The following is a 51,884-nucleotide window of genomic DNA, read 5'->3' on the forward strand; positions in this document are numbered from 1 at the left end:
CGGTTAAAACTTTTTAAAGAGTTATTTATTTTCTATTTTATGTGAATGGGTGTTTTGCCTGCAAGTATGTCCGTACACCACATGAATGCCTGTCTGGTGCCTGTGGAGGCCAGAAGAGGGCATCTGATCCCCCAGAATTGGTTTCAGGTGGTTGTGAGTCACTATGTGGGAATTGAACCCAGATCCTTGGAAGAGCAAACCATGTTCTTAACCACTGAACCATCTTTCCAGCCCCTGGGGTCAAACTTTAATAATATGGATTCCAGAACAAGTTACAAGGAAAATTGTGGAACTTCTAATTAAACAGTTTCTGTTCTGTTTTTTTAAAGACTCAGTAAGCCATTAGCCCAAGGTGTTACTTGAATTCACTGCCTGGTACTGGAGGCTAACTGTACCTTAATTAAAAAAAAAAAAAAAAAGACAAAAGCTTTTAAATTGGAGACTTGTGCAGCATTCAGTGGAAAATGCTAATGAAAAATGTCTTCACCACACATGTTGGAAGGTTCCAAGCCTCTAGGGCAGTGTGGAGAATGGTAAGGAAGACTTATCAGTGCAGGTCCCACAACTAAAGGTTCTGTAGGATATTGTGTAAACTACAGTACGGCGCTCTGTCAGCCCTCCAGTGTTCTAGATCAGTTCTGTTGATCCACGGACAGTGTCAGTGTTATGGAAGCACCTTTCATTTAAAATGTCACACAGTTTAGTCTGCCTTAAACTGTAGTTTTTAAACCAGGCAGTCTCTACCCGAATTCTTCCCAAAGCATTTAAAAATAATTTGTTTATTCAAATCTGGGTCAAACTCAGCTTTACAATCCTAATTAGAAAATGCAGGTTTCCTTTTTATCTGTTAGGTTCCCCTCCTTGGTTCCCCTCCTCTTCTTTTCTATTGCATTTTTATGTGGTTCCCTGGGCTGGATTTTAGTCAACACAACATACTCCTCTGTTCCCGAATGTCCTGTGATCTGGAAGTTGGAATTCTAATCTTGATTGGACTCAGGTCCAATTGCTTGGCCCCCAGCCTACTGTGTAGATGGCATTTTGTAAATCATCAAGGAGCACAAGTTGTCTGATTGTTGTTCTTTGTACAATGTTAATGCAATAGACAATGGCAGCACACGCTGACTTATTAGTACATGTGAAATACTGACCTCTTTATCTATCTATCTATTTATCTATCTATCTATCTATCTATCCATCCATCCATCTATCATCTGTCATCTATCTATCTGAGACAGACTCTCATACTGTACCCTAGCCTAGCATCATACTTAACTATGACTATAGTCCAAGCTGGCCATGGCCTCATCCTCCTGTCTCCTTCTAAGTATGTGATTACAGGTGTGATTCACCATTCCACCTCTCTTCATTCATTATATAGAATATGCTCTACACAAAGACTCCCCCAAGCCAAGTGCAATAGGGCACTCCTGTATGTAGGTGGACTTTTCTTTCCTGCCCACTAGTTTCCAAATAACCAGTATGGATATACTCAATATTAACTATAAATGCTCAGTCAATAGCTCAGGCTTATTGCTAACTAAGTCTTACAACTTAAATTAACCTATTTCTACTCATCTATGTGCTGCCACGTGGCTCATGGCTTTACCTGCCCTTCAGCATGTCTTTCTCCCTCTGTATCTCCTGGTGACTCTTCTGACTCCACCCTTCTTCTTCCTAGATTTCTCCTAGTCTGGCTCTCCCAGCCAATCTCCTCCTGCTCAGCTATAAGCTAGTTAGCTCTTTATTAACCAATGAGAGTAATACATATGTACAGTGTACAAAGATTGTTCCACAGCACCTGTCTTCTCAGAATTTTGGAGATAAGACAGTGGAGAACACAAATCTCTCTCCTTTATGACATACTTAGTTACTCTGGAGTGTGGTTTCTATAAGCAATGAAGAGAAATGCTTTCTTTTTATTTAGTACTTAAAAATAATTACTTAGCATCCTCAAAGAGGAGCAATTAGTGTGTTGTTAGTATTATTTTGGTTTTATCCTATAAGTAGCATCATGATACTATTTTCTATCCAAGATTTCAACAAGTTTGTCTTAGTCAATGTTCTATTGCTCTGAAGAGACACCATGACCATGGCAACTCTTATAAGGGAAAACATTTAACTGGGGCTAGCTTACAGTTTCAGAGGTCTAGTCCCATCATGGTGGGGAGCATGGTGGAATGCAAGCAGACATGGTGCTGGAGAAGTAGATGAAGAGTTCTACATCTAGATCCACAGACAGCAGGAAGAGAGAGACTCTGGGCTTAGAATGAGCTTTTGAGACCTCAAAACCCACCCCCAGTGACACATTTCCTCCAACAAGGCTACCCCTCTTAATCCTTTCAAATAGCGCCACTCCCTGATGACCAAGTATTCAAATCTATTAGCCTATGGGGGTCGTTCTCATTCAAACCACCACAACGTTTATTGTGCTTAATTTGTTTAAAGATCTTATTCAGAAATATAGACTATAAACAGAAACTATGAGTATTCCTCATCACCAAAAGGTAAGTGTAAGAATTGGTTTCATATATTTCCACCCAGTTTTTTAAAATATAAATAGAAGTGTTTTCTTTTCATTTATAGATAATTGTGGTTATATTGAAGTTACTTAGGGTACTGTTTTATCACTTAGAAGATTTTCCAAAGCAGACTTTCTTGGTAACTACTACTTGGCATTAACAAATGTCAATACTGCTACTTTCTTGCTTAAGACCTTTTTTTTTTATTAAAATTTTTTTAGATTTTAATATATGTATGAGTATTCTGCCTGCCTGCATGTCTGTGTATCATGCGTGCATCCAGTGTCCATGAAGGCCAGAAGAGAGTGTCAGATCCTCTGGAACTGGAGTTACAGAACGTGCATGTGCTGTTACTCACTGAGTCACTTACCAGACCCTTTCTCAAGTTCTTTTTTTTTTTTTTAAGATTTATGTATTTATTATATATACAGTGTTCTGTCTGTATGTATCTCTGCAGGCCAGAAGAGGGCACCAGATCTCATTACAGATGGTTGTGAGCCATCATGTGGTTGCTGGGAATTGAACTCAGGACCTTTGGAAGAGCAAGCAGTGCTCTTAACCTCTGAGCCATCTCTCCAGCCCCCTCCCAAGTTCTTATATGTATTATTCCCTCTTTGTGGAGTTAACCATATTTTATGTATTTGCTACTCAAAGCTAACTCTGGTGTCTTTTTATATTTGCTTTCCCCTGGGTACTAAAAAATTAACTTTTTGCAGGTTTGGCCTTCTAATTCCATCGGTGACTGACTTTGATTTGTGTTACAGCAGCTGGGCTCTCAATAATTCTAGCTCCCATGTGTCCCTGTACTGGTGGGTACAGTTTTCCTTTACTTCCTCCACGCTTTTCAGAAAGTGTCAGGACTTCACCACATAAGGGCCTTCATAATCCCTGACTCATTCCCAAAGAGATCACCTCAGTTCATGGTACGTGCAAGAGGGCTGGCTTCATCCGTTCTTGCTAGCTCTGGAGATCACCCCCCAAAAAGAAGACTCCTCAGTGGGCCTCACAGTACAAGCATTCAAACAGGCAAATCATCACTACTTCCATTCAGTATGTTTTTCTTTTCTGTAGATTTTAAAAGACCACGGGGAAGCTTTCCTTGTTGGCAACCAGCTCAGCTGGGCAGACATTCAGCTGTTAGAAGCCATTTTGATGGTGGAAGAACTCAGCCCTCCCGTGCTGTCTGACTTCCCTCTGCTGCAGGTAGGATGCTCGTCAGCGCAGACATGAAGCCCAGAGCGATGCAGCTAGAACAATGCCCGCAATAATACGTGCCTCCAAGCCAGGCTTAAAACTTAAGAGAAACTGTCTCAATAAGCATTGTTTTACTCACTCTGGCTACTTAGTCACACTTACATTATAGGGTTTGTTAGGGAATGAAACTTTATATGATGGGAAAATAGGTATTTGAGGTTCTAATATGAACATTTAAACTTCTAGGGCATGTAGCTCAGAGGTTGAGTACATGACCCACATGTATGAGGTCCCAGATTCAGTCCCTGGTTGTTGTAAAAACAAATAATGATCATCCAGGACTTTCTTTTATTTTTTTTTTCAGTACTCTTAAAGTTTTTACTTGCAACAGCTGTCTTGGTTTTTTCATCCTGGTTCCTATCAGATGACGGTGTCCACTTTTAATGGTCCTGATGCTGGGTCTTCTCTCGGCTACATTGCCTCAGCTTGCGCGAAGCATCCTACCATTGCCACACTTACTTGGCCCCTGCTCTAGCCCCCCATATTTCTCTCAGAACCACTAGGTTTTGTCTGTTAAGAACAATGTTTTCCTTAGTTTCTCCACAGGTGTCTTACTGGGTAGACAAATCACATTGAAGGGCAGGTCCCATGCCCAGCAGTAGATGGCCAACACAAAACAAACTCAATGGTAGTTTTTGGAGTTGTTTTTTTTTTTTTTTTTTTTTCTTTTTACCTAACTAGTCTTTTGCCTATATATTATGGTTTCCAGTTTTGAGTTTATGGGTTTTGTTCGTGTGTGTGTGTGTGTGTGTGTGTGTGTGTGTGTGTGTGTGTGTGTTCATGTATATGTGTTTCTCCTGCTCTTTCTTAGTTTTTTCCTTTGTTTGTTAGTTTGTTTTTTGTTTTATTGCTGTTTGTTTGTTTTTTATTTGCCTTTTGTTTTCTTGAGAGAGAGAGAGAGAGAGAGAGAGAGAGAGAGAGAGAGAGAGAGAGGAGTTGAATGGGTGAGGAGGATCTGGAAGGAAGGAGGGAAACCATAATCTGAATATATTGTCTGAAAATAACTATTTCCAATTTAAATTTTTTTAAGAGGGATTAGTTATCATTTTAAGTGTGAAGTGTTTCAGGTACTCTAGGTTATAAATAAAAATGTGTATTGTAAAAAGAAAGAAAGGAAGGAAGGAAGGAAGAAGGAAAGAAAGAAAGAAAAACATTTCTTCCTTCTTGTTACAAAGAATAGGTGTGTTCTGGCACCTACACTAGCTAAACCAAAAGATAAAAAAGACCTTATAATCCTACAAGCCAAATGTTATATACTTATCACTTTGTATTTTTTCTGAAAGAGGATTATACTAAATATTGACTTTGTGGTCTGTTCTTAATGTTCTTTTCAACAATCATGAATATATCTGTATGTCAGCAAATATTCTTCTGTGGTATAATATTATTTATTGTCATTGAGCAATAGAACCATGCCATTAAAAAACAAAAAACAAACAAACAGAGCAGAGCCATATAAAAAAGCACAAGTTGAGAAACCCCGTCTCTATAATGGCCCCATCTTCCTGTCCCCATTGTCGTTTTTCTAGTTTCTTGTGTGTTCTCTCGGTGCTCCTACTTATGAAGACATGAGCAAATTTGCGAATGTATTCTTATCCTGGCTACAGTTTTCTTATACAAAACATGGAGCGGAAGATACTCTCTTCTGTGCATGTGTGTCTGTGTGCCGCATGTGTGCAGAAGCCCTCAGAGGCTACAAGAGGGAGCTGGATCACCTAGACCTGGAATTACAGATGGTTGTGAGCCCACACACGGGTGCTGAGAATCAAACCCAGGTCCTCTGGAAGAGCAGTCAGTGCTCTTAACCACTGAACCAACTCTCCAGCCCCTTTGATTTGTTATTACAAAAAAAAAAATGCTTTCTGGATATATTTCTCCATCTATCAATATAGGTAACTCCTCTTTCCTTTCATATGTTATATTTAGAGTTCCTGGCTTAAATGTCCTGTAAGAATTTTATACACACTTGCATACACACACATACAGACACATGAATTCCCCTGCACACACATGTGACTGTCATGAAACCTATCATTTTGTATTTTCCAAAAAATAGATTTAGACTAAATACTGTTCTATGGCCTGCTTATGAAACTTTCTACAGTAATCATGAAATATTTTCATGTATGCATTTTTATATATGTAGCCATTTCCCTTTTTTATTTACTTCATTGCTTTAAATGCACTTTTATGACATTTATTTTTGACAGTTCCTTTCATGTGTATAATACTTTCTGATTACTCTCATCCCTGCCCTCTCCCATCCCTCCTCTGTCCTCATCAACCCTCTCCACAAGTCCCTTTGTTTTGCTTTGTGACCACTGAGTTTAACCAGGGTCATCCCCATGAGCATGGGTGTGGAGCAGTCCACTGGAGCATGGTGGGCTCACCAGCGACCACAGAACTGAAGACAACAATCCCCCTCCCCAAGCATCTATCAGTCCTCTACCATTCATTTATTTATTTTAGGTAGGGTCTCACTGTGTAGCCCTGGTTGGCCTTGAACTCACAGACTTCCACTTGACTGTGCCTCCTGAGTGCTTGGATTAAGGGCATGTGCTATCACACCTGGATCACTTTCCTTTTCCTTTTTAAAAATATCTTTTTTTAAAAAATGTATGTTTGCCTGTATGTAAATCTATGTACCGTGTACATGCAGTGCCCAAAAGAAGACAGAAGAGCATATTGGATTCCCTAGGACTGGAGTTACAGATGGTGGTTAGCTGCCGTGTGGGTGCTGGGAATTGAAGCCTGGTCTTCTGGAGGAACAGCCAGTGCTCTTAACCTCCGAGATGTCTCTCCAAGCTTCAGTCATTTTCCCTGTTTTGAAAACACATGCTATTTACAAATTGCCACTTTGTTAGAATTCTTCTAGCAATATCTGTTTTTTGTTGTTGTTTTTTGTTTGTTTTGTTTTTTTAAATTCTATGTGTCTTCTGCATCATGTATCTTGATCCCATTCATTTCCCTGACCCTTCCCATCCAGCCTCCGCCCTGGCACACCCCTCAAATAAAACAAAATTTAAGATAAAAAAGAAAAGAAAATTTAAAAAGGAAAAAACTTAAAAATCTTGTCATGGAAACTGCAGTGTGACACAGTGAGTCACGTCACGAACCCCTTTGTCCATATATCTTTACTTGCAAGTGTTCATTGCAAAGAGTCATTGGTCTGGTTCGAGGCCTCTGGTTTCTACTACCCTGTTGATGGATACTGGGCCCACGCTAGGGTTCCTCCTGGATATTCTGTTGTTGCCCTGTGTTGTTGAGATCCTGCAGCTTTGGGTCTGCAGGTCAGGTCCCTTCACGTGCTCCAGCAGATCATAAATGAGGTGGGCCAAGTCATATCCTTGGGTCTGGGTCTGGGCAGCTGTAGGGTTGGTCCGCTGGATGGGAAATGGGGACAGCTCTCCTATGCTTACAACTTCAGGGTTGGCTCACCCACACCTGCACTAACAGGGTTGGCTCTATTGTGCTGCCCTGGTGTGGTTTGGATTATTGTTGTTTTTCAGACAGGGTTTCTCTGTGTAACAGGCCTGACTGTCCTGGAACTCGCTCTGTAGACCAGGGTAGCCTCAAACACAGATCCACCTGCCTCTGCCTCCCAAGTGCTGGGATTAAAGGTGTGTACCACCATTGCCCAGCAGCTATTTCTCTCTCTCTCTCTCTCTCTCTCTCTCTCTCTCTATATATATATATATATATATATATATATATATATATATATATATATATATATATATATATTCCAGAGTTGTGTTAATTATTGACAATCATTTTGGAGGTAACCACTGAAGCATGTTTAAAATGTCTAGGTAAAATCTTGGCCTTCTCATAGAATTTTGAAAAGAAGCCTTTTTGTAGCTCTGCAAGTGACAAAAAAGCAGAACCTGAGCTGAGGAGAGGGCGGAAGAGAGTCCAGGGAAAAAGAACAGGAAAGCTGGCTTTGCTAAGCGCTAGCATGAGAATAGACAGACAATCCTTTCAAAGGTGAAAAGTTAATTACTGCTGTCTCAGCCTGAGGTTTAAGGAGGATTACCATTTTGTGTAGCTAGGGGCCAGGCTGGCTTCTGGGTGATTGCCTGAGCAGGGTGCCTGAGTGGAGACCAGGACAGGACACCGGAAGCTACAGGTCAGAGTGCACCCAGCCTGTGCCTCCCTCCCAGATCCCACAGCTGGACTACCTCGTAAATACCTGGTAGAAAAGTACCAGCCTACCCTTCTACCATTGTTCCTTCCCCTGTATTACTTCATGCCAGTTCTCAGAGTTAACTGTACATAAAGAACATTCTCATGAGCACTAGTTGCTCTTCCAGAGGATGCAGGTTCGATTCCCAGCCCTCATAGTGGCCCACAAACATCTGTTAACTCTAGTCCCAAGGGGATTCAGTGTCCTCTTCTGGTCTCTGCAGGAATTGCATGCATATGGGGCTCAGACCTGCATGCCAGTAAAACTCTCAAACATACAAAATAATAAAAGCATTTTTTTAAAATTATAGATGAAGAGCCCTTTCTAAATCTAACAGATACAGTCAGAGACTAAAACAACAAATCCCTAAATTTAGAACATCAGCACAGGGAGTACCATGCTTCTAGCACCGGAGGACCATGGTCCTCCTGGGAGGGTCTGGTGGTTCTTGAAGGGTCAGGTGCTCCTTGGAGGTGAGGGTGCTGCCCAGAGGGTGTGGTGTTCCTTTGAAGCCAAAGTGTCTGTCAGAGAGCATGATGTTTCTTGGAGGAGAGGCTGTTGCTGGGAAGCCAGCTCCTGAAGGCTCCAATGTGAAGGCTCTGGATGGCACACTCAGCTGAGGCCACCGGCTGGCCCTTGCTAACGTGTTCCAGCACGCTCTTGGTTACAGTTTCTTTGCTCACACCCTTATGTATTCCCATTTAATAAATTCCTAGAGCAAAACTCAATAGGCCAAAGAATATAAATATGTAAGGGCTTTTAATATGCTCTGACCATGTCTATGCCTTTTTAATAAGACATTTCAACCCACGCCAGGAAAAGACAGCAAACACCCCAAGAAGTTAGTTCAGCACCAACACCCTGGGCTTCAAAGTTAAAGGCCTGAGCACCCTACCCCCCCCCCCCCGCCCCCCGTGGTGAAATTCTGATTTCTTGACGATTGTGACAGTTATTGAGCTCCTGACATCCCTGTTTCTTGTTTCAGGCATTTAAGACAAGAATCAGCAACATTCCTGCAATTAAGAAGTTTCTGCAACCTGGGAGTCAGAGGAAGCCACCTCCAGATGACCACTATGTTAAGGTGGTCAGGAACGTCCTGGAGTTTTAGTGGCAGCAGGTGTTAAGAAGGCTACAGCGCCGGGCGGTGGTGGCGCACGCCTTTAATCCCAGCACTCGGGAGGCAGAGCCAGGCGGATCTCTGTGAGTTCGAGGCCAGCCTGGTCTCCAAAGCGAGTTCCAGGAAAGGCGCAAAGCTACACAGAGAAACCCTGTCTCGAAAAACCAAAAAAAAAAAAAAAAAAAAAAAAAAAAAAAAAAAAAAAAAAAAAAAAAAAAAAGAAGGCTACAGCAAGGATCCAACCGCAGCGTCGCCATAGGCCAGCTACAGAGCAATCCAGAAGCAAAGGATAGACCCCAGGAGTCTTCAGCTGCAGTAGAATATTTTTTTTAAGGGGTGTTACTTTTGTTTATGTTGCATTTGTTTAACTCTATGAAGCTGTGTTACTGTGCCTGTCTAAAACACCTGATGGTCTAATAAAACTGGCCAATAGCAAGGCAGGAGAAAGGACAGGTGGAGCTGGTAGGCAGAATGTATAGAGGGAAAATCTGGGAGGAGAGCTAGATCTAGCAGCCAGAGAAGGAGGAGGACTCCAGGGGCCAGCCACCCAGCTACACAGCAAGTCATAGAGAAAGAGAAAGATTTACAGAAGTAAGAGAATGGGAAAAAGCTCAGAGGCAAAAAAATAAACGGGTTAATTTAAGGAAAGCTGGCTAGAAACTAAAACAAGCTAAGGCCGGGCATTCATAAGTAAGAATAAGCCTCTGTGTGTGTGATTTATTTGGGAGCTTGGTGGTGGACCCCCCCCCAAAAAAAAAGAGCCCAAACAGCCCCCAACAACATTCAGCAACACATGCCATCAATAGCACATGCCAATTAAACGCAGTGAAAAGCTCTTCTGTTTGGTAAGGTGTTTGTTTTAAGCTTGTTAGCTGGGGATGACAGTCTTCGAGTGTCATGAAACCGGAGTTCCTTATGAAGATGTGGTAGGCAGACAGACATATTCAGGGCACTGAGCTACATGGGGCATTGTCTGTGTCTGTATAAAGATCAGGATGGTAGCTGGGGAAAAGGGAGACTGAAGACTTGGGGCAGAGGATCATATCATTACCTGCATTAGTTTCTGAGAACTTAGGATTGGAGAAAAGGACAGACAATACTGGGAATAGCTGTGCTGTCTAGTAAGCCCTCTGCTGAAGTGGGAGTATAAATCATGTCTGCCACACTGTTTTGAAACCCTATTAAAGAAAAGAACCTTGGACATCAGGCGACCCCCTTCCAGCTGCCAGAGCCACTGAAGCTTGGGTTTTGCTTTGCCAAGACAATCCCAGAGACCAGCGGATCAACCGAAAACCAATGAAATACTTCCTTGCTCAAGTTGAACAAAAGCTCCCTTGGGTTTGAAGTTCCTTCTTTAATTGTAACTATTACGTTTCCGAGTCATACGTTAAAGCTGGACCCTACGCAGGTTCATTTAATGGGAATAGAGAGCTGGTGATGTTACCAGAGCAGCTGTGTAACTTTTGGTGGCCTCTCTGATCTGGAGAAATTTCTTTCCAGTGAGTGTGTGTGTGTGTACACACTTATGACACAGAGTGCATATGGAGGTCGAGGACAGCTTTTGGGAGTCACCCTGAGGGACTGAACGCTGGTTGTCAGGCTTGTCCATGGACAACCTGCTGAGTAATCTTACCAGCCCCTTCTGTCAATTTCTGATGTATGTCATGCCTTTTCTTGTGAAATGATTTAATGATTTGGATTTCATTCCATTTCCTTAGGGCCACCACAGAGGACACCCACACTAACATCACACCCTGCTCCACTCCTTCCTCATCCTGTCTTCAGGTGATGGGCTGGTCAACAATTATGACAGCCAGGCCCCTCGGCATACCCCAACCCAGAACATGTGAACATGAGCTAACCCCAGAGTGGTTTTGGGTAGTTGTCAGCTTTGTGTAACTGTAGTGAGTACATAAAGCAATTAATTTACTGAATTCATATCCCTTTCATCATCTTGTCAAATAGTATACTTCCAACCATCATAAGCCAGGGACCACCTGTACCTCTTAATTCTTCCTCCGTGGTTATTTTTGGCTCTGCTGCCTGTGTGTTGAGAGCCTCATCCAAACAAGCAGACGTTGTTATAGATTTCGAAGGAAAAGCGAACCTCAGAAACACCGACAGCATGAGGGAGCTTCTGAGGCCCCACTTCCACTTCTCCACTGTTAGAGTCTGAGCTTTGGACAGAGAAAGAATAGGGTAGCGAGTCGACATGACCATAGGAATGGAGACTGGAGTTCAGGAGACCCTCAGTCCTTTTGAAAAGATTCCGGGATAGCAATTCTGTCACTACCATTGGTCCCTATCTTAGTTAGGGTTTCTACTGCTGAGACGAAACACCATGACTGAAAGATAAGTGGGGGAGGAAAGGGTTTCTTTGGCTTATGATTCCCCATTGCTGTCCATCACTGAAGGAAGTCAGGACAGGAACTCCAACAGGGCGACACCTGGAGGCAGGAGCTGATTCAGAGGCCATGGAGGGGTGCTGCTTACTGACTTGCTCTTCATGGCTTGCTCAGCCTGTTTCTTACAGAACCCAGGGTCACCAGCCCAGGGATGGAAACAATGGCCAGCAATGGACTGGGCCTTTCCCCATCAATCACTAATTAAGAAAATGTCCTACCGCTGGATCACATAAACAATGTTCTGCCTGCATGTATGCCTGCACAGCAGAGGAGGACATCAGATCTCAACCTCAGTCACCATGTGGTTGCTGGAAGTTGAACTCAAGACCTGTGGAAGAGCAGCCAGTGCTCTTAACCCCTGAGCCATCTCTCCAGTCTTGGAGGCATTTTCTTAATTGAGACCCCCTCCTCTCCAAAGACTCTAGCTTGTGTCAAGTTTACATAAACCAGTCAGCACAGGCCCTCAAATGAATAGGTAATCTGGGTCAAGTGTAAAATTCTGGTTTCTTCCTCCTATGATATGTTGATTGTCTCTGGTAGGCAAGAATTACACACAGTTGTCATCCTAACTTGTATCCAGAGGAGCTGCCTAGAATCAGGCAAAGAAAATTGAGAGAATGCTCACCTCAAGCACCGCCTTTTCCTCTGTTTTCAGGAATTCACATGCTATCTAATATATCTGGGGATAGTATTTCCTGGACTCTTTCTTATGGTATGAGGCTCCCCAGTCAGGTCTGGCAACTTCCACAGGGACAAATGGGGTAGAGAAATCTGAGTATTTACTAAGGGACCACACCCTGTGCATGGCCTCTCGGGTTTTCTCCTGGACAGCTTATCTCATGCTGAATTCACTCAGGATCCCACAGCGCTCTCCAAGCCATGGCCAGGCAGGGGCATGCATCAGGTGGAAGGAGTGGCAGAGTTCATTGTTGTGGGCTTTTTCATTCATACTTGTGACAAGTGACTATCCCAGTGACGTGGGAGGTTTGGAAGGCACACAATGGACTCCCACACGGCAACCACTCTCAGATGCCGTGAGCACCATGAGACTTACTTTAGGAACCTCCCATTTGAAATGATATCCTCTCAGTGTCTTTCCCCAAATACTCATGGAAGTCACCAGTGTAAACATACAAAGGGCCACCATGAATCTCAATGGGAAATGAAAATATCAATGAAAGTTCACAGTTAAAGGAACAGTTACATGAAGCCAAAACAAAACTAATTCAGTTGAGAGTTTACCAGGTAATTATGCAAGTCTCTTTTTCCGGTGCTGGTGACTGAGCAAGGAAGGACCCTATGTGTACTTGGTCAGTGCCCTACCACTGATGTAAGTCCACGGCACCATAAGCATCATTTTTCATCTTTAGTTACTTCAACAAATATTTTGCTCATTTTGAAAGACTGAGACCCATAGACATTTCATTCTCTCCAACTTCCAAAAGATGGGACATTTTTGTTTTGTCCAAGGGTCCAAAGTAGAGGCTGGTAGCAAGAGGTTGGTACAGGTCAGAGCCCTTCTCAACCACATTCATACACAATAAAAACTCCATGGGAACAATATGAAGGAGAGTCATACACAATATGTTTCCTGTTCTCACTCCAACAAGCCATGTGGGAATGGTGTGCTTCCTACCTTGAATGAATAGGGCCATGGCAGGGAGACCATGGCCATTAGCAGGCTGGGCCTTGCTCTTAACTTCTGCTATCTCTCTAGCCTCTTGCCCATGTGTTGTCGGAGGCATGGCCTTCCACTGGAGAGTGGTTATCTTAGTTAATTTCCTATTGCTGTAATAAAACACCATGAGCAAGGCGACTTATAAAAAGAGGTGTTTAATCTGGGGCTCACAGTTTCAGAAGGGTAGAGTCCATGGCGGGGAGTGTGGTAGTAGGCAAGCAGGCATGGCATTGGAGCAGTGGCTGACAGCTTACATCTTGAGACACAACCACAAGGCAGAGAACGAAATACTAAAAATGGCATGAGTCTTTTGAAACCTCGACCCCCACTCTGGTGACACCCCCTACAATAGGGTGACACTTCCTAATCCTTCACAAACAGTTCCACTAACTAGAAACTAAGTATTCAAACATAGGAGACTATGCGGACCATTCTCACTCAGACCACCACAGTGGTCAACCTGCCCGGGGTTTCGCTCTTGGAGAAAATTAGTTCTCCCTCACCCAGTCTGTAGCTAGCAGCTACTCAGCTAGGTGTGTGACTCTGTGCCCACCTCACCTCTCTATGCTGGGATTTTGCCTGGCTTGAGTCTGCACAGGTTTCGTGCATGCTGCTACAGCGATGTGAGTTCATATGTACAACTACCTCGCTGTGTCCAGGAAACACTATTTCCTATAATCATCCACTGCCTCTCACTATTACAGTCCTTCTGCCTCACTTCTGCAATGATCCCTGAGCTTTGTGTGTGCGCGGGGGTAGAGGGGAGGGGGTAAGGGGGATGGTATAGGATGGATGTTCCATTTAGGCCTGAGCATTCTGTGGTCTCTTATTCTTTGCACCTCTATAGCACAAATCTTAAACGGTCTTATTAATAAAATAAAACCTGAGGCCAGTTATTGGGGTGAATGCTGGAAGGTCAGAGAAGCAGAGCAAGCCACAGCTAACCTCACCTGGCCAACTTCTCAGCTGGTCTTGTTTCCTCAGACTGGAGGCCTCTGAGTCCTCATCCAGAATGGGTCTCAGCTGAAATGCTGCTCAAAAGCCTGAATGCTTAACCAGGCCAAATGCTTAACCAGCCAAATGCTTCTAGTTCCTGGTCCTCACACCTCATATATCTTTCTGCCTTCTACCATCACTTCCTGGGATTAAAGGCCCGCTTTCTGGGATTAAAGGCGTGAGTCACCATGCTTGGCTGTATCCTTGAACACATGGATTTCTCCCTAGCTCTGCCTCCCAAGTGCTGGGATTAAAGGCGTGTGCTACCACTGCCTATCCTCTATGTTTAATATTGTGGCTGTTCTGTCTCTGACTCCAGATAAGTTTATTAGGGTGCACAATATTTCGGGGAACACAATACCACCACACACCTCAACAAGTTGTAGGTCTCTGTGTTAATCACCAACTACTGCAAGTGCCGAATCTCCTCCCATGAGGGTTGAGAGATGCATTAATAGATGGGTATAAGTCATTAGGAATCAGTTTAATACTATGTCCCTTTAGCAGAATCAGAATAGTAGGTTCCCCCTTAGGGCCTATGACCTGTCTAGCCACCAGTTCTTGGCCCAGCAATGGTGCCAGGTATGGGTTTCATCTTGTGGAATGGGACTTACAGCCAATCAGAAAGTGGTTGGTTACCCCCAGGTTGCTCTTGACACTACTGCATCAGTGGCTTGACTTGCTAGACTGGCCATAGTTGAGGTTTTGGGACTGGATGGAGGTCTAAAGCACATGTGGAACACCTTTTCTGTAATACCAACGAGAAGAGCACAGTGGTATACAGCAAGCTTATGGGCTTCCAAAAATGTTTTCACAGCAGATTGCCAAATACATTTGAGAACAACCTGTTCAAAGGGAGTTTCAGGCAAATAGCTAACAGAAACAATAGAAAATTGATTATTAAACATAAAGTTTCCAAGATGAAAATGTGACTTGGTTTACTAATGCAGAATCATAGGCACATTCTGTTGTGTGGTAATTCAGATTGTCAACTTGACAGGATCAGGTGACAAGCCTCTGGCCATGCTATGTGGAATTATGCTTTAATTAGTTCCAGGGGATAAATATGGAGCGGTATTTAGAAATCAGCACACAGAGTGGGTAGGGCTTCAGAGCAGGGTAGAGGAGCCCTGACTTTAAGCCAGGAGCAGGACCCAACACTCAAGAGTTTGAACCTGGTCAAGTTTCCTTTCCCCTCTGAACTTCAGTGCCCTCATCTACCAACGAGACTATTAGCTCTTTCGTGGGTTGTCTGTAGAAGGGAGGGTCACTCTTAGATATCACAGTGAATTAGGAAAGTGGGTGTGAGCCGCTGCACGTCATCTAATCTCTTGGCCTCATTTGTGCTGTCTTTGCAAAACCTATGGCCACCTTTGTCCCCGCTTTGGCCTGGCCTCTGGAAGCTCCCTATTTGCAACTGGGAAAAGTTACTTATTAGAAAGACAATTGTGATAAAGTGTGAGTACAGTAAAAGTTCATATCCTATTATAACGTGACCTTCAGTCGGTGACTAAGGGATTTCAGTGTTGTGTAATCACTAGGCTCCGGTGTCCCTAACAATTACTCACATAACACCCAGTAGTGTAAACTTGACTCTCCCTTTCTTTCCTTCTGCTGAATCATAATGGCTCACATTAATTCCCTGGGAAGAGACATGGGCTTGTATGTTTCTAAGATTTTTTTTTTTTTTACTGTCTAACTTTGAGAATGCTGAATTCAACCTTTTGGGGTGTGTGTGTGTGTGTGTGTGTGTGTGTGTGTGTGTGTATTTAGAGCCAGTGAGATGGGCAATAGGTACAGTTCTTGCCACGCGAGTCTGATGGCCTGGGTGTGAGCCCCAGAATCCAGCTAAAGGTGCAAAGAGAGAACTGAGGCCATAAAATTGTCCCCTGACCTCCACATGCACATCATGACACATACACAGCATACACGCACAAGCACCCACACACAAATACATAAAATAAATAAATAATTCCAAATGTGGGTATTTAAAATATTTTGAGAGTGCTCAAGCAGGACACCTAACATCCTGTGGCCTCTGCAGGAATGCACATAGGTGTGCACACAGGCACTTGCACATTTATATTATAAACACATATTCATACACATGTGTGTACACACACAAAGGCTATATAAAAGAAAGACATAAATTTATCTACAAAAGCAAACATATCAGAGCTCTCAAAAGGGACTCCAAAATTTAGGAAAGCAGGGAATGCTATATTTCAAGCCCTGAAAGTAAATAGATGCCCGTCGAAATTTCTATATCCAGGAAAGCCATCCTTTAAATTTGATAGGAGAAAAAGATCCTTTAAGAAAAGAAAAAAATCAACTGAATGTACCAGGCTCTGCTGACTCCCCATGGGAGGCCTACCTTGTCAGAGGAGGAAATGGGAGGTGGGATGGGGGGGGGGGCGGGAAGAGAGGAGGATCTGTGGTTGGTATGTAAAAATGAATAAAAACTTCTTAAGAAAGAAAAGAAAAAATAAAATGAAATAAGCAAAACAAGGAAGAAAAGAACGAACTAAGGCAGTTCATGACTACCACAGAAACCCTGTAGACAGTAGTGCATGCTGCTCTTTTCCCCAGCCGCAATCCACACTTCCTCCACGTGCCAGACCTCTTCTCCTTTTCCTCTCTCCTCCAATCCTCCCATAACTATAACATCCACAGCCTAATAATCCCTAAAGTGTGTGGACCGCAACACTATCCCAACTTTCCCTGCCCAGTTACATTCCCCACTTTCCCCCTAGTTGGTCAGACACTAATCCCTGTCTTTACACAGTCTACTGCCCTTCCACACCTAATCTTGGAAACTAATACTTAGTAACTATCACCACACTATCCTGGTTAGTTTATCTTCCAACAGTCCTTAAAGTTAAAGGGACTATGCTTTTAACTGGGTACTACAACGGTTTCATAGAGGCCTACACAGGAGTTGCAGTTACTCGGACAATTGCTGCTTTACTCTGGGAGTAATACAGGTCTCATACCAGCTGCCAGGGACACATAAACTAAAGATCTAAATTCTGAACTCTGCCTCTCATTTCTACTACCATCTAGCCCCACTTAGACATTGAAAATCTTCAACTGAAAGAATGCATATGATAAAAAAGGCAAAACCGTGAGAAATTTAAGCAACAACATAACCCTAGATGAGTAAATCCCAATATAGTAATATAAGAAATATAAACAATCAAAGTAGTATAATACCCCCCAAAACACTGATTCCACATTAATTCCCCCAAAGAGCAAATTAGACAAAATGCAGGACAAAGGATTTAAAGAATGATCGATCATAAGACTCTCGATTGAGCTGCCATGCTCAGAGTGTACTAAGTTTCGTTTGATTGTTTGTTTTTGTTTTTGAAGTGGGAGTAGAGGAGTCTTTCCTTGTTTTATGCTTTTAATGATTATCTATAATGTTTCTATATGCAGGTAAAAGCCCTGGTCACCAAGCAGATGGCCTGAATTCCATCCCTGCAACCCACACGACAAGGAGAGAACAAACTCCTGCAAGTGTTCTTTGACCTCCACGTAAATTAATTAAAAGATAAAATCAAACTGTAGTTTCAAGGATGTTTACTGAAACCAGAGAATATCCAGTAAGATCCAAAATGAACTCAAAGACAATGTAAATAAATAGCTGAATAAAAGGATAAAGTCAGTACAGGATATGAAATAATATCTCTTCAATAAAGAAATTGAAATACTAAAAAATCAAATTGAAAATTGATGTATGTAAAGTTTAATAAGTTAAAAAAAAAGCTTATTAAGGCCTTATCAATAGAATAGATAAGATAGGGCGGGTGGAGGATTCATCTGCACAGGGCACTTGGATGTCAACAGTAGAGGAGTTAATGTGGCATGCATGCACACGTGCAACACACACACACACAGTGATTCTTTTCTCTGTTAGCATTTACAATTGCTTTCACACTAGTTGTTTTATCAGCTACACACAGGATTTTGGCCTTCCCAATGGAATGCTAGCTCCTCCAGCTGTGAGTTATTGTGACTTCCAGTCTCCTGTTTGCTGTCTTTACCAGAGGAGCCCTGCCCACACCTGTTTGCTCTGGTTTGAAGCCTTCATTTGCTTTGGAAGGGTGGTAGAGTTTGTCATGTTTCTAATTCCAGGACCATGCTTTGCCTCCTCCTTCCACTGTGGATGAGAGATATGCGACAAAATGAGGCAAGCGTAGACTTCGGCCTCAGGAGCCTGGAGATCCAGCTTTGCCTACCAGCAGGTTATTAAGCAAGACATTATCTTTCTGGACTTCTGACACTTTCCCTGTAAAATGAAGATAGTAACTCTCTTAACATCTTTGAGGTAGCACCTGGCCCTGAGTTCAAGTTTCCTGGCAGTATTCTAGTATCTCTTGATAAGGAGATCCCTGGGAGCCCAAGTAGGCAGGGCTCCCAGTCCTGTGCCCGTATCTTTTTCCGATATTGAGTCCAGAAAATGGACTGTGAGCAGCTTTTATGTTGTTAAAAACAATGCCTTTTGTAGACAGCATTTTGAACTGGCAGAAGTGTGAGTCAGGTAGTTTCTGAGTGAAAAACTAGTGATATAAATGCTTCACACATTGTGCTTCTCAGCAAACTGTCCTAATTATGCTTAATTTTTGCATGTATGGCTGTTTGATGGATTTGGGCATAAAATCTTCCCTATCCTACTCAAAACAAACCAAAAGCTCATACATTGAATGCTTAGTCCCCAATTTTGGCATTATTTTAGGTAGTTCTGGGAACTTGTGGGGCATATCTGAAGGAAGAAGGTAACTGATTGGATCCTTTTGGGTATCTTATGACAGGCTGCTCTGGCCATAGGACCCAGTTATATCACTTCTGAGTATATACACATCCACTAGACTTTGTCAGCACAGCATCAAGACAGTTGTACATACACATTTACAGCTACATATTTATAATATTGAAAAATGGAAACAATCTAATATCTATCAACAGACGAGTTGATAAAGAAAATATGCTACATATACACAATACAATTTTATTTAGCCATAAAAAAATGAAACATGACATTTGCAGGAAAACATGGAACTGGAGACCATTATATGAAGTAAAATAAGTCAGACTGAGAAAAACAAATACCACATGTTTTCTTTAGGGTTTGGAATTTAGGATTAAAATTACATATGCATATTTATGTGTATTTTTATATAATGAAATGTTAAGGGAGAAATAAGGTAGGGAAAAGAAGGGGTAATGGGAAATGTAAGCATATGATTTCTGTAATATCCATCTATATGATATATTACATTTATTGATTTGTGTATATTAAACCATCGTTGCATCTCTGGGCTGAAGTTGCCAACCTCTGAAAGCCTGTCTCCAGTGACATACTTTATCCAACAAGGCAATACCTCCTAAACCTCTCCCATAGTACTATGAATTGGGGACCAAATGTCTGAGACTATGAGGGACATTTAATTCAAGCCATCATATATAGGATGATAATTTTCATAATATTAATCCTTCCAATCCATGAGCATGGGATGTCTTTTGGGATGTCTCTCCTTTGTTGAGTAGTTGTTTGGTTGCTTCTTTGCTATTACCCCAATTTGTCGGGTTGTGGACCAGTTGACTAGTAGTTGGTACTCAGTCTTGGGGCCACCTTGTATTGGTGTGTGAATGTGTTATCAAAAGTAGTCTCAACTTGATTAGGTGCAGCTTCTAAGCTAGAAGTAAACCTTATGTAGGCTTGCAAGATTCTCCCTGTCCATCTTCAGGAGTTTGTACAGGACACACTGGGAATTTCATGTGGTCCTGGAGTTTCAGGTGAAACCCCCTGTGGTGCCAGTGCCGGGTGGGTGGTGGATGGATGACTGATAGGCGGGCAGAAGAAATAGGTCTGAGTGACCTACTGCTATTTCTGAGTCAGACGCCATGATGTTCCAATGCTGACAAAGTTAGTTGATGAGATGACTGAAGGATGGGAACATGGAAGGGGGAATTGCTGGCATAATTCTTCATCTTATAAGCAGAACTGGTCCTTTCTAAGTTCCACCTGTGTGGGAGACACACTCCCACTTTTTCCCCAGGATACTCTTAAAGAGGGAGGAGTGAGAAATATTTAGATAGAAATATAGAGGGGAGAGAGATAGAAACACAGGATAGCCTTGGGAGGGCCTGGATCATTACCCATCGGTCCCTTCTGTCTCTTCTAAAGGGCTTTTTATAGGAATGCCAAGGGGTGGAGCAAAAGACCTCCCCCTAGCACAGCCAAGTGCAGACCCTTCCAATCACCTAGTAATCATGCACATGGTCAGTCCATCCCCTTATGCAGCCCTGCTGGGAAAGCAAGCTCAGATCTTACTAGGAAACCTCTGTGGGCCTCCACACACCTGTGAACTTTGGTTGGTTTAAAAGAATCGTGATACACCTTGCATAGTGGCACACTCCTTTAATCCTAGCCCTTAGGAGGCAGAGGCAGGAAGATTTCTGTGAGATCAAGGCCAGCCTGGTTTACATAGTGAGTTCCAAGACAGCCAGAGCTACATGATGAGACCGTGTCTCAAAAAACAAACAACGAACAAGAGAGTCATGATACACTGGTCTTCAATGTCAACTAAATACCACAAGGTGGTGTCAGCTAAGGAACGTCTAGAAGAGGGAGGTGCTCAGGAGAATTTTCCCTTCCTGCCATTGGATGAGACACATGATAGCCGAGAAGTCATTGTATGACAGAGGGTATGTCCCTGATGGAGAAAGCCATGGAACTTGCAGGGCCCTTGTACAAACATCACTGTGTGACAAGCAAGTCAGCTCTAGAGCGACTACCAGGGCCCTTGCTGGGTGTGAACCACTGTCTAAGACATTTTGTTTTCCATTACCTGCAACTGAACGCATCTTAAATCCCACAGACAGATGAACACAGTCAGAAAATGTCATTCCACAAGGGTGACAGGACCAAGGTGGAACTCTGAAGGAAACAGACCAAAGGACAGGGAAGAGGAAGTGAGTTATAAACTCTGAAGTGGGAGTAAAGACGTTGCCAGGAAGCCTCCAACTTCCACTCAGCCAGCGACTCGTAGGTCCTTCCAGACAAACATCTCCGGTGCTCAACTATGTCCTGGGGTGGAGTCAGGGATGATGGCAGGTCCACAATTTAGACTGTGGGAAGTTCTATAGGCTGCTTGGAAGGTCATAGCTGCTGCATCTGTCTTTTGGTGACATTTGGTGACACTCGGGCTTTGATTAAAAAAAGGAAAGTCACAACTGTGCAAAGATTCTCTAATTTGTGAAATGTGCCATAGAACAGCAAAGTTTCCCTTCCAGACCACATGCCAGTGACGTTTGGGGTACCATGATTTCTGAGAGAGTGTGTTCCAAGCCTGACTCAGCCTGGCCCTTTAAGGCCCTTCACTTAGCTTTGGTACTTTGACCTCTCGCTTAGTGGCATTGGCCATCCTCTACCTGGGCTTACTGAACTCAAATGACCTCGAATCCAAATGACATGAGATTTTGAGTTTATGTCCCTTTTATCTTGAACCCAGTATTTGATTTGGATTGCATTTCTGGTTAATGTTTATCATGACTCAGTTACTTCTTTGATGAAAATCTGCCTGGCCAGTCTCCTCCAGAACATTAAGCACTCCCTTGATCCCATGACCTGCTCACTCCTACCTTATGGGCCCAGGGGCTGAGATTCTCCAGTCTGCGGACATGTGCAACTCCTCTCTGTCCATACAAATTCTACACACAATGTATCCTAACCCTAGCTTGCTTCATGGCTCTTTCCCTAATACTAATTTGTTACAGCAAGATAATGATATTAAAACTCCAGTACATTTTAAAAGAAAATTAATTTTTCCACACTTTCCCAGCTCTAACACATATCACTTCGTGTTCCTTTCAATATTTGTGAGTATATATATGTCCTTATATTCATGATCGTATATACAAATTGAATATATTGGTTCTTTTAATTAAAAGTTTATTAAAAAATAACATTGCCATTTCCTTAAATTTCAGTGACAGCATAGAATTAATGCACAAAATGGATAAAAAAGACAAAATATACAAAGGCATACACAAGCACACAATATCTAATATCTATACTCACACCTAATATCTAATTCTACAACCCTAAGAATTCATTGTTACTCATCAAAATATATGTTAGTGTATTTGTCTACAAGCTTATTAAAGGTTGGTGTATAGGAAAGATGGCTGCAGGGACAGGGATGTCATGATTAGTACTCCATCCTTGACCACTTTACTTTCAGTTCTCACAACAGCCTTATGAAGTGTTAGCATCTTCGCATTCCACGGATGGGGACCTGACACCAGCAAGACAGCGGAGTCTCAAACGCAAGCAGTATAAATGCAAAGGCTTAGCTAACAAACACTACACCCACACAAAGCTGTTCCCTGTGCCGGGTCTGTGTATGTCAGGAGAAATTTCCAACAGGCAGTGACATGTTCATTGAGTAAGAGGTAGCCAGAAGGGGGAAGGGTTGCAGGAGAGACACCCAACACTCTACATTGTTCTCACACCTCAAAGGGGAGGGCCAGTGGGCAGAGGTTCTGATGGAGCTCTGTCTGGGAGGAAGTGTGGCTAAAGTGAAGAGGGCTAATACAGAGGGCTGGACCATGTGGGCTGGACCACAAGCTGCTCAAGAGCTGGGATTCGCCCTGGAGGCAGTAATGGCTCACTGGAAGGTTTTATGGCATAAAGTTACAGAGCCGCTAAGACAGGCTTCTGTATGCAGGATGCTGGCAAAACCTGTAGAGGTGGACGGGTTCTGAGTAAAGCAACTGACCAGAGAGCGTGAGGAGGAAGTAGGGAGATCTGTTAGGAGACTGGGGTACTTGGGTCATAGCAAGTTTCCAGCCTGGGCATCAGCAGGCATCAAAAACATGGATCATGTGTCTCTGAGACTGGGAACTTGATCTTGGACTGCAGTGCGGCTCACTGAGGAGGTACCAGGTAGACACACCCAGAAAGCAGATGAACAGGGCCCAAGTATTGTTCTGGTGTTTCTCAGAACTTGTGCAGCTGCTGAAGTCAACAAATCTCGTGATCTCAGGGAGTTAGTATGTTCAACTGTAGGCACTCCCCGCCCCCCATCCCCCAGACAGGGTCTCTCTGTGTAGCCCTGGCTGTCCTGGAACTTGCTCTGCAGACCAGGCTGGCCTTGAACTCACAGTTCTGAAATGAAAGGTGTTTCCCCACCACTACCTGGCTAATTGTAGGTGCTCTTGCTCTCTCTCCTCAGAGAGAAGTGGGTGGGGTTGTGATCACAGAACAATGTGGTTTGTTGCCCCTGAGTTTGGCTCCAGCGAACGAACGAACAGAATTTGGTACCCACCTGCCTCTGCTCGGGCACCACAGGAAGCCAAACAGGGCCTACTTCTTTTCCTTTCTCTCCCTCTGAGGGAAACACAGCTGATCCATCTCTACCTCCCAACAACTGTCCAGACCTTCCTGCCCCTCCTCCATTGCTCCTCGTGGTCTCTCACGCTACAGTCACCTCAGTGTGACTCCCTGACTGATGCTTCACTTTCTCCAGGACCTTCCCCACTTGAAACCAGAGTGGTGCAAGGTTTGGGAGTCAGGGGGACACTGTGACAGCCTGCATTTACACACAATTTATCAGCCTTGTCTAAAATACGGTTCCTCTGGTGGTGGAACTCTAAACGAGGTTACTTTTCTTGAAATTCCTCCTGCATGTGCTTTCTGAAGATTGTTTTCTAATACCCCCATTCCCGCTTGATCTCCAGGACAAGCCATCCTCTGCACCCTGTGGGTCCTCTTCCCTCTTAGCCTTGCCTTTCTGTCCTTGCCTGGCAAGTTCTCCCCAACCCTCAACATTTAACTCCACATCTTGTCGCTGACCAGAGAGTGTGGGTCTGGTCTGTCTTACAACCCCCACAAAGAGCTCAAGTGTAGCTGGAAAGTTTCTCTCTGGGTCCCGCCAAGCTCCCGCAGTCCCGCAGCTCACTTATAAAATAATCACTCAGTAAACTGTATGGCCGTGGCAGGCTTCTTGCTATGTAGTTCTTATATCTTAAATTAACCCATTTCTCAGCCTGGTCTCCAAAAAGCGAGTTCCAGGAAAGGCGCAAAGCTACACAGAGAAACCCTGTCTCAAAAAACCAAAAAAAAAAAAAAAAAAAAATTAACCCATTTCTATAAATCTATACCTTGCTACGTGAATTGTGACTTACCAGTATCTTTACATGTTGTTTTTCATGGTGGCGGCTGGCAGCATCTCCTCATGAAGCTTCTTTTAGCACCTGAAGGCTGCCTGTCTCCTGTACCTGCCCTGTGGGCTCACTGTTGGCCATGACCTCCTGTAGCCCACTGCACATCACAAAGGAGAACACGTAGAGGTGTGCACATCTTGAAGACACAAGGGGACATGGGGGAGAGCTGGGAACTCCTCACTTGTCCCCATGCCCTTCTGACTCTGTGTTCCTTCACTCATTTTTACAGAAGGTATTCAATCCTGTCACTAAGACACTGGAAGAAGCTTGCTTGGATGCTGAGAAAAAAATATCAAGTAAAAGAAAATAAATGCTCTGATACAACCAAGGTAATTTGAGTGCTGCTAGCTCTTCATTGAAATTAAGAAATCATGAACTTTCACATATGGACATGGTGGACCATGTCTGTAATGCCAGTACTAGGAAGGGACAGGCAGTGACTGGCCAGCTCATGGAAGCCTTAGCCACGTGGTGAGAGCCATTAGAAAGAAAGGCATAGAGATGGAGAGAGACAGGGAGAGAGAGACAGAGAGAGAGGAGAAAGAAGAACGAGAGGAACAGAGAAAGAAAGAAATTCAGTATTACAATGGATGTATAGTTCTATCTAGGGAAATAGAGTTTCTTCCTAAAGCAGTGTCTACAGTTACCTCCTACAATTTGAAAATGAATATCCACGCTGAGTGTCACACTTTAATCCCAGCTCTCAGGAGACAGAGAGACTAATCGCTGAGTTCAAGGCCAGCAGGAGCTACATGGTGAGTTTAAGGATAGCCAGGGCTACACAGGAAACCTTGTCTCTAACAAACAAACAAATGAAAAACAAAAGAAAAAGAAAAAGGAAAAATATGCATACCCACACTGATGCTCTTCACACCATTGTTTGTAACTCCAAAATACTAGGAAAAAAGAACATCCAAAATGTGCATCTGAACAATGGCAGACATTGCAAATGTCAAAACAAACCACAACAAAATAGAAGTGAAGTTCTTTGTGAACTTAGGATGAGAATTCTGTGATCTCAGTGAAAACAGGCGAAGTGCAGAGGCATGAGCAGCGTGTCGTCCGTGTGAGAGAAGGGACAGCTGCGAGGGAGCACGCGTGTGAACACTGGGAAGAGGGGAAGGCCGGAGAGGAATGGCGTTGGGTGTCGTGAAGTACAGGTCAGGCCAGACAAAAGGGAGTGGGAACAGGGTACTGGCTAAGAGCAGCTCACAGGGTGCTCTGAAGACACGCTCTGTATGTCCAACGCACAGCAGGCAATTATGACTAACAAAAAGCGAACAGGACGCCAAGGTGGAAAACAGATCTAACGACCAGAAGCATTCCAAATGAATACTAACCCCCCATGAGGAGTTAGCGGAGATGGGCAGCAACTTCAGAAACCTTAGGAAGAAGCGTTTGGAACAGAGAGTGCACAGCTCAAGGCAAAACAAAACAAAATCAACTTTACAGATAATCACCAGTCCATAATATTTTCTCCAGTTGTTTGCATTAACAGTAATGGTATGTTTTTATACACAGTGGGAGTGAAAACATGCACGCCGTATATTTTATATATTGAGCTAGGTTTATTACCCATCAGACAGGATTTCTTTCTTTCTTTCTTTCTTTTTTTTTTGGCAAGGATGCGTCCTGCCTGCGAAGTATCAACCAAAGTTGGTTTTTTTTTCTGTCCTTTTTTTTTAATTAAGGGATTTTCTATTCATTTTATGTATCAACCACAGATTCCCCCGTCCTCCCTCCTCCCAACCCCGAGCCTTCCTCCCCAACCCACCCCCCATTCCCACCTCCTCCAAGGCAAGATCTCCCATGGGGAGTCAGCAGAGCCTGGTACATTCAGTTGAGGCAGGTCCAAGCCCCTCCTCCCTGCACCAAATTGTCTGACCACGGGCACTAGGTTCCAAAAAACCAGCTCATGCACTAGGGTCAGGTCCTGGTCCCACTACCTGGGGGCCTTTTAAACAGTTCAAGCTAAACAACTGTCTTACTTATACATAGGGCCTAGTCCAGTACCATGGGGGCTCCTCAGCTATTGGTCCACAGTTCATGTGTCTCCACCAGTTTGGCTAGTTGTCTCTGCACTTTTTCCAATCATGATCTCGCTATCTCTTGCTCATAGAATCCCTCCTCTCTCTCATCGATTGGACTCCTGGAGCTCTGCCTGGGACTCGGCCATGGATCTCTGCATCTGCTTCCATCATTCACTGGATGAGGGTTCTATCATGACAGTATGGTATTCAGCCATCCTATCACCAGAGTAGGCCAATTCAGGCACCCTCTCGACCATTGCCAGTAATCTATGGTCGAGTCTTCTTTGTGGATTCCTGGGGACCTCTCTAGCATTCTGCTTCTGCCTATTCTCATGGTGTCTTCATTTGTCACGGTATCTCCTTCCTTGTCCTCCCACTCTGTTCCTGATCCAGCTTGAACCTCTTGCTCCCCTAAGCTCTCTTTCCCCCGACCCTTGCCCTCCATTAGCGGGCTCCCCCCCATCACCACCAGTTTGCTCCTGTAGATCTCATCCATTTCTCCATTGCTGGGCGATCCCTGTGTCTTTCCTAGGGTCCTCCTTACTTGCTAGCCTCCCTGGAGCTGTGTGTTGCAGTCTGGTTACAGGATTTCATTAATAACTAATGAAATCTATTGGATTGACAGGCAAATATTGATATGAACTTACCATTTTAAATCATATGTGTACACATAGATTAAGAAAATCATGTAGAACCATACATATGCATCTTAGGTACTCTCCTATTGCTGTGATAAGACACTGTGACCAAGGTAACTTAAAAATAACTGTGGTGGTATTGTGTTCTCCAAAATTTTGTGAACCCTAATAAACTTATCTGGGGTCAGAAAACAGAACAGCCGCTAGATATAGAGGCCAGAAAAGAGTGACACACATGCCTTTAATCCTAACATTCCAGAGGCAGAGATCCGCCTTGATCTCTGTGAGTTCAAGGCCACACTGGAAACAGCCAGGCATGGTAACATGAGCTTTTAATCCTAGGAAGTGATGGCAGGAAGCAGAAAGGTATTTAAGGCATGAGGATGAGGAACTAGAGCCTGGTTAAGCTTTTAGGCTTTTGAGCAGCACAGTTCAGCTGAGATTCATTCTGGATGAGGACTCAGAGACTTCCAGTCTGAGGGAACAGGATCAGCTGAGGAATTGGCGAGGTGAGGTGGCTGTGGCTTGTTCTGCTTCTCTGATCTTGCAGCATTCACCCCAATACCTGGCTCTGGGTTTGTTTTTATTAATAAGACCCTTTAAGATTCATGCTACAAATAACAAGTTTATTGAGAGCTTACAGGTTCAGTGGGTGAGGCCATGACTATCATGATGGGAGCAAGGCACTAGGCAGGTAGGCATGGTGCTGGAGCAGTAGCTGAAAGCTTACATCTTGATTCATCAAGCACCAGGCAGAGAGAGCTAACTGAGAATGGTGTGGGCTTTTGAAACATCAAAGCCTGCTCCCGGTGACACACCTCCTCCAACAAGGCCACACCTCCTAATCCTTCCCAGACAGTTCTACAAATTGAGGACCAAATATTCAAACATATGAGCCTACAGGGTCCATTCTCATTCAAACCATCACAGAACATTGGGCTAAATACACACCCTGGTATCATTGCACATAGACCTATATGTATAGGTGGGTTAATCATATACACTAGGATCACTGTATATAGAACTGTATGTATATATGGGTAAAACACATACTAGGATCATTGTGAGTTAAATACACATTTAGAATCTCTGTACATAGAACTGTATATACATACTAGGATCATTGCATGTAGAACTGTGTGCATGTGAGTTAGATATATGTCCTGGTATCACTGCACATAGACTTGTATGTGTGGATGGGTTAAACACACATGCTAGGATCATTGCACATAGAATAGTGTGCATGGGATAGTAAAACACACACAATAGGGTCATTACACATAGAATTGTGTTGTGGAATATTAGTTGAAGATGTGTTACATTTGGTTATGCTGTGGAATATTGGTTTAATGATGCAAAGATGTGTTGCATTCTTTTATATTGCATTTGTTTTAACTCTGTGAAGCTGTGTTACTGTGCCTGCCTAAAACACCTGATTGGTCTAATAAAGAGCTGAATAGCCAATAGCTAGGGAGGAGAAGGATAAGCAGGGCTGGCAGGCAGAGAGAATAAGTAGGAGAAGAAATCTGGGCTCAAGAGAGAAAGGGAGGAATGAGAAAAGGAGGAGAGGAGGACACCAGGGGCCAGCCACCCAGCCACACAGCCAGACATCAAGTAAGAAGGAAAGAAAGCTATATGGAATAGAGAAAGGTAAAAGCCCAGAGCAAAAGGTAGATGGGATAATTTAAGAAAAGCCAAGCTGACTGAAATTCGGGAGAAGCTAGCCAAAATGTACAAAACCACACCAGATGTCATCTTTGTGTTCGGATTCAGGACCCACTTTGGTGGCGGCAAAACGACTGGCTTCGGCATGATCTATGATTCTCTAGATTATGCTAAGAAAAATGAGCCCAAACACAGACTGGCAAGGCATGGCCTCTATGAGAAGAAGAAGACCTCCCGGAAACAGCGGAAGGAGCGCAAGAACAGAATGAAGAAGGTCAGGGGCACGGCAAAGGCCAACGTTGGTGCTGGCAAAAAGCCAAAGGAGTAGATCTGCGGTGATTTGATCTGCGGTGTTGTACAGACAGTTTCGGGGAGAACAAATAAACTAAAAGCTTATGTGTCTGGAAAAAAAAAAAAAAAAAAAAAAAAAAGAAAAGCCAAGCTAAGGCCAGGCATTCATAAATAAGTGTCCATGTATTTATTTGGGAGCTGGGTGGTGGGCCCCCCAAAAGTAAAAACAAACAAACAAACAAACGAAAAACTCCAACTACAGAATTGTTTATCTAGTTGGCTTAAAAACACACACTAGGATCATTAAGGCCACAGAAACAGTGTGTACAGAGGCCAGTTCCTCACTTTGAATACTACCTCCAACAAACAAAAATCTATTGAGAAATGGCTGAGTTCAGTGTAGCAGGTGATTAACAAAAAGCAAAGAGGGGTGCCAAAGGAGAACAGAGAGAAGATACAGATATTCCTAGAAGAGCATCCCTATTTTCTAGGACAACTCACATGCTATGTATTGAATATGACATTGTGTGTGGAAATCACATACTGAGAAAGGAAACGTGTAGGCAGACTTTTCTTTCTCAACCACCAGTTCCCAAATAACCAACACAGAGACTCAATATTAATTATAAATGCTTGGCTGATAGATCAGGATGATTACTAACTAGCTCTTACAACTTAAATTAATCCATATTTTATCGCTGCCTGGAGTACCAGGCTCTAGGCAGTGCAGGGCTCAAAGGGAAAATCCACAGCGTAGGTGAATACTGGACTTTTCTATTGGAGGGGGTTAGGTATCTCACACATTCTCTTGATCTTTTCCTTCTTTATTCATCTGCCTCTTCTGATGGACTCGCTGGGCTGGATTCAACTAGGGCATCCCTCCCAGCTATACAGAAGCATATTTATAAATTGTTACATAAATTATTTCCTCATACCAAGGTCCCCATCCTTAATTTACATGTCTTACTGAAGGGGAGCACCACATGCCTGCACAGCCCTAGCCCTTCACTATGTACAAGAGTCCCAGATGTGCCTGAGGTGTCGTGGGATGGCCACAAGGCCCCCTCAGCAAAATAATTATTGTTTTCCATAAGGACTCTCCAAGGTCAAGGTACTTCTAAAAAAAATCTGTTCGTTCAAATCTCTGTCCCATACAGTCACTTTGCTAAATTCCTACAGAGTACAGGTAACATGTTTTTCTCCTCCCTTACATGATTAAAAACAAAGTCATCTCAATATCCCATATACATTTACGTCTAAGTAACTATTGCAAGTTAACAGAACATGAGCAGGTAGAAAGCATCTTTTCACAGCCAACATCCTTGCTGGCTTGGCATACACCACAGCTACAAAGAAAGAATCAATCATTCTACTGTCTATCTAGAAAGTTAATCTTACAAGGAATCCTAAAGGAATCACAAACCTAAACTTTTGTACATAAAAGACAGTCAGTCGACTGTACTTCAGATCTTCAAGGTGTATACCCGTCTATCACTAGTTTCTTATGTCAGGACATTGAGGGCAGGAATGGGTATAAGGAGTTAATCATCACATTTGATCAACAAGCAACCTTAACAGTTGGGCTGCTTTATATTTCTTAACCTCAGCTATGTGTGTTGTTGTAACGTTAGGTTGTTGTTGTTGGTGTGTGTGTGTGTGTGTGTGTGTGTGTGTGTGTGTGTTTCATCTTAAAGTAATGTTCAAAACATTTGATCTAACCTGAAGTTCTTATAAGGCTTTGTTGCAGTCAAATGATGCACACTGAGACCTGTAACTGTTATCTTTTTAGCATTAAGAGAATTAGGGCCAGCCTGGCTTCCAGATAATTCAAATGTTCTCCTAGTCAACTACCCACGCTGTGATCTAAAGCAGCTCCTAAGGTGGAACTCAGAGGCCTTAGCTGTGAAACATATCCTTGTATATACTTTTATTCATCAAGGCTCTGTATAGACTAATGTTATTATTATTATTATTATTATTATTATTATTTTTTTTTTTTTTTTTTTTTTTTGGTTTTTCGAGACAGGGTTTCTCTGTGTAGCTGTGCGCCTTTCCTGGAACTCACTTGGTAGTCCAGGCTGGCCTCGAACTCACAGAGATCCGCCTGGCTCTGCCTCCCGAGTGCTGGGATTAAAGGTGTGCGCCACCACCGCCCGGCTAATGTTATTATTATTAATTAGACAGTACAGCTTAGGGAGGAAGTCACCTTCATAATAATTTGCAGGTAAAAATGCCCAGTAGAACAGGATGTTCCAATGAGATAAACATATTACCTTACAGGCAGTGGGGAATTTCCCCACACCCAGTTCAACCATGTCAGATACCAGAGAAAGATGGCAACAGCAATCAAGTAAAGGCACAGCAGAAGCAAAAGACACTCCAGGGTCTGTGGTCTTGTGGGGGGAGCTTACCTAACTGAGAATTATCCATCAAGGGGTTTCCTACTAGTGGACTGACACCCTGAACTTCAATTGCAACCTGCTGCTCCTCTGACATGGCCTCTGACAATATTTCTTATCTAAGTTCTACCACGTGGCTCATGGCTTCTTACCTCATTTTGTACCTTTCCTGCTTCCTCTGCAACTGGCTGGTGACTCTGTAGACTCCACGCTTCTTCTTCCCAGTATCCTTCTAATCTGACTCTCCCACCTGTCTCTTCCTGGCCAGCTATAGGCCAGTCAGCTCTTTATTAACAAATGAGAGTAATATATATTTACAGTGTACAAAGATTGTTCCACAGCAAAGGAGCATTAAATATGCTATATTATGCAAAAATATAGGACCCAAATTATCAGAAAATGCCTAGGCACATTCCAAAAAGAAAAAGCTAGTATTCCTCGCGCCAACTCATGAAGGAAAGCAAACACTGATTTAGAGCAAGGTGACAGCAGAGGATTGGTATCTAGACTGACTGTCACACACATCGGGATTAACTGACTCCATACCTTTGCACTTCTCTTTCCCATGTTGGGCTTTACCCCAGGCTCTTGGGAGCATGAGAAAACAAACTGTACCACCCAGCTGTGCTCCACGCCCGGTAAACTCTTCTTGAGTCCAAGTTGTTTTAAGAACATATTTGTAGGGCACATTCCATTTTTATTGAAGATAAAGTCCAGGATCTGCATCAAAGAACTTTTCCATCTGTTAGTTTGGTGGTGGGCACATGATGAGCCACCAGAATGTCCTTCTTAACCTGCACATGCTGACACATCCCAAACACTAAAGGAAAGTTGGTCACATGCTCATCAAGGCTGCCCCCTGTGCTGCACTCTAGACCAAGCATTGGAACTTGGAACCAAGCCCTGGAGAGCTCCTTGCTCAGGGCTTCACACTGTCTGGACAGGGCCCTGATGTAGGAAGTACAGCATGTCCAGAGGATGGACGGGAGTAGGACCAGCTGAAGAAATGGTTTGTGCAGGGTCTGGGCTGCAGAGGAAGACTAAAGAGCAGGAGCCATAAGAACAGGGACTCAACATGGTCCCATAGAAATGGCCCGGGACAGGCAGGCCACTGAGGGCTTCCTTCCTTTCAGGGCTGGGACAATAGACTCAGTTTTAAGACAACAGCAGTCCTCAGCAGCACTCCTGATTCAGCCCCTGCTGTGCACTTGAGATCTCCCAGTTCTCTCTATCAAGTCTTCCCATTGCTCTCCTGGGACACTTGCCTTCTCCACAGGGTTTGTTTCTTCCTCAGCCATAAGCTCACAGCCTGTGACAGGGACTCTTCATTTCAAACACAACTCATCCCTGTAACTGAGACTGCTGCCTGGACTTGTGATCCTGTGCTGGTCTGGTGCACATGAAGGGCAACACTGGCAATTTGTCATCTGTTTTTAGAAAAGTGCAGTGCCCCTTGAGGAGGGAAATTCTGTAGTTGAAGAGAAATTAGCAATGTATACCAAGATAAAAGAGGCCAGCCCTGGACACTGGTAGGATATCAGACTCAGGTAAGTGACATGCATCTCTGAAGCCAACCACATCATCAGGTAATGATTAATAAAGATCTATGAACCAACGATTGTAACAAAAACCACAAATGAGCATGTGAGTCTGTGCATAAAGTCAGTGGTAGATGTCCTTGTTTGTGGATAAGAGCTGTGAGTCTGAACTTGACACAAAGTAACAGTAATTATTACTAGCTTGGAAATGGCATTACTAATGGTGACAAGGCAATTTTTCCACAGTAGTAACTGCAGGGTTGCACAGATGCACTGAGGCCCAGAGCATGCTGGGACAGACTGTTGAGAGTCATCCAGGTGAAATTAAGTGTGGATTGTGAAATTCCTTTCTGCCCTTCAGCTCCTGATTAAAACAGGACAAAGGTTAAGACAAATATGTTCTTACAGGATATTAGCTTGATCATTAGATAAATAAACAGGGACCAGTGTAACCTGTACTTCAGTTAGCCTTGAATTTGGGACAATGTTTTAATTCTGTAATTTAAGGCTACTTAACAAACTATCCCCCACAGTCAGTAGTGTAAAGTCACATTTTGTTATTATAGCTGAGGGTTCTGTGGCTTGACTCTGTGATTCCATTAATGCTTCTAGTGCGGTCTGCCTTCCTTTGTTTCTTCTTTTCTTGACCAATGTGTTTCATTAGGGTTGTTCACAGGAGCATGGATGACACGTTATTTAGAGACACATAAGCATTAAACCAACGGATCCGTTAAAGGACTCTGGCTCTTCAGGAAAGGGTGGTGGCTTGTGAGCCTCCCCCTGATTTGTCTCATTTCTAGTCTGTTATGAAACTCTGGAATCTTGAACTCTGTGGGAGTCCATGGGAGTGGCTGTTCCCTATTGGTCCCCACCTTCTTGGTAAGAATGGTTACCTTATTAAAGGAGCTTGCACAGTCATCTGGAGCTGCAGTTGGGGAGCTGAGTGGAGAGGAAGCCTGGACTCTCACTAGGTCAGTTCTCTCTCTCTTTTTTTTTTTTTTTTTTTTTTTTGGTTTTTCGAGACAGGGTTTCTCTGTGTAGCTTTGCGCCTTTCCTGGAACTCACTTGGTAGCCCAGGCTGGCCTTGAACTCACAGAGATCCGCCGGCCTCTGCCTCCCGAGTGCTGGGATTAAAGGCGTGCACCACCACCGCCCGGCCAGTTCTCTCTTTTATAACCTGTGTGACATGTTCTCATTTCTGCATCACTGGAAAGTAGCTTTTCAGTGCTTTATTTATTATGCATTAATTGCACAGAACAGCTGGTTTTATTATGTAATTTCCACTCATGTATGTTATATACTTTGATCATATTCACTCCCCATTTCCATTGATTTTACCTGTTTGACTCTGGCTCATGTGAAATATTTTGTGACTCAACATCGAGTAGCAAGCTATTTCTCCTCTTTTCCTTCTCTCTTTCTATTGTCCCTCCCTCCACCCTTCCCCTCCTCCATCCCTTCTCCCTCCTTCCTCATCCTGGTTTTCAGTCTTCTCTTCTTCTATTCCTTCCCTCGTCTCCTACTCCTCCTTTTTCCCTTCTGCTTCTCTCTCTGTTCCCTCCTCCCACCTCCTCCTCCTTCAGAGTCACTGAGCCGAAGGGTGGGGTTTAATGTATTTGCAAGGGACTCTAAATAATGGGATTCAGGATAGTGAGGAGTAGACCTGGACTGTCCTCTCAGGGAAACCTAAGATCAATAGCGTTCTTCCCTTGAATTGCATGTGCCGATCTCACAGAGAACTTGCAGATTGCTCTCAGGTGAGAACTTAAATTTACCCAGACTCTCCCAGACCACCCTCCCAAAGCACTTCCCCAATTGGGTTTTCTACCACATTTGTCTGTCGTGTGGATTCTGATTGCTTTGATAATTCTGTTTAAATAGCAGAGTAGCAGGTTTCACACTTAGGATTTGTTACTTTATTACTATCTTAATATTTAATTGCCCAACACAACCTCTGTTAAAATGGTAAGCCCAAGAAAGCAAATGGAAAAGAAAAGTGTGACTAACTATTGAGCCCCGGGAGATCTGAGGACTGTGGACTGAGCCTTCCATCATGTACCAGGGAGCAGCTGTCTGCTTATTTCCTCCGTGATCACAGATGTGTGAAGGAGGGAATGAACGGGAGACCAGAAAACAGTTTAAAATCCTGTAAGAAGACATGGCAGGAAGAAATGAGTCTGTAGAAGAATGAAGTTAAATACAAACTCTGATATCAAGCTGTGGCCAATCCTATGCTAAGGTTCAAAGCATTCATCACGGATATGGAAAAATTCCATAGTGGACCCTTAACTTGTGCAGCTCTAAAACAGGGAGATTAAAGGGAGAGCCACACAGCTCAGCAGAGATGTCGTTTTTTAAGGTGTAAGTCACTATATGGCTGCAAGGCAAGTGATGCTGAAGAATGGCTGCAACCCAGGGAAGATAGGATGAAAGTCTTTGAAAGCCTCAGACTCTCAGAGTCCCTGTGAAGTCCCCAGTACAGACGCTGTGCAGAGCAAACTAGAGTTCATGGAGAAAACAAAGAAAAGCAAAGACAAAAAAGAACAGAGTGTTATAAAGTCCTATAGGAAACTGTGAGGTGCCCATGAGCAGCAAGTGTAAACTGAGGGCAGGGAGGCCGACATCTGAGGGGTAAGAATGTTGCTGAGGCCTGGTGATACTGACCCAGTAGACAGAGCCCACCAGCTCTAGAGGATCTGATGTCTTCTTCTGGCCTTTGCAGTCACTGCACCCATGTGCACCGACAGACAGACAGACAGACAGACAGACAGACAGACACACACACACACACACACACACACACACACACACACACCTGCTCACTGTGCAGGAACTGAGCTGCGCTCTCCAGGGTCTCCTCGTCATGGAACTGTATGGACAGCCTCTCTCCTGCAAACATATGACAGGGACAGCTCCTCACCAATAACTTTGTGGAGATGAAGTAAAGTTTCAATGACCAACTGCCCATCACGTGGTATTACTGCATCAACCGCTCTCTTCTGAACATAGAACAAGATCCAGTGTTCAGTGGGAAACAGAACTGCAACCAAGAGATGAGCCCTTCTCCTGGGGGAGCTAGGATTTGGCACAGCCAGGGTCACACCAAGCCATCGACATCTTCTGAACTGAGCAGCCCAGGAGCCAAAGGACTGGGAAGGGACTTTGTCTCATCCCCTCTGTGATGGCTCTGCTGTCCAAGGTCAACAGGCTTCCAGTCCTTCATCACTCTAGGATCCGGGCTGCTCCGTTTATGTCCTCAAAGAGAAGGCACATGGCCAGCTGAGACCTGTTTGGTGCAATTGCAGGTTTGTGGTCACTGATGGGTGAGAAATTAGTCAATAAGACCTTCCTGCGCCCCCTGGAAGCTGCCCATGAAGAAGGCAGACTTCCCTCCTCTCATGTTGTGTTATTAAACACATCCCAAAGCACAGTCTCCCTGGGATTGATCTCTTTGCTTTTCCTTCACAGTTAGTGAAACCACAGTTGCTGCCATGGCTGGGAAGCCCGTGCTTCATTACTTCAATGGCCGAGGCCGAATGGAATGCATCAGGTGGCTACTGGCTGCAGCAGGGGTGGAGGTAGGTTGTGCATTGTGCTTCTGGAACCAGACCTAAGATAAGTTTAAAATACTTCTCTAAGCTGAGAGACTCCACACCAGGAAAACTGTAAACATTTTTGCCATAAATGGTAGTCATCTTGGTGCCCATGGCACTGCCAACACTAAGAAGGCTGGGACTATAATTATGCCCACAGTCAGTCCCTAAACCAAGTATGACACCTTGATCAACCAGGCCACATGCTGTAACTACCCAGTGCCTGTGGGAGATAATGGGAGCATGCCCAGTGTGCCCAGACACCACCACGACGCTCAGGGTCCAAAGCTGGCATGGCTGAAGAACCTGTCCTCTTGCAGTGGAAGAGCCCCCCTTCCCTGGTGCTCCCCATAGAATGTGAACACCAACCCCACAAAAAAATGATAATGAAGAGGAGATAGATAGATTTGAACAAATGAAAATCTTATTATGCTCTCTACCAAAGAATACATTCACATTAAAAGATGTTTTCAGGAGAAAAAAATCAAATACCTATGTGGTTTGTTGCTCTTTTGAGCTGAATCAAGTTACAAGAAGAGACATATAGAAATAAAACTTGAATATTGACTATTAGGAAATATTAATTGATTATTGCATTTTATGGAAAGAGACTGTGATTTTGGTGTGACACTGTCCTTTTAAAAAGTGTACTTATGCCGGACAGTGGTGGCACTCCACCCTAGTCCCTGCACTCAGGAGGCAAAGGCAGGCGTATCTCTGTGAGTTCAAGGCTAGCCTGGTCAACAGAGCAAGTTTCAGGACAGCCAGGTATATTACAAAGAAAAATCCTGTTTCGAAAAACTCAAAGGGGGGAAAAAGAGTACTTACATTTGGAGGTTCACGGTGAGGTGTTTGTGAGAGGGACATGTGACACCTCAGCTCTGACATTAAGGTCAGAGTCACAGAGAAGATGGGCACAAGGTGAACAGGGTGACTTTACCTGGTGGTTGTTGGAGCTGGCGATTGATGGATGGAGGCTCTTTGCAACTTGTGTGCAGTTTTACAGCACAGACCCAGGAATTTCCATGATAAAAATGGTTTAGAGGGGACAGGAGACCGAAGTGATGTCTCAGTGGTCAAAATCCAATAATGTTCTTGCAGAGGACCCACACGGGCTGCTCACAACTGCCTGTTACCCCAGCCTCAGAGGGTTCCCGTGCCTCTGATCTCCATGGGCACTTACACTGCCTCCCACTATACTCCTATAATACAAAAAATGTTAAAAGGGTAAATTATACAAGAGAAGCTTAATAGATTTAAATTAAAGGTATACACCACAAATGGGAAACTTGACACAGAAGGCAGTAACAGCCCTCCTGTCAAAGCAGATCAATACTCAGTAATCAGTTTGTAGAGACTATCAAATGCCAGGCCCAGGCCTGGTTGGAAGGGTAGGTGGTGAATAAAACAGAGGCCCCATCTTCAGGTGGCCCCCATGTCTGTGAGCTTTCACCTAAGTGTGTGAGTGGCCCAAGTGAGGTGTGGAAGCAGCATTCTGAGGTTAAATGTTTTCCTTTCCAGTTTTAGAGCAGAAAGTTCTGGTAGGCTTTAGTGCTGCCCTCTAGAGGTGTCACTGGGAAAAACACTACCCAGTTCACATCAGGGCAGCTCAGTAGTTGGCATTTCCTGAGAGGAAGTCAGGGGCACTCCCTGAGATCTTGACTTCAGGAGGCTTGAAGGATGAAGTGCTGTCCTGTGAAGGCTGCTTTGGTGTCTTCCCTCCATGTCATGGCAACGTGTTTACCTCAGCTATGGAATCACACATCCATTCCTAAAGGAATAGGGAGGGCTTCAGTTGGATCCTTTCTGAATGAAGGGGTGCATAAGAACCGAGACACACTATGCCAGTCCGGGAGGAATGCTTTAAATAATTGAATAATTGGGCGCCAGTGTCTGTATGCCAGCTTTGCGGCTCAGGGATATGTTCTAAGCCACTGGACTGCTGATTCAGTACAGGAAGAGGGGGTGGGGCATCTGCATAGACGCCTTCCTGTTCCGTGTCCCAGAGTGACTGAGAAGGCAGTGGGCAGGGGCTATTAGAGACCCTGGCTCACACCTTCCAGACTCAATGTGCCCACAGGCCGCCCATTGACCTCATCACCCTCACACCCACCAACCCCATCACAGTTCAGCCACCCTCTGTGATGACATCAGCACTCTCTGCAGCTCTCTGAAAGCTGTGCAAGTTGTCGACACTCACATTTCATTCCCATCAGTTCAGTCCGGGCGGTTACGGAGTCATCCGCAAACTGCCTCGCCAAGTAAAGAAGCAGCTGATTTTCAGCCTTTCATGATTGAAAAGTTTCTTTAAACCGTGAGAGGAAGAGAGTGGCTTATTACTCTAGAAGGCTGGAGAGATGGCTGGGTGACTAAAGATTAAGCCACATGGGTTCGGATCCCAGGAACCCATGTAAAAGGCCAGAGTGGGTTTTCATTGGGTATGTGTATCTTCACACAAAAATATATTAATACGTATACATAAAACAAATAACTATTTAAAAAATACAGTAACAGCCCCACAATGTAAGCAAGTTTGATGTGGGGCTAGAGTAATAGCTTGGTTGTTTAGAGTTCTTATTGCACATACAATGTACTATGGTTCCCAGCATTCACATATGACAGTTAAAACTGTTTATCACCCCATATCCAACTGAATCGTAACCTCTGGCTTCCATGATCTCTGACCTCTAGATGGGTGTTTTTACATGCATAAGACCCCCCCCACCCACACACACACACATACATTTAAAATTAGTAAAACTAAATCCTGAAGAAAAAAAAAACAGGTATACCGGGACCATACCTTGTGCCATTATGAAGACACAAAAAGTTCTATTCTGTTATCACTGAAGTTAACAGGCTTTGCTGAGAGTTCAGAACCTCAACAGTCCATTTCCCAGTGCTGGTCCTCCAGTGAGAACACTCTCTTTTTAGGACTTAAGCATGGACATAGTTTGGTCAGGGAGGAGGAACACTACAAGAACGAGCAGCTTTGTTATGGTGAACACTCTTTTGTTGATGGATCTAATCTGAATTTCCAAGTGGCCAGGTTCAGACTCCTTCGTGTCTACTGCAAGTTTTAACTTCTGCAGATGTACTACCAGACACAGACCACTCAAGTTCAAAAGTCTACAACAACACAGAATGAGCTAATGAAAATGCATTTACTTTTTCTGTCTTCAGTTTGAAGAGAAGTTTATAGAATGTCCAGAAGACTTGGAAAAGTTAAGAAAAGGTAACACCAAGTATCCATATGTGTTCAATGTGGTGCCTAGTAGAAGGTTTACCAGAAGGTGATGTTGGTGGGTAGTGGGTAGTGGGTAGTGGGTAGTGGGTAGTGGGTGGGAATAGTCAAGAATGGCAGAGTGATATGATGTAGGTGGTGGGTTTCCTTGAGTGCTCTGAAAATGGAAACGATGATTAGAGTGAGGAAGTTAGTTTTTCCAAAAATTCGACTGGTGACTGGTAAATAAATGTTTTCTTACTATTTCTGCACATCAGAGTGAGCTATTTCATTCAGGCTCACTTTCATTCACTTCTACCATCATTATTTTCACCCACAATGCCCAATAACCACACAGGTACATGGCCATTGATTAAATCATGGGTGGACAAACAGCTGGGATAATTTTCTTAAGCATTTTCATTACAGCTACTGATGAGTTACTATCACCCCACAAATACAGACTGGAGGAATCAGTGGCTCACTACATAGGAAACTGTCATACACCTTATGTCTTGAAGATAACTAGACTTCCAAACTCCCTACATAGCTCTATTTGCATGGTGGCCCTCTGCTCTCCCTCCTAACTTCTCAAATGTATCCAGAGACAAGAATTGAACATAAAAACATGCATGAGAGATGTAATATGCATCTGGATAGGAATTAACAGTGAATAAGAGAAGCTCAAAAGCCAACAGAAGATCATGAGACAAAGAGGAAGCAGGAGCTAAAAGTACATGGGATTTTCATTACAGACTGGCTGCCAATCACTTATCTTTCCTTTACATGATCAGACATTTCAATACAACTTTTCTGTTCCTGAGAAGTGAGACTTGAACAGACCTTTTGCCTTTCTTCTTTCAAAGAAGGGAAACTGATGTTTGAGCAAGTGCCCCTGGTGGAGATTGACGGGATGATGCTGGTGCAGACCAGAGCCATTCTCAATTACATCGCCACCAAATACGACCTCTACGGCAAGGACGTGAAGGAGAGAGCCCTGTACGGTACATTTCCTGTTATCACTCCAAGGAAAACGAAGGAAGGAATTGGTGTCTCCATCAATGAGCAAGAGAGTGGCAGGCTTTGAGTCTAGGAGCAGGCTGGTGATGGATATGAACACTTAGACTAAGTAGGAAGAGTCCATGGAGGAGAGGGAAGAGCTGCTGGGGTGGGTTCAGCTGAGTGTGACTGCAGCAGAGGATGATGTTGCCAGCACAGCATGGGGACAGAGTTGCAAACATGATGTTCCAAGGGCCCTGAGCATGGTGGAGTCAGGACTCCAGGTGCTCAAGGCTTCAGTGACTGGACCTCAGCCAACAGCTTAGGACAAAGGACACAGGGCTTGAGGCTAGAGGAGGAGTCCTAGGGAGGGAAGGGGGAAGGAGCTGCTTCCCACATCCCAGGAGTGAAAATAGTGCAGAGCAAGACCTGAATTGTCAGCAAGTTCTATGGCCTGGTCAACTCAATGAGGCTAGATAGACCGGTTCCCAAGGACCAAGAGTACCTAAAGCATTTAATTCAGAACTAAAGCAGCCAGGCTGACTGTACCACCAATGCTGGGACTCACTGTAACATGACAAAGTCCTTCATTCATAAACCACTGTGTATGAGTATTGTAGTTGCTCAGAGAGCTAAATGTGGTGCTAGCCAGCAACACCTGTGTGGGAAACATATGTCCATGCAAAGAGAGACTCGGCTTTAATAGTGCTTGTATAGAAATACACCTAACAACATTATTTATAATTTTCTCATGGTGGACTCACCCCAGATATTCAATAATAGAGGAAAGAGGAGCACAACTTATAATTTTAGCCATGAAAATATCTGAAGTGCTGAGGGGGGCAGACAAAGGTCAAGTGGGGACACTGCATTACGTGAAGTAAGCAGACAACAGGGCACATGCTCCACGGTTCATTCCAAAGGAAACGTTCCTGTCCTCCCCGTGGATAAGAAAGGAAATGGGTCAGCACCTTCTGGAGCAGCTGCCACAGGGGCAGGATTAGAGGTTTGAAGGGAGTGAGGATCAAACTCTTCTAACATTGGAGGATGTTAACATGCTTAGACCGCTACAGATGCAGGGAAACACAGAATACCACCTTTTCGGGGGCCAGCAATGGTAGTTTGTGAAAATGTGACAACAAAACTCTTTTCCAAAAGCGCTGTGTGAAATACAGCTTAAACAAGGGAACACATGGGTCCTGTGCTGTGCTGTGGGCCAACTGAATAAAGAAATAGACAAGTCTTGACAAATGTTAACAAGGCCAGAGTCTAGGAGCAGTGTGTGGAGGACATACAGATGTTCTTCATGAGAAATGACTGGAGAACTTCTAACACTGACCAAGAATGATTCTGGACCATGCAGCAGAAGGAGACATGCACAGAGATGCATCTGGTGCTTCAACCAGGGCTCTGTGTTGAGCTTACATGGGAGGCAGAGTGTTAGCTCTGAGTTTCTGAGCAGGGTTGTTGAGAACAAATTATGTCAGAGAGAAAGAGAGAGAGAGACAGAGACAGAGACAGAGAGACAGAGACAGAGACAGAGACAGAGAGAGAGAGAGAGAGAGAGAGAGAGAGAGAGAGAGCTGTAGACGATGATGGTTATCTTCTGGAATGCTAGTGATGCTCTTTGTCCTTGGGATGGGCCATGTGTGTAAAAAAAATTCGAAAAGTGTATCTGAACCGACAGGATATCCTAGAAGGAAAGTTAATATATCTGTTAAATATAAAAGATAATAACCCACTAGAGGTGAATAAGCTTGCAACCACATTTCAGTGTAAATTTCTCAGGTTTGTAGATTAAAATGTAAAATAGTAAATCCCTGAAAACCCTTGACCATTTGGATAATTTTGTCTTTCAGGATTGACATGTATTCAGAGGGTATTGTAGATCTGACTGAAATGATCATGCACCTGGTTGTATGTCCCCCGGACCAAAAAGAAGCCAAGATTTCCTTGGTAAAAGACAGGACCAAAAACCGGTACTTGCCTGCCTTTGAAAAAGTAAGTAGGCTCTTTGAAGTCAGGGGACACTGAGTTCCAAGGACAAGAGAAAGGTAGAGTCTGGGAGAGAAAGGTTGCTGCAGTGCTGACCTTCCATGAGCCTCTCTGTGCAGCCCCCTGCCCCACAGGGCACTGTGGAAAATGGTCTGTGAAGGAGCCCTGCATGGTCATCCCAATCTAGGGGTCAGTATGCAACAGGGTTCATGGCCACAACCAGAATTTGATCTGTGGAAGGCTGAGCCACACCAGAGATGGACCCAGATCCTGCAGAACACAATGGGCTTCAATGCCAGAGGAAACTAAGAAAAACACAGATGGGGAAATATTCTGTCACATCACACAGGAGGCCAGAGAGTGACTGGCTGTCGGGAGAATATGATAGTGCTTCAAAGACAGAGGAGAAGTACCTGAACAAGGACAGGGATGGAGGGTGGAGAAGAGGAAGATGATGAAGAGATGTTAAGGAAAACTAACCCGCCGTAATTGGGGTCACAGATGCAGGGCTTGGGAGGAGAGCCGTGCACACTCAGCAAATGAAGGCGTGTCAGTGACATGGAGTGCCTCTCTTAGTCAGGGCTTCTCTTTGGAGGAAGATCAAGAACACTTCATAAATACTTGATCTTCTGTCAAGTAAAAGATAAGAACAGAGCTATGATCCTAGAGGATAAGGGCATCCTACACATTCCTGAGAGACCTGACTGTGACCCCCATGTTACATAGCATCACCTTATTTTTCATCCTTTCACTGAAAGTTCACTCATGGCTGTCTCTACTCTGTGGGAGGGTTTTAGGGCCATCAGGTCCTCACACAGCCCTCTAAAATCAAGGCCCTGTCTCCTAAGACATAATGTCCAGCCATCACCGCTTACAGCATCCGGGGTATGAGATTTATAACCTCCATGCACACAATGAACTATGTACTGAGAACATTTGATGCTGCCTTTTGTATTTTAGTTTTTCTTCTTTTTTCCTTTTTTTTTTTTTTTTTAAACAGGGTCTCTCTATTATGTAGCTCTGGCTCTTCTGGAACTCTCCTTGTGGACTGGTCTTGAGCTCACAAAGATCCACCTGCCTCAGCCTCTTGAGTGCCGGGATTAAATGTGTGTGCCACCGTGCCTGGCTTCCTTTTGTTTCTGGATGTGCTAATTATATTTTTCTCTGTAGACATGTACAGTGTGAGAAGGTGACCACAATGCCTTTTATAGTTCTTTACTTGTAGCTCATGATTTAAGAATAGCTTTTCCTTGTGGTTGTCTGTGATTTTCATATTTCTGGGATATTTAAGTAAATGCCATATGAATGTAACTAAGACAGTATTATTATCCAATCTTCACACAACCAGAAATGTTGAAATAAATGTTAAATAAATACATAGCTACCAATCAGATAGCAAGATTAGCACCATATGGTGTTGGCATGCTCATCTGTCAACATTCATGTGTTATCAGTACAATGCTACTTACAGACTCCAACTCAGTTCACCCTGTGCAATTCAGCATGTTAATCATGACACAGTGAAGGTTGGCAGTCAGAGCCAATGCTGTAAAGGGGAGGGTGTGCTGTAGTTCAGACAGGTGTACTTCAGATTCCAGAGATCCCAGGAGAGCAGACAAAGGAGAAAGCAGACACGGGATGTTCTCTGGTGACTGATGCTCCCTGCAGATGGAGCCTCTGCACAAGAGAGATTTAACAGAGGAAAGGGAGAGGAATGTCCTGACATTCCAGTGTCCCATCGGCTTAAAATAAGGGGAAGAACCATGATGTGTCAAGGCTAAGCCCTTACCATATGTGGAAAATATACAGAAAGGTGGATGGAGTGAAGGCCATAGGAATTGGCAATGGCAGAGAAAGGTCACCGAGGTTTAAAGAGGAGGTCGCACACCTGACTTCTCCCTCTCCCTCTTGTATCATAGGCCTAGAGAAATGTCTGCACTTCTATCCCTGCCAGGCAGAGGCAGAGCGACCCCTTGGGGGACTTGGGAAAAGTCAGTGGTCCCTGCCCAACTCCATGTTCATAATCTGTCTCCTTTAATTCTGCAGGTGTTGAAGAGCCATGGACAAGACTACCTTGTTGGCAACAGGCTGACCAGGGTGGACATTCACCTGCTGGAACTTCTCCTCTATATTGAAGAGTTTGACTCCAGCCTTCTGGCCCCTTTCCCCCTGCTGAAGGTGAGATCACCTCAGAGAGGCAGCCGCACACACATGCCCCGAGAATATAATGGTGGCCTGTGGTCTTCCTAGGGCCCATCGTCAGGCCTCCAAACTGAGCTACTAGAACCTGGTTTCAGGCAGGAAAATTATCTTTTGTGTATGGAAACTGGAGGCTGGTACTCCAAGAAGAATATTTTGTCTTTTGGCATGAGTAAGATGCAAGAGTTTCCCTGGAGCCCTGTTTTTTGCAGGATGCTTCTGGCCTTCATCTTCGTTTCATGTGTCCTGTCTTTGCACATTTTTGTCTGAGCAGGTCTCTGTCATGCTGATCCCCTTCCTCAGCTCTGACTACTCAACACTGTGCTTCCCTCTCCACAGCCCCCACCATGCCGACCTCCACCCCCCCCAGGGACCCCATCCTTTTCTCCAGGTGTGAAAACTGGCTGTGAGTTGCTCCTGCTTAGACTGAGATTTTCTCTGTCCATTTCCAACTCAGTTTTTCATGTCTTCAGTTTTCTTTGGTAGTCTCTGCTTTCACACCTGAGAGACACAGTGCTCTGTGCTCTGCACCACAAAACCAGACCTACAGGGTGTGTCAGGGACCTGAGGAGAAGGTAATTGGATGTCAAAGGAGATATTAAGGAACATTATCTGAACTATGGTTTCAGCTCATGGTTTTATCATTCTTCTCATGTCTACACTGGAGCTGTTGTAAGGATGTAGTTGGTCGTGTTCCAGGAGGGGCACAGAGTTTTTTTGACTGTCCACATAAGCCGTTCTGACTCTCAGGCTGTGTTTTCTGAATTACAGGCCCTGAAGAGCAGACTCAGCAGCCTGCCCAATGTGAAGAAGTTCCTACAGCCTGGCAGCCAGAGAAAGCTTCCCGTTAATGCAAAACAAATTGAAGAGGCGAGGAAGATTTTCAAGTTCTAGGAAAGCTGCATTGAGAGAGCCCAGAGACACCAGTCTCTGGTGTTTGTAAATAATAAACAGCAGTTGTTCATCCTGGTGTTTGAGAAAATGAACATGAACAAAGGATGTAAATATATATGTCATGTGTTCAAATTGTTGACCTGGGATTGCAGGATCACATTCCAAGAAGGCAAACAATAATCACTACAAATAAGAGCAAAGCTTGTAAAAATGAGAAAAAACTAAGTAAAAAGAACACTAACAAGAGAAAAGAAATGACTAACATCTTTGTAGAATGAGCCACAAAATTTAAAGGTAATATTAATTACAAGACAAAGAAATAAAAATGAAAAAATAGAATAAAAAATAAAGAAGAAAAATTTAAGGTCTAAAAAAAGACTGCAATTGGGGAGAAGGAATTGGATAACTAGTGTAAAGGTATTTTAAGGACAGAAAAAATACCAAAGAAAACAAAATTAAATATTTAAAATAGTGAGGGTGAATCCGGAACGCAGGCTCACAAGTGACAAGCACTGGTTGTTCTTGGAGAGGACCAGGTTAGGTCCCCAGCATCTCCATGACATCTCACAACCACCTGTAACTCCAGCTCCACAGAACCTGATGTCCTCTTCAGACCTCTGTGGTCACTGTTCACCCGTGATATACATACATATATGGAGTCAAAGCATCTCGACATGTAAAATAAAAATTAAAGAATATTTTAATAGTAATCATGGAGAGGAAAATACACATTCATTCAAAATAACAATAACAGAAAATATCTTTGAAAAGTTTCTGCCTTTATCTGGATGTGGTGGCACATGCCTTTAATCCCAGCACTTGGGAAGCAGAGCTACATGGATCTCTGTGAATTCAAGGCCAGCCTGGTCTACATAGTAACTTCCAGGACAGCTAGCACTACAGAATAGTGATGCCCTGTCTCAAATGAATGAATAAATAATAAATAAATTCTGTCCCTGCCCACTGTAATCTGCTGATTTCATCTTTTCCATGCAAGCTCAAATCTCTAGGCCCAAACCTTTCCTGAATACCTTGTGTTGCGGTCTAGCCTGGTGGGTCTGCCTAATCCTACTCTCTGCATACCCTCCCCCTTCCTCAGATCCAGCCTGGGCTCCACACCCATTGCCCTGGTGAGCTCCACTAACACTGTCATCAACCTCTAGCTCAGGCCGGGATGCACATATCACACACAAATCCAGGTTCTCCCCTCAGCTGTGGGAGACACAGAGATCCTTGTGGTCACAGACAAGCACTAGGGGAACTAGGAATGCTAAACACATAGGATTGTCCTATCAAAGAGAATGATGTATTAACTCTTTCCCATCCAGAGGTCTGGGATTGAATATGGCTAACAGCCTGGTGACCTTTGAGCTATCTTAGTATCAAAGACTACACTGGATCTTCTACCAGATCTTCATCATGAGCTGTCAATCTATAGAATCCATCTTTATGGAAGATGTCACATGTACCTTATAAAGAGTTCTGGTATAGTCATGTCTTAAGCTTTATTGTGCCTACAGGATACAGTTTATCAACAGAAATTGTTCAACAAATTTTTCTGTGCTTAAATAAACTACTCAGAGTCAGACTACCTTCTTCCCTCCCATGGATTGTTGTTCTTCTGGCTGTGGTGGTTGCAGAGACTCCCATACCCAAAGCCCCACTACAACCTGAATCCATCCCTTCTGACTGTACCCAAATCCCAATCCCAGACATTCCTAAAACCCCCGTGCCTTATGCCAGACTACTGTGTCCATATCAGACAGAAACAGAACGAACAAAAGTCTACATACCCAGTTCCCACGGAAAACAATACAAGCAATATGAATGATAAAGGCAGTGTCTTTCCCAAGCCAAATCCAGCAGAACTACAGCATGTTCTCCAGTGAGGAATGAACCCCAGAACACAGATCTGAAAGAGAAATCACAAATCCCCTCAGAGGATTCTGAGTGGTTAGAGAAGAAACAAAGAACCAGCTCAATGAAATCAAAGAAGAAAATAAATGCTTGGGTGATGTCCAGAAAACACAGACATGATGGGCATGATGAAGACAACCCGGGGTTTAAAAAACAGATTCGGTAGAAAGATAGAAATATTTAGAGAACTCAAGCTGAAATGAAGGCAGAATCGAAAAACTGAATGATCCAATTAGAAAACTCAGGGGAATGTCTTACATATAGGATGAGTCAAGAAGAAGAAACTGTATCAGTCCTCAAAGATAAAGTAGAGGGAAGAGATCACACAAAGAATATGAAATTAAAAATATATAAAGAAACATCCAGGAAATGTAGGACACCATGAACATTCTAACTCTTAATTATAGGCACAGGTGACAGAGAAGAATCCCAAGTCAATGGCATAGACAAGGTCTCCAACAAGATCACAGAAGAGTTGGTCCTCAAACTTCCCAGTGCTGTGATCCTTTAACACAGTTCCTCATGTAGTGGGGACCCCAAACTCTGATGGACAAATTTTCACAAAAATGGTACTACTTAATTAAAGACCCAGAGCAACTACAATCCACCAATAGAAGAGGCTTTCCATACTTTATTTGCTCCAATAGACAAGTCTTCTTTACAAAAATAAACTGAAAGTGTGAAATAAATGGCATGCATCAAATGGGCTTCACAGAAATCTACAAAATATTCCTCTCACACACCATAGAATATACATTCCAGGTCATGGAAATTTCTCTAAAATAGACCACATCCTGGGACATGAGCAATCCTAACACCAGCTGTCATCCCGATATAGATGGAGGAAATCTTATGGGCCACACCCATAAATAAAGAGCCACAAGCAACTAGCAGCTGTTGAGAGAGAGAGAATTAGGTTTCCTCAGGGACGAGTCCCTTGATTGGATCGAATACCAAGTGGTCAACTCTAGACACACACATGCAGGCTACACTAAACAGATTCAGCAGGTTGTATTCCTGTTTGTTTATGTGTATATGTAACAGCGATTAAAGAAAAGGAGGCTGTGAATTTGGGAGAGATGTTGGGAGGGGTGGACATTAGAGGGATAATAGGGAGGAAAGAGTGGAGAATGATGTAATTACATTTTAATTAAATTTTAAAAAATCACAACAAGGACTGGTGACACTGTCACAAGATGACACTGGGGAAAGGCACCGTCTGTCAAACCTACACCCTGAATTTAATTCCTTTGTTCCACACAGTGGAAGGAGAGACTCAACTCCACTAAGCTGTCCTCTGACCTTTATAGATGCACTGTGACACACACATGTGTGCACACTTAGATGTCCATAAATAAATGTGAGAAAATGGCTGGTGACAGTGTGAGGAGAGAGGAGCCCTTGCTGCCTGCTGGTGTCTTTATCTGGGTTTTGGTGTCAGGGTAATACTGCATCATAAAACGAGTTTGGAAACCTTTCTTCCTTCTATTTCATGGAACAATTCAGGTAATATAAGTGTCAATTCTTCTCTAAGTTCTGGTAGACTTCTGCCGTGAATCCATCTGGTTCTGCGCATATTTAGGGAGGAGACGTTTTTTTAATACTGCTTTAGTCTTGTTGCTGATTATGAATCAGTTTAAGTACTTTTCATCTCACCTTAATTGTGCCACATCATATGCATTTAGAAATTCTTCCATTTATTTTAAATTTTCCCATTTACAGCCACAGACGTTTTTAAAGTATGTTCTTAAGGTTTTCTGAATTTCATGATGTTCTTTCTTGTAAGGTTGAGAATCTGTTGTGATTCTCACGCGTTTGCCTTTGTATTGTGACTTAATACTTTATTCATGCAACGGTGAATGTTTTCCTTGTTCTCTATGTTGAGTGCTTTAACTAAATCGACTTGCAAGTTCTTTCCTAATTTTGTCCATTTGGTGTTCTTTGTGTCTCTTGAGTCCAGATTATCATGTCTTTCTCTGAGTTTGGGGAACTTGTCTCCTATGATTCTATTGAATATATCGTTTATGCCTTTAATGTATTCTTCTCTTTCTAGTGCCAAGATCTGTGAATTTGGCCTTTACCTGCTTAGCCATCTCAAAGATCCAAACAGAACCTGGGTGTCCACGCTTTCTCTTTAGCTGCTGCATCTGTCTTTTGGTGACATTCTATGACACTCAGCCTTTGGTAAAGAATAAAGGTCACACAGGTAGGACTATGTAGTAAAACCCTCTCTCCAAAAATAAATAAATAAAAATAGAAGTCAGAAATGTGCAAAGATTCTCTAATTGTTAAATGTGCTATAAAACAAGAAAACTTCTAGGAGTACCTTCCACCACACATCCTGAGTTTCCCTAGCCTGGCTCAGCCTGTCCCTTTAAGGCCCCACAATAACACTGGTTCTTTGACCTCTTGCTTCATAGCATTGACCACCCTCTACTGGGCTCATTCATTGAACTTGAAGGACCCCAGATGCTGATGACCTGGGACTTAGAATTTCATGTTTCTTTCAATTTGACACACTGTTTGCTTTGGATTGCCTTTTGACTAATAAAATCTATCTTGACTCAGCTACCTCTTTGGTGAAATGCTGCCTGGCCAGTCTCCTCCAGAACATTAAGCACTCCCTTGACTCCATGACCTGCTCACTCCCATCTTATGGGCCCAGGAGCTGGGATTCTTACACTCTGTGGGCATGTGCAACCTCTCTCTGTCCATGCAAATTCTACACACAGTGTATCCTAAACCTAGCTGTCCTGGGGAATTGAGCTCCATGATGCACATTTACATCTCACACTATCAGTGTTAGGAGCTTAGCTTTCGCTCTGAGATAATGGACTCAAATACAAGTCAGTGAGCACTTGAGCCTTGAAATCAGAGTTTCAAGTTCATCAAGTACAGTTTATGCAGCATAAGACACAGAGCCGCCGGGCAGTGGTGGCGCACGCCTTTAATCCCAGCACTCGGGAGGCAGAGCCAGGCGGATCTCTGGGAGTTCGAGGCCAGCCTGGGCTACCAAGTGAGTCCAGGAAAGGCGCAAAGCTACACAGAGAAACCCTGTCTCGAAAAACCAAAAAAAAAAAGACACAGAGCCAACTGAACTGATGAACAACAGTGTTAATCCTGTGGCAGACTGGCCATTCTTTTCATTTCATTCCGTGGAACAGGAGGTTGAAGCGCCACCCTCACACATGCTCTTCTACTCTACTCTATCCCAACCCCTCTTTTTCACACTTGGCTTATTATTATTATTATTATTACTATTATTATTATTATTTTCTTATGTGTGCGTCTCTGGGTATGTCTGATGACTGTGGATGCAGATTCTCATGGAAGCAGAAGAGGGCACTGGATCTCCTGGGGATGGAGTATAGGTAGCTGTGAGCCTCCTGGGTGCTGGGTTCCAACTCTCATTCTCCTAGAGCAGCAATCTCTCTGGCCCCATTTTAAAGCTCCTTCCTTTTGTATTTATACTTTGGGGACAGGGTTTTAGTCTGTACTCTTAGGTGGCCTGGAACTCCTTATACAGATCAGATTGGCCTTGAGTTGACCCCTCCGGCTTCTGCTTGCCATGGGCTGAGATTACAGGCATGTGCCACTGTTGTGCATCAGTTTTCTTCATCTGGAGAGACAGCTCAGGAGTTAAGGGCACTAGTTCTAGAAGAGGAATCATGTTCATCTAGCATTCTCATGATGTGATTCCAGTTTCAAGGTGTCTGTAGCCCTCGCTGTGGACAATGCACACACACTGGTACACATGCATACACGCAGGCAAACCACTAGCATATGTGAACTAAGGCAAAGAAAGAAAGAGAACAGAAACAAAAATCTTTGGAGGAACAGCAGAGGTCCTGGATTGAGAAGAAAGAAATACAAGTCTAGAAGAGCTTTACTATAGAAGTCTCTAGGAAGACTCAAGCTACTTTTTCTTGCATATGACACTGAGGGAAATCATATGTTGAGAGAGAAACAGCATTAACTTGCAAATAATATTTAACTTCAATCAAGTTATTAGAAAATAACACGCCGGACGGTGGTGGCGCACGCCTTTAATCCCAGCACTCGGGAGGCAGAGCCAGGTGGATCTCTGTGAGTTCGAGGCCAGCCTGGGCTACCAA

General features: G+C 43.6%; 3 protein-coding genes across 5 annotated transcripts in view; all 3 read left to right on the forward strand.

Annotated features, from left to right (window-relative positions):
* Positions 1 to 9,911, forward strand: part of LOC128095986 (glutathione S-transferase alpha-4) — a 25,594-nt gene extending 15,683 nt beyond the window's left edge. For all 3 annotated transcript variants that reach the window (XM_052714994.1, XM_052715005.1, XM_052715015.1), the window contains exons 6-8: positions 3,591 to 3,722; positions 8,945 to 9,087; positions 9,301 to 9,911. In XM_052714994.1, coding sequence (XP_052570954.1) covers positions 3,591 to 3,722; positions 8,945 to 9,067 — 255 coding nt within the window. In that variant the 3' untranslated portion in view covers positions 9,068 to 9,087; positions 9,301 to 9,911. The remainder of the gene's footprint in view (positions 1 to 3,590; positions 3,723 to 8,944; positions 9,088 to 9,300) is intronic.
* Positions 9,912 to 28,763: 18,852 nt separating this feature from the next.
* LOC128104478 (40S ribosomal protein S24-like) lies at positions 28,764 to 29,123 on the forward strand. The gene has a single exon (XM_052729417.1). The coding sequence runs from the start codon at positions 28,786 to 28,788 to the stop codon at positions 29,047 to 29,049; it is 264 nt and encodes an 87-aa protein (XP_052585377.1). The 5' UTR covers positions 28,764 to 28,785; the 3' UTR covers positions 29,050 to 29,123.
* A 4,744-nt stretch (positions 29,124 to 33,867) lies between these two features.
* On the forward strand, positions 33,868 to 47,443 carry LOC128104486 (glutathione S-transferase alpha-1). The gene is made up of 7 exons (XM_052729428.1): positions 33,868 to 33,920; positions 36,418 to 36,527; positions 39,726 to 39,777; positions 40,632 to 40,764; positions 42,624 to 42,765; positions 44,806 to 44,937; positions 45,730 to 47,443. The coding sequence occupies exons 2-7, from the start codon at positions 36,441 to 36,443 to the stop codon at positions 45,850 to 45,852; spliced, it is 669 nt and encodes a 222-aa protein (XP_052585388.1). The 5' UTR covers positions 33,868 to 33,920; positions 36,418 to 36,440; the 3' UTR covers positions 45,853 to 47,443.
* Positions 47,444 to 51,884: the final 4,441 nt, after the last annotated feature.

This window comes from Peromyscus californicus, unplaced genomic scaffold, assembly GCF_007827085.1.
Source record: "Peromyscus californicus insignis strain IS unplaced genomic scaffold, ASM782708v3 Scaffold_11__1_contigs__length_118956290, whole genome shotgun sequence".
NCBI classification, from domain to species: domain Eukaryota; kingdom Metazoa; phylum Chordata; class Mammalia; order Rodentia; family Cricetidae; genus Peromyscus; species Peromyscus californicus.

Excerpts from the sequence above, each read along its gene's own strand:
- LOC128104478 (XM_052729417.1), top strand. The coding sequence starts at position 28,786 with ATGTACAAAACCACACCAGATGTCATCTTTGTGTTCGGATTCAGGACC.
- LOC128104486 (XM_052729428.1), top strand. The coding sequence starts at position 36,441 with ATGGCTGGGAAGCCCGTGCTTCATTACTTCAATGGCCGAGGCCGAATG. Across the intron at positions 39,778-40,631 it reads CTTGGAAAAGTTAAGAAAAG|AAGGGAAACTGATGTTTGAG; the intron begins GTAACACCAAGT and ends CTTCTTTCAAAG. Across the intron at positions 44,938-45,729 it reads CCCCTTTCCCCCTGCTGAAG|GCCCTGAAGAGCAGACTCAG; the intron begins GTGAGATCACCT and ends TCTGAATTACAG.